Raw genomic sequence first — 60948 nt, 5'->3', positions numbered from 1 at the left:
ACTGCTTCCCCTGATGTTTCAAGCTGGTGCTACCCATGCCTGCTGATGATGCTTCACGCTCTGGCACAGCCGCCTGTAAAGCTTAAATCTGCTCTGCACCCTCACTTAAAGTCACATCTTTTTCAACCAGTTCCAGTACTCTCAGAAGTAGAAAACCAAAGGGATGTTCCAGTGGAATGGCACTAGCTCAAACACCTTCCCTCGCTTCTGCTCCCAGGACCCCCAGCACTCCTTTTGCCCCGCCTGCACAACGCTTCTTTCTCTGTCCGCGCGCTCCTGGCAACAGAAATTCCACCAACAGCCCTCAACAAAACTGCTCTCTTCCAAACACTCAGGGCATCTAACGAGCCCACGCGGCGGCTGCCAAAAGAGCAGCTTCTGGAAGAGACGGGGACACTGAAGGCAGTAAAGAAGAAAAGGAAAAAAAAAAAAAAAAAAGGAAAGTCATTAAAGAGCAACAAAACCTGAGAACATCATCCCCTCAGTTGGCTAGAGATTGCTTTGCAAGCACACACCTGCCTGCCACTGCTAACCAAGCAACCACCTCCCGGCCTTCGCTTCACAAGCAATCACCTGCCTGCCTGCCACTGCTTTGCAAGAACCCATCTGCCTGCCTTTGCTAAGCAAGCACACGTCTCCCTGCCTTTGCTTCACAGCCATGCACCTGCCTGCCTTTTCGAAGCAAGCATGCATCCATCTACCTGCCGTTCCTTCATATGCACCTGCCTGCCTTTGCTATGCAAGCATGCACCTGCATGCCTTTGCTAAGCAAGCAAGCACACCCATACCTGCCTTTGCCTCACAAGCACCTGCCCGCCTTTGCTTTCGATGCGTGCACATGCTTCCCTTTGCTCTGCAAGCACACACACGCCTTTGCTTTGCACACACCTGCCTGCCTTTGCTTCTCAAGCACATTCCATTCTGTGGCCCAGGAAGAGGTCTGTTCTCTCTTCATTACCAGTGCCTCTGTACACACTGAAAACCAGGAGGAAGAGGCCATGATAGAAAGTCAGAGAGATTCCTGGAGCACAAGGGACCGTTTCACAGGAACAAGCCCCCCGCCGTCTACGTGAACACTGTTCCACTCCTGTCAGCCAAGTCAGGGATGCCCCACACACATTCACTTTCACTGTTAACACTCTCTCACTGTTAACTCACATTGTTAACTAGCAATAGGACTGGAGGGAACGGCCTCCATTTGAGCCGGGGGAGATTCAGGCTGGATGGTAGGAAATACTGCTTTTCCAAAAGAGTGGCTGGGCGCTGCAAAGGGCTGCCCAGGGAGTTGGTGGAGTCACTGACCCTGGAGGTGTTCGAGGAACGGTTAGACGCTGTGTCGAGGGACATGGATGAGTGAGAACTATTGATGATAGGTGGATGGTTGGACTGCTGATCTCGTAGGTCTCTTCCAACCTTGGCGATACTAGGATTCTGAGATCTTGCTACCTGGCCTACCGTGCCTGTTACCATCTTCCGAACCTGCCACTTCACACTGGCAGATGAATTTCTCACCTACTTTCCTCCCTGCCCCAATGGGAGGAAAGGCATCATCTCCACTTGACAGGCTGGAGCAGTAGCACGTTGCACTTGTGAGTTTTTCAAGACCCCTTTAATCCCCAGAGGGAATAAAACTGCCCAAACAAAAAGGCTGCAGCGGGGCTCTCTCCAGCACACCTGTTGTCTCAGCACAGTTCACAGTTACTTACAATGCACACAGCACCTACAAAAGCATCACGCTCCAACAAGCAAGGAAAACAAATCCACCACGCTGCAAAGGGCTCCTAGCTCTCACTAGGCGACGCCTGCTCCGTGTACAGAGCACGCACAGAAACTGCACCTCAGCTCTTCCCCATTTATCCCCCCACCATTTCTACAGGCATCTAGAGACATTGTGCAAAGGTCTCACGGAGAAGACAGGATGTACAGGAGATTTCTCACTTCTCTGGTGCGAGAACACTGCTTCTCGAGATGACAAATATTTTTCAAACAAGCACCAATCAACCATTGTAACTAACAACTGAAATAGCATTTCCCCTGAAAAAAAAAAAAAAAAAAAAAAAAGCCTGTCCAAGGACCTCTCCTCACACACTTGCCAAAAAGGCCAAAAACATCATTCCACTAGGCAGGCTTACTGACAGAACAGCAGGCTTCCCTTCACCGTGCATCACGTGGACACAAACAGGCTGTTGGTGCACGGAAGGCAACTTCACCTGAGCATCTCACCACAGACGTTCCCTCCGCTCTGCTTTCCTGCCAAGATACAAGGAGAAAAGCCTCAGCTCATCCAAGCAACAACTGGAAACAACTCCAGAAAATTCTCCATTCCAAAGCACTTCCTGCAGAGGTACAAAGGAGTCCGCCAAAGGGAACACGTGCTCACGCTGTGGCCTTCGGAGAAACACGCTGCCTTTGTGCTCCTGGTTCCCCAGGGCTCTTCTTCATCACCTTCTGGGCACAGCACAATAGCTTTTCTTGTACAAATCTAGGCCCTACGTATCTTCCTCCACCCCAAAATAAAGTCCGACATAGAGCTGCGGCGCAGAGATTGGATGCTGACAAGAGCACTAGAAGAGCAGAACAGGGGAAGAGCACATACAGACAAGGCAGAAATAAAGAAGAGCAGCAGAGAAGAAAAAGAAGAAAGGATGCAGGTAAGAAAGAAGTGCAGAAGATGAAAAGCGCAAGAGAGAAAACGGTTGGATCCAGGCAAGACAGCAGAGCAATGAGGAGATGAGCAGAAGAGGAGGAGAGCAGGAGAATAAAAGAGAGGATGAAGGTAAGAAAGACGTGCAGACGGGGAGAAGAGCAGAAAGGGAGATGAGCCAAGACAGCTAAGGCAGAAAAGCAGAAGTGGAGAGGAGCTGAAGAGAAGAAGAGAGAATACGGGTATGGCAGAAGTACAGAAGATGGGAAGACAGGACACGGGTCCGTGAGAAGCGCAGAAACGAAAAAGAACAGAAGGGAGGAAGAGAGCACAGAAGAGCAGAGAAGGAAAAGAGCTGTGAAGTAGAAGAGCAGAGAGTGGTCAGAACAGAAGAACCGTAGAGCGCAAGATGTGCAAAGAGGATACAGTTAAGTCAGAAGAGCGGATGAGGAGAACAAGAGGAGAAGAGAGGATACGGGTAAGAAAAAAGAAAAGCAGAAGAGGAGTACAGATGCAGGAGAGGACTCAGGATACAAGGAAGAAAGAACAGCAGATGAGCAGAAAAAAAGAGGATAACACTCAGGGAGAAGAGCTGAAGAGTAGATGAGGAAGAGAGCAGAAAGGGGAAGCACGGAAGAGGGAAGAGCAGAAAAGACAATGCTGTCTCTTCTGTCCTCGCTAGCAATGCCCCCAAGAGACAGCCAAAGCCAGGAGAAAAAGTCCACGGTTTAAAGTTAGTGATGTTCTCCGAGGCACAAAGGACCAGTTCACAGTAACAAGCTCGGCATACGCTGCACGGGCACTGACTCATTCCTGCACTGTTCTCAGCTAAACCAGGGCTGTCCCACATGTTGTTACTGTCCCTTGTTACCATAGGTCTAACTGGCCTACCACGGCCGCTACCACTTTCAAGAACTCGTAACTAATGCTGGCACTTTAAGTTCTTAGCCATGGCCTGGATAAACACAATTTTGGGCGGTGACGACTGGAAATCGCTTGGACGGGAGGGGAAACCATCCCTGGGGTGAGAACTCACTGCAGGGATGGCAAATCCCCACTGGGACGGGCAGACCCAAGGCAAGGAAGAGCACTGGGCTGCCAAATGCCCATCGGGATGGTCACTGATCATCGGGATGGGAAACAACTGGCATGGGAAGGATGTTTGGGTACGAAAAGTCAAATCATCGCAAGCCTGGGGGAAAGGGGCTGACCCCAACGGTCACGGAACCCCCCTGGGGGGAGGGGCTCCCCCAACTGCCACTCTCCAGCTGTCATGGCAGGTAAGGCAGCGGGCTCCCCCTGCTCTGATGCTCCAGCTGACCCCAGTGCCCCAGATCTCACCCCAGCGCACCAGATCTCACCCCTGTGACCCTCGATCGCACCCCAGCGCCCCAGACCTCACCCCTGTGACTCCAGATCTCAGCCCAGGGCCCCAGATCTCTCTCACCCCTGTGACTCCAGATCTCAGCCCAGGGCCCCAGATCTCTCTCACCCCTGTGACTCCAGATCTCAACCCAGGGCCCCAGATCTCTCTCACCCCTGTGACCCTCGATCGCACCCCAGCGCACCAGGTCTCTCTCACCCCTGTGACTCCAGATCTCAGCCCAGGGCCCCAGATCTCATCCCTGTGACCCCAGATCTCAGCCCAGTGTACCAGATCTCAGCCCAGGGCCCCAGATCTCACCCCAGCACACCTGATCTCATCCCTGTGACCCTCGATCGCACCCCAGCACCCCAGACCTCACCCCTGTGACTCCAGATCTCACCCCAGCGCACCAGATCTCTCTCACCCCTGTGACTCCAGATCTCAGCCCAGGGCCCCAGATCTCATCCCTGTGACCCCAGATCTCAGCCCAGCGCACCAGATCTCAGCCCAGGGCCCCAGATCTCACCCCAGCACACCTGATCTCATCCCTGTGACCACAGATCGCACCCCAGCGCCCCAGATCCCTCTCCTCTCACCCGGATTTCACCCCAGTGCCCCGGCTCTCAGCCCAGCGCCCCTTCTGGCATTTCCCCACAGAGAGATTCCCTCGACGAGCGCTGACGGTGCCCCTGACACCCGACGCCATTTTCGTTGAAGCGACTGTGCCGCCACCGGACCCCGCCTGGATGCAGCCCACCGTCCGCGGACCGATGCCGGTACCACCCCAACCCTCCCCTGTCCCCACTGCCACCTACCTGGCACCTCAGGCCTCTGTCTGGCCTGGGGGACCAGGTGTCTGGGGACAGGCAGCGCAGCTCCCACCTGGGGGGCTGCCCCCAACCCCGGCTCAGCTGCCACCTGGGGGCCTGACCCCAGCTGCGGGGCTGCACTTACCGGTGCTGCTGCTCCTACCTGGGGGGCTGCACCCAGCTATGGCTTCCCCCACCGCCCCTGCTCCCTGCTCGGGACATCCCCTGCTGGCAGGGACGCTGCTGCCCCAGCAGCCCATGGGGCTGTGGCCTGGGGCCGTGCTCCTCCACGGGGAGCCCCCGCAGCCCGCAGGCACCTGCCTGCCGCAGGCCCCCGCCCGCCCCGGCCCCCCACCCGTTCTTTTGCAGGTACCCTCCCTGCAGCAGCAGGTGCTCCCCATGCCCTGCACCCTGCCTGACACCTGGGAGGCGCCGATGGAGCCCTTCCAAGACGCCGTGGTGCTCTCGGAGGACCGGGGGCACCCTGCGCCCACCGACGTGTGCCCCCGTCCCGCCACGGCTCCGCTCACCTGCAGCGCTGCCACGCTGGAACCAGGCGGTGAGTTCAGGGGCTGCGGAGCGGGCGGCACGCTCTCCGCACCGGCTGGCTGTGGGAAAGCTGGCATTGCTCCACCGGGGATGTTCTTGCTTTTCCAGCAGTGACAACGAGCGCAGACACCCCGGAGGACATCGCGGACGACATCGAGGAGCTCCTCATGTGGATCAACGAGGGTGAGTTTGGGGGCAGCACAGCTGGCGGGGGGGTGTTCGCACCGAGTGGGCGCGGGAAAGCTGGCATTGCCCCACTGGGGATTTTTTCCTTTTCCAGAAGTGACGGCCAACACAGGCATCCTGGACGACACCGCAGACATGGATGACCTGCTCACGTGGATCAACAACGGTGAGTCTGGGAGCAGCACAGCTGCTGGGCGGCTGTCTGCGCCGAGTGGCCGTGGGAAAGCTGGCATTGCCCCACTGGGGATTTCTTCCCTTTTCCAGAAGAGAGACCCAGCACCAACACTCTTGCTGACGATGCGGAAATTGACCATTTCCTCAACTGGATTGATGGTGAGTTTGTGGTCTGCAGAGATGGCGGGTTCGTGTCCACACCGAGCTGGCGTGGGAAGGCTGCCATCATTGTTCTGGGGATGTTCCGCTTTTCCAGAAGCAGCCAGCGCTCCGGACAGCTGCAAAAGCAAAGACCTGATGCAGTGCATCACTGCCACGGAGCGACTGAGCCCAGACGTCTCCAGCAGCTTCGACTCCTGCTCTTCCATCGCAGAGCTGCCTGACTCCCCCAGGGCCAGCAGGGAGCTCAGCAACGAGACAGATGCTGAATCTGGGCTCCGCACCAACTCGCTCCCGCAGAAGACAGCATCCCCGGAGTTGCCTGTGCCGACCCCCCTGGCTGCCCCAGCACCTCTGGCGCCCCTCACTGCACACCTGATGGCAGAGGTGCAGCGGAGGGAGCCCCGGGTGATTCTCACCCGCCTGGCACTGCCAAACCCACTGGCTGCCTCCGCACCACCGTCGCCCACCGCGGCTCACCTGATGGCAGAGGTGCAGCGGAGGCAGCCCCGGGTGATTCTCACCCGCCTGGCACTGCCAAACCCACTGGCTGCCTCCGCACCACCGTCGCCCACCGCGGCACACCTGATGGCAGAGGTGCAGCGGAGGCAGCCCCGGGTGATTCTCACCCGCCTGGCACTGCCACCCGGATGCATCTCCTGCCGGGTGGCAGACAAACACCAGGGGGACAGCATTGAGACAGCCAAGCGCCCCGTGCCTCCTTTGCCGCAAACTGGACAGCTCCTGGAAGAGGCGCAGCAGGAACAGCCCCGCGTGGTTCTCACGCGCCTCGCACTGCCACCCGGATGCATCTCCTGCCGGCTGGCAGACAAGCACCACGGGGACAGCACCGAGCCACCCAGGTGCCCAACGCCCGCCTGCACCACCACCAAACGCAAGAGCACCGGGCACAAGCAGCACGCTGGCAGCATCCCAGCCGCAAAGAGGAAGCTGCCGCGCTGCCAGGATGTTCCAGGCCACAAACATCGGCGCTAGGCAAAGCTGGCTGTGGCAGCACGGCGGCCAGCAGGAGGGCTCGGTGCCCATCACACCCCAACAGTGGCCCGAGCGGGAGCAGACCAAGAAACCAGCCCTCTTGGTGCAGCAGGAGACGTGGCCGTAGCCGATGAATATGGCTCCCTGTAGCCCTGGGCTCCTCGCTGGCCCCCACGACACCCAGAGAGCAGCGGCACTGTTCTAGGGGCACCAGCACCGGCGCCAGCCCTACCCCTCCCAAACTGGGCTGTCCACAAGCGGCGTCTTGGACTGGGGCAATGTGGGACTCTGAAGCTGATGGACTGCAAAAGTCTTGGACTGTCAAAGCTTTGGGCTGGGAAATGTTGCTTGGGGGGTGGGAAATGGTTGGGGGGTGGGAATGGCTGGGGTGGGGAAGGGTTGGGGGTGGGAATCGCGAGTGGGAATGGGGGTGGGGGGAGGGATGATTGCGGGTGGGAATTGCGGGTGGGAATGGCTGGGGGGAGGGAATGGCTGCGGGTGGGAATTGCGGGTTGGGAATTCTTGGGGTGGGGAATGGCTGCGGGTGGGAATTGCGGGTGGGAATTCTTGGGGTGGGGAATGGCTGTGGGTGGGCATTTTGGGGCGGTGGGATCTTTTTGGAGTGGGAAATGAAATGGCTGTACTGTGATATTGTTGGGGTGGGAAATGACTGGGGTGAGAACTGGCTGCGGTGGGAGATGGCTGGCATCAAAAATTCTTGTACTCCGTAACTGCTGGCACTGGGGATGTGGGGAGGGGGAGGGACTTTTGTGGGGTGGCAATTCTGAGTGAGAAATTGTACTCTGATACAATGTTATACTCCAAAATCGTTGGAACTGGGAGGAAAGAATTACTGGGGTGGGAATGTTGGGGGCTGGGAAGTTTTTTGGACGGGGAGGAAACTGTTGGTGGGAGGGAGCGGGGGGGTGAGAACTTGATTGGGGGGTGGGAAACTGATTAGAGGGTGGGAATTTTAGGGGGTGGGATCAGCAACTATTGTTAGGGTGGGAAATGGTTGGGAATATTGTCATTTATTTACTCTTTTGTACGTTTAACTATTAAATGGTTTGCGTTCGCTTTGCTACACCTCTGCTTGCAGTCGTTCATGCAGCACCAAAGCCCCCCCAGGCCTCCGTGCCCACCTCTGGGGATGTTGGGGTGGCTGCAGGGAGCCAAGAGCTGCAGCTCCTCCACACTGAACATCTCTAGCACAATCGCTGCTGTCATCATCTCTGTTGCCTTGTTTTGTTCCTGGGGAAGTAGTCGGTCACATACTGAGCAATGGGGGTGTTGAACTGGGGGCACTGGGCAGTACTGGTGGCACTGGGAGGTCCACTGCGGGGCACTGGGAGGCTAGCGAGGGCCGCACACAGCACTGGGGTGGCTCCAGGCAGCACTGGGGGGCACTGACTTTGCACAAGGAGAGTCCAGACAACGCCGAGAGGCAATGGGACCTTAGTGGGGAACTGCAAAGAGCACCAGGGGGCACCGGAGAGCTTTGGACGGCACTTGTGGGGTTGGAGGGGGCTCAAACAGAACCCAGGTGGCACATTTTAACTAACCTCACTCATTTCCTCTTCTGCAACATCTCACCCAAGGCATTCAACAAGCCCTTCTTTCCATGCGGGGAGACTTTCTCCTTGGGGCTGACCTTCCCCCCCCACGCACCCCTCCCCGTGCTGCCTGTCTCTCCCCTGGCCGCTATGTTCCATGCATTCCCACCCTGATGCTCTCACTCAGTGACACGTTTGTCACCCACACGCTCACCATGGGTCCTGAGGAGGGGTGGTGGGTGTCCAGTGAAAGCCACCCCAGTGACAGCCCTGGTCCCGAGCCCTAGAAGACACAGATCCTGGAAAACCACCCTCAGTGCTGCTTCATCTCATCACCTTGGCACTCCACTTGGGGGTTTTGAGGAAGCTAACTGCTTCCCCTGATGTTTCAAGCTGGTGCTACCCATGCTTGCTGATGATGCTTCACGCTCTGGCACAGCCGCCTGTAAAGCTTAAATCTGCTCTGCACCCTCGCTTAAAGTCACATCTTTTTCAACCAGTTCCAGTACTCTCAGAAGTAGAAAACCAAAGGGACGTTCCAGTGGAACGGCACTAGCTCAAACACCTTCCCTCACTGCTGCTCCCAGGACCCCCAGCACTCCTTTTGCCCCGCCTGCACAACGCTTCTTTCTCTGTCCGCGCGCTCCTGGCAACAGAAATTCCACCAACAGCCCTCAACAAAACTGCTCTCTTCCAAACACTCAGGGCATCTAACGAGCCCACGCGGCGGCTGCCAAAAGAGCAGCTTCTGGAAGAGACGGGGACACTGAAGGCAGTAAAGAAGAAAAGGAAAAAAAAAAAAAAAAAAGGAAAGTCATTAAAGAGCAACAAAACCTGAGAACATCATCCCCTCAGTTGGCTAGAGATTGCTTTGCAAGCACACACCTGCCTGCCACTGCTAACCAAGCAACCACCTCCCGGCCTTCGCTTCACAAGCAATCACCTGCCTGCCTGCCACTGCTTTGCAAGAACCCATCTGCCTGCCTTTGCTAAGCAAGCACACGTCTCCCTGCCTTTGCTTCACAGCCATGCACCTGCCTGCCTTTTCGAAGCAAGCATGCATCCATCTACCTGCCGTTCCTTCATATGCACCTGCCTGCCTTTGCTATGCAAGCATGCACCTGCATGCCTTTGCTAAGCAAGCAAGCATGCACCCATACCTGCCTTTGCCTCACAAACGTACCCCTACCTGCCTTTGCCTCACAAGCACCTGCCCGCCTTTGCTTTCGATGCGTGCACATGCTTCCCTCTGCTTCCCTCTGCAAGCACACACACGCCTTTGCTTTGCACACACCTGCCTGCCTTTGCTTCTCAAGCACATTCCATTCTGTGGCCCAGGAAGAGGTCTGTTCTCTCTTCATTACCAGTGCCTCTGTACACACTGAAAACCAGGAGGAAGAGGCCATGATAGAAAGTCAGAGAGATTCCTGGAGCACAAGGGACCGTTTCACAGGAACAAGCCCCCCGCCGCCTACGTGAACACTGTTCCACTCCTGTCAGCCAAGTCAGGGATGCCCCACACACATTCACTTTCACTGTTAACACTCTCTCACTGTTAACTCACATCGTTAACTAGCAATAGGACTGGAGGGAACGGCCTCCATTTGAGCCGGGGGAGATTCAGGCTGGATGGTAGGAAATACTGCTTTTCCAAAAGAGTGGCTGGGCGCTGCAAAGGGCTGCCCAGGGAGTTGGTGGAGTCACTGACCCTGGAGGTGTTCGAGGAACGGTTAGACGCTGTGTCGAGGGACATGGATGAGTGAGAACTATTGATGATAGGTGGATGGTTGGACTGCTGATCTCGTAGGTCTCTTCCAACCTTGGCGATACTAGGATTCTGAGATCTTGCTACCTGGCCTACCGTGCCTGTTACCATCTTCCGAACCTGCCACTTCACACTGGCAGATGAATTTCTCACCTACTTTCCTCCCTGCCCCAATGGGAGGAAAGGCATCATCTCCACTTGACAGGCTGGAGCAGTAGCACGTTGCACTTGTGAGTTTTTCAAGACCCCTTTAATCCCCAGAGGGAATAAAACTGCCCAAACAAAAAGGCTGCAGCGGGGCTCTCTCCAGCACACCTGTTGTCTCAGCACAGTTCACAGTTACTTACAATGCACACAGCACCTACAAAAGCATCACGCTCCAACAAGCAAGGAAAACAAATCCACCACGCTGCAAAGGGCTCCTAGCTCTCACTAGGCGACGCCTGCTCCGTGTACAGAGCACGCACAGAAACTGCACCTCAGCTCTTCCCCATTTATCCCCCCACCATTTCTACAGGCATCTAGAGACATTGTGCAAAGGTCTCACGGAGAAGACAGGATGTACAGGAGATTTCTCACTTCTCTGGTGCGAGAACACTGCTTCTCGAGATGAGAAATATTTTTCAAACAAGCACCAATCAACCATTGTAACTAACAACTGAAATAGCATTTCCCCTGAAAAAAAAAAAAAAAAAAAAAAAAGCCTGTCCAAGGACCTCTCCTCACACACTTGCCAAAAAGGCCAAAAACATCATTCCACTAGGCAGGCTTACTGACAGAACAGCAGGCTTCCCTTCACCGTGCATCACGTGGACACAAACAGGCTGTTGGTGCACGGAAGGCAACTTCACCTGAGCATCTCACCACAGACGTTCCCTCCGCTCTGCTTTCCTGCCAAGATACAAGGAGAAAAGCCTCAGCTCATCCAAGCAACAACTGGAAACAACTCCAGAAAATTCTCCATTCCAAAGCACTTCCTGCAGAGGTACAAAGGAGTCCGCCAAAGGGAACACGTGCTCACGCTGTGGCCTTCGGAGAAACACGCTGCCTTTGTGCTCCTGGTTCCCCAGGGCTCTTCTTCATCACCTTCTGGGCACAGCACAATAGCTTTTCTTGTACAAATCTAGGCCCTACGTACCTTCCTCCACCCCAAAAGAAAGTCCGACATAGAGCTGCGGCGCAGAGATTGGATGCTGACAAGAGCACTAGAAGAGCAGAACAGGGGAAGAGCACATACAGACAAGGCAGAAATAAAGAAGAGCAGCAGAGAAGAAAAAGAAGAAAGGATGCAGGTAAGAAAGAAGTGCAGAAGATGAAAAGCGCAAGAGAGAAAACGGTTGGATCCAGGCAAGACAGCAGAGCAATGAGGAGATGAGCAGAAGAGGAGGAGAGCAGGAGAATAAAAGAGAGGATGAAGGTAAGAAAGACGTGCAGACGGGGAGAAGAGCAGAAAGGGAGATGAGCCAAGACAGCTAAGGCAGAAAAGCAGAAGTGGAGAGGAGCTGAAGAGAAGAGAGAATACGGGTATGGCAGAAGTACAGAAGATGGGAAGACAGGACACGGGTCCGTGAGAAGCGCAGAAACGAAAAAGAACAGAAGGGAGGAAGAGAGCACAGAAGAGCAGAGAAGGAAAAGAGCTGTGAAGTAGAAGAGCAGAGAGTGGTCAGAACAGAAGAACCGTAGAGCGCAAGATGTGCAAAGAGGATACAGTTAAGTCAGAAGAGTGGATGAGGAGAACAAGAGGAGAAGAGAGGATACGGGTAAGAAAAAAGAAAAGCAGAAGAGGAGTACAGATGCAGGAGAGGACTCAGGATACAAGGAAGAAAGAACAGCAGATGAGCAGAAAAAAAGAGGATAACACTCAGGGAGAAGAGCTGAAGAGTAGATGAGGAAGAGAGCAGAAAGGGGAAGCACGGAAGAGGGAAGAGCAGAAAAGACAATGCTGTCTCTTCTGTCCTCGCTAGCAATGCCCCCAAGAGACAGCCAAAGCCAGGAGAAAAAGTCCACGGTTTAAAGTTAGTGATGTTCTCCGAGGCACAAAGGACCAGTTCACAGTAACAAGCTCGGCATACGCTGCACGGGCACTGACTCATTCCTGCACTGTTCTCAGCTAAACCAGGGCTGTCCCACAGAAATCCCTCCTTTTCATTGTTACCATAGGTCTAACTGGCCTACCACGGCCGCTACCACTTTCAAGAACTCGTAACTAATGCTGGCACTTTAAGTTCTTAGCCATGGCCTGGATAAACACAATTTTGGGCGGTGACGACTGGAAATCGCTTGGACGGGAGGGGAAACCATCCCTGGGGTGAGAACTCACTGCAGGGATGGCAAATCCCCACTGGGACGGGCAGACCCTTGGCAAGGAAGAGCACTGGGCTGCCAAATGCCCATCGGGATGGTCACTGATCATCGGGATGGGAAACAACTGGCATGGGAAGGATGTTTGGGTACGAAAAGTCAAATCATCGCAAGCCTGGGGGAAAGGGGCTGACCCCAACGGTCACGGAACCCCCCTGGGGGGAGGGGCTCCCCCAACTGCCACTCTCCAGCTGTCATGGCAGGTAAGGCAGCGGGCTCCCCCTGCTCTGATGCTCCAGCTGACCCCATTGCCCCAGATCTCACCCCAGCGCACCAGATCTCACCCCTGTGACCCTCGATCGCACCCCAGCGCCCCAGACCTCACCCCTGTGACTCCAGATCTCAGCCCAGGGCCCCAGATCTCTCTCACCCCTGTGACTCCAGATCTCAGCCCAGGGCCCCAGATCTCTCTCACCCCTGTGACTCCAGATCTCAGCCCAGGGCCCCAGATCTCTCTCACCCCTGTGACCCTCGATCGCACCCCAGCGCACCAGGTCTCTCTCACCCCTGTGACTCCAGATCTCAGCCCAGGGCCCCAGATCTCATCCCTGTGACCCCAGATCTCAGCCCAGTGCACCAGATCTCAGCCCAGGGCCCCAGATCTCACCCCAGCACACCTGATCTCATCCCTGTGACCCTCGATCGCACCCCAGCACCCCAGACCTCACCCCTGTGACCCCAGATCTCACCCCAGCGCACCAGATCTCTCTCACCCCTGTGACTCCAGATCTCAGCCCAGGGCCCCAGATCTCACCCCTGTGACTCCAGATCTCACCCCAGCGCACCAGATCTCTCTCACCCCTGTGACTCCAGATCTCAGCCCAGGGCCCCAGATCTCATCCCTGTGACCCCAGATCTCAGCCCAGCGCACCAGATCTCAGCCCAGGGCCCCAGATCTCACCCCAGCACACCTGATCTCATCCCTGTGACCACAGATCGCACCCCAGCGCCCCAGATCCCTCTCCTCTCACCCGGATCTCACCCCAGTGCCCCGGCTCTCAGCCCAGCGCCCCTTCTGGCATTTCCCCACAGAGAGATTCCCTCGACGAGCGCTGACGGTGCCTCTGACACCCGACGCCATTTTCGTTGAAGCGACTGTGCCGCCACCGGACCCCGCCTGGATGCAGCCCACCGTCCGCGGACCGATGCCGGTACCACCCCAACCCTCCCCTGTCCCCACTGCCACCTACCTGGCACCCAAGGCCTCTGTCTGGCCTGGGGGACAAGGTGTCTGGGGACAGGCAGCGCAGCTCCCACCTGGGGGGCTGCCCCCAACCCCGGCTCAGCTGCCACCTGGGGGCCTGACCCCAGCTGCGGGGCTGCACTTACCGGTGCTGCTGCTCCTACCTGGGGGGCTGCACCCAGCTATGGCTTCCCCCACCGCCCCTGCTCCCTGCTCGGGACATCCCCTGCTGGCAGGGACGCTGCTGCCCCAGCAGCCCATGGGCTGTGGCCTGGGGCCGTGCTCCTCCACGGGGAGCCCCCGCAGCCCGCAGGCACCTGCCTGCCGCAGGCCCCCGCCCGCCCCGGCCCCCCACCCGTTCTTTTGCAGGTACCCTCCCTGCAGCAGCAGGTGCTCCCCGTGCCCTGCACCCTGCCTGACACCTGGGAGGCGCCGATGGAGCCCTTCCAAGACGCCGTGGTGCTCTCGGAGGACCGGGGGCACCCTGCGCCCACCGACGTGTGCCCCCATCCCGCCACGGCTCCGCTCACCTGCAGCGCTGCCACGCTGGAACCAGGCGGTGAGTTCAGGGGCTGCGGAGCGGGCGGCACGCTCTCCGCACCGGCTGGCTGTGGGAAAGCTGGCATTGCTCCACCGGGGATGTTCTTGCTTTTCCAGCAGTGACAACGAGCGCAGACACCCCGGAGGACATCGCGGACGACATCGAGGAGCTCCTCATGTGGATCAACGAGGGTGAGTTTGGGGGCAGCACAGCTGGCGGGGGGGTGTTCGCACCGAGTGGGCGCGGGAAAGCTGGCATTGCCCCACTGGGGATTTTTTCCTTTTCCAGAAGTGACGGCCAACACAGGCATCCTGGACGACACCGCAGACATGGATGACCTGCTCACGTGGATCAACAACGGTGAGTCTGGGAGCAGCACAGCTGCTGGGCGGCTGTCTGCGCCGAGTGGCCGTGGGAAAGCTGGCATTGCCCCACTGGGGATTTCTTCCCTTTTCCAGAAGAGAGACCCAGCACCAACACTCTTGCTGACGATGCGGAAATTGACCATTTCCTCAACTGGATTGATGGTGAGTTTGTGGTCTGCAGAGATGGCGGGTCCGTGTCCACACCGAGCTGGCGTGGGAAGGCTGCCATCATTGTTCTGGGGATGTTCCGCTTTTCCAGAAGCAGCCAGCGCTCCGGACAGCTGCAAAAGCAAAGACCTGATGCAGTGCATCACTGCCACGGAGCGACTGAGCCCAGATGTCTCCAGCAGCTTCGACTCCTGCTCTTCCATCGCAGAGCTGCCTGACTCCCCCAGGGCCAGCAGGGAGCTCAGCAACGAGACAGATGCTGAATCTGGGCTCCGCACCAACTCGCTCCCGCAGAAGACAGCATCCCCGGAGTTGCCTGTGCCGACCCCCCTGGCTGCCCCAGCACCTCTGGCGCCCCTCACTGCACACCTGATGGCAGAGGTGCAGCGGAGGCAGCCCCGGGTGATTCTCACCCGCCTGGCACTGCCAAACCCACTGGCTGCCCCAGCACCTCCGGCGCCCCTCACTGCACACCTGATGGCAGAGGTGCAGCGGAGGCAGCCCCGGGTGATTCTCACCCGCCTGGCACTGCCACCCGGATGCATCTCCTGCCGGGTGGCAGATAAACACCAGGGGGACAGCATTGAGACAGCCAAGCGCCCCGTGCCTCCTTTGCCGCAAACTGGACAGCTCCTGGAAGAGGCGCAGCAGGAACAGCCCCGCGTGGTTCTCACGCGCCTCGCACTGCCACCCGGATGCATCTCCTGCCGGCTGGCAGACAAGCACCGCGGGGACAGCACCGAGCCACCCAGGTGCCCAACGCCCGCCTGCACCACCACCAAACGCAAGAGCACCGGGCACAAGCAGCACGCTGGCAGCATCCCAGCCGCAAAGAGGAAGCTGCCGCGCTGCCAGGATGTTCCAGGCCACAAACATCGGCGCTAGGCAAAGCTGGCAGTGGCAGCACGGCGGCCAGCAGGAGGGCTCGGTGCCCATCACACCCCAACAGTGGCCCGAGCGGGAGCAGACCAAGAAACCAGCCCTCTTGGTGCAGCAGGAGACGTGGCCGTAGCCGATGAATATGGCTCCCTGTAGCCCTGGGCTCCTCGCTGGCCCCCACGACACCCAGAGAGCAGCGGCACTGTTCCAGGGGCACCAGCACCGGCGCCAGCCCTACCCCTCCCAAACTGGGCTGTCCACAAGCGGCGTCTTGGACTGGGGCAATGTGGGACTCTGAAGCTGATGGACTGCAAAAGTCTTGGACTGTCAAAGCTTTGGGCTGGGAAATGTTGCTTGGGGGGTGGGAAATGGTTGGGGGGTGGGAATGGCTGGGGTGGGGAAGGGTTGGGGGTGGGAATCGCGAGTGGGAATGGGGGTGGGGGGAGGGATGATTGCGGGTGGGAATTGCGGGTGGGAATGGCTGGGGGGAGGGAATGGCTGCGGGTGGGAATTGCGGGTGGGATTGGCTGGGGGGAGGGAATGGCTGCGGGTGGGAATTGCGGGTGGGAATTCTTGGGGTGGGGAATGGCTGTGGGTGGGCATTTTGGGGCGGTGGGATCTTTTTGGAGTGGGAAATGAAATGGCTGTACTGTGATATTGTTGGGGTGGGAAATGACTGGGGTGAGAACTGGCTGCGGTGGGAGATGGCTGGCATCAAAAATTCTTGTACTCCGTAACTGCTGGCACTGGGGATGTGGGGAGGGGGAGGGACTTTTGTGGGGTGGCAATTCTGAGTGAGAAATTGTACTCTGATACAATGTTATACTCCAAAATCATTGGAACTGGGAGGAAAGAATTACTGGGGTGGGAATGTTGGGGGCTGGGAAGTTTTTTGGATGGGGAGGAAACTGTTGGTGGGAGGGAGCGGGGGGGTGAGAACTTGATTGGGGGGTGGGAAACTGATTAGAGGGTGGGAATTTTAGGGGGTGGGATCAGCAACTATTGTTAGGGTGGGAAATGGTTGGGAATATTGTCATTTATTTACTCTTTTGTACGTTTAACTATTAAATGGTTTGCGTTCGCTTTGCTACACCTCTGCCTGCAGTCGTTCATGCAGCACCAAAGCCCCCCCAGGCCTCCGTGCCCACCTCTGGGGATGTTGGGGTGGCTGCAGGGAGCCAAGAGCTGCAGCTCCTCCACACTGAACATCTCTAGCACAATCGCTGCTGTCATCATCTCTGCTGCCTTGTTTTGTTCCTGGGGAAGTAGTCGGTCACATACTGAGCAATGGGGGTGTTGAACTGGGGGCACTGGGCAGTACTGGTGGCACTGGGAGGTCCACTGCGGGGCACTGGGAGGCTAGCGAGGGCCGCACACAGCACTGGGGTGGCTCCAGGCAGCACTGGGGGGCACTGACTTTGCACAAGGAGAGTCCAGACAACGCCGAGAGGCAATGGGACCTTAGTGGGGAACTGCAAAGAGCACCAGGGGGCACCGGAGAGCTTTGGACGGCACTTGTGGGGTTGGAGGGGGCTCAAACAGAACCCAGGTGGCACATTTTAACTAACCTCACTCATTTCCTCTTCTGCAACATCTCACCCAAGGCATTCAACAAGCCCTTTTTTCCATCGGGGGAGACTTTCTCCTTCTCTGTTGCGAGAACACTGTTTCTCGAGATGACAAATATTTTTCAAACAAGCACCAATCAACCATTGTAACTAACAATTGAACAGCCCTGGTCCCCTGGAAAAAAACAAACAAACAACAACAAAAAAAAGCAACCAAAAATAAAACCAGAAAAGAAAAGCCTGTCCAAGGACCTCTCCTCACACACTTGCCAAAAAGGCCAAAAACATCATTCCACTAGGCAGGCTTACTGACAGAACAGCAGGCTTCCCTTCACCGTGCATCACGTGGACACAAACAGGCTGTTGGTGCACGGAAGGCAACTTCACCTGAGCATCTCACCACAGACGTTCCCTCCGCTCTGCTTTCCTGCCAAGATACAAGGAGAAAAGCCTCAGCTCATCCAAGCAACAACTGGAAACAACTCCAGAAAATTCTCCATTCCAAAGCACTTCCTGCAGAGGTACAAAGGAGTCCGCCAAAGGGAACACGTGCTCACGCTGTGGCCTTCGGAGAAACACGCTGCCTTTGTGCTCCTGGTTCCCCAGGGCTCTTCTTCATCACCTTCTGGGCACAGCACAATAGCTTTTCTTGTACAAATCTAGGCCCTACGTACCTTCCTCCACCCCAAAAGAAAGTCCGACATAGAGCTGCGGCGCAGAGATTGGATGCTGACAAGAGCACTAGAAGAGCAGAACAGGGGAAGAGCACACACAGACGAGACAGTAATAAAGGAGAGGACAACTTCTATTGGTGACTGGTTTCAGCGAAATAGAAAAATTACACTTTGTTTTAGGGAAGCAGCCTTAGGAGTCGATTCAATCTTTTTGAGAAAGTGGGAAATGGAAAGTTTCTGTGGGTAAGAACCCACATTTTGAATGAAAGGATGTGTTTGATGTAGGAGAGACATCTACAGCTGAGTCAGCTGTAGAAACGGGACACCATGTAGAACTGGAATGGCAAACGTAAGGAACTATGATCGAACATAGGAAGCTTGCGCTCCTCAAGTACTGCTTTGTTTTGTGACACCAGCTGATGCAAGTGGCCTTCCCTTGAAGCTCAGCCATGCGGAAGGGCAGCGGAGGAAGACAGAGCTTTAGAAGGCACCGACGAGAGGTACAGATACACAACAGCCACCTGGACTTGATGCACTGTCTTTCTACCTAGGTTTTCTCTTTGTTCCTTCCTGGGACACATCTCCTAAGCCCTAGCTGTACAAAAATGCAAGCAATCAGACAAAGAGATGGAAAAAGCAGGGGAGTTACCTTCCAAGAAAAGAGAGGAGGGTGAGCACAGGCAGCTTGAGACAGCGTCTCAGGAAAGTAGTGCTTTTCCTGAGGACTGCTCTGTGTCCCAGTTCTCCTTGCTATTTGTGCATGAAGCCCTCAGAAGGAAAACCCAGCCTCCTGCTCCAAGTAAGGGCATTGACCAAGCAGCCCCCAGGGCTCTGCCTGAAAGGAAGAAAAGGAAAAAAGGAAAAGAAAAAAAAAAGTAAGAAAAAGCATTGCAAAGCAACAGAGAAATAAGCATGAAAGAAAGAAAAAAATATTAAATAGCAAAAGGAAAAGCAAAGAAAATCCAATTGGAAAGAACAAAGAAAAAGAAAACTCTCTGGAAGGAAGAAAATAATGCCTTCAGGCATCTACCCTCTCCCCAGAAACTTCTTACGTCCAAAGAGCTTCTGCAGTGGGACCATGTGCAGGACAGCAGGCTTAACTCCTTAGGGTGCAAGGCCAAAAAAGCTTGGAGGCTGCAGCTCCAGGCCTGCCACAGGATGTCACAGCAGCCATCACCCGGGCTCCCACAACCTGTGTGCTGTCACAGTGCGTTTCCATGATGACGACGGGCCCCGCAGCCGCTCACCAGCCCTGCGCCTCACAGCAGCCCTGGAAGCAGACAAACTCAGCCTCATCCCGCTCTGGATTATGCTGAAGTGCTACTATTCAGCATTACTGCTAATTGTGAAGGGTTACCCTTCTGCATTAGGTTTTAGGGTCACTATTTTGGATTACGTTTAAAGGTGAAATGTTACCAATTTCTTCTAGTGCTAAGGTTTAAGGAAAACCCTTTAGGTTACAGGTGAGTGTTCGGGGCCAGTGTTTAGGATGAAGAGGTACCATATTAAATTAGGATGAAAGGCTTCTCTTTTGTGGTTTAACGCTTCTGATATTGGATTAAAGGATTCCCACATGGGGGTATGGTTAAGGGCTACCCTCTTGTGTTAGTATTAAGGGCTGCCCTTTTTTGATTCGGGTTAAGGCTTTCCCAGTTGCATTAACAGTAAACGGTTACGTGCTATCCATTTGGTGAGGGTTACATATTACCTGTTTGCTTTAGAGTGAAAGATTTCAGGTTTATGCATTTGAGTTAGTGATATGAGTTACACTACAGAGTAAGTGGTAGGCATAAGACAGTTAACAGGCAGACAGTTAACCTGCTGGTTAAGGGTTACATTTTCCTAGCAGGCTTAAAGAAAACCCATTAAGCAGGAGGGCAAAGTGTTAACATTATTAGACACGATTACACGCTAAGCCTTTCTTCTTTAAGTTTGGGGTTAAGAGCTTCACATAGGGGATAGTGTTAAGACCAAAGGGCTCAACATTTGGTTTAGAGGCAAGCCATCCTCTTGGGAAAAAGGAAAATAAACCAAAGAAAAGAACAGGAAAGAAAAGAATTAAGAAAATGAATAACAATAACAAACAAAGCAAAGCCAAGAAACATACTCTGAGAAGGAAAGGAATGCTTTCAGCAAAAAACAACATCATGCAAAGAAATGAGCAGGAAAGACAAAGGACCATCAGATATGAAACAAAGACAATGGAAAGCACAGCAAAAAGGCTCACTGCAGAAAAAGCAAAAAGGCTCACCGCAGAAAAAGCAAAAGGCAAATCAAAACAAAGAAGGAAAACAAACCAAAGCAAACCAAGATGAAGCAAACAATCCAAACAAAGGAAACAGATAAAAAAGCTCACCAATGCTTAGCCATGGAAAGAAAGAATGAAAACTGAAAAGCAACGCAGGGCCACGATACTAACAAAAAAACAAAGAGCAAACCAAAGCCAAGCAAAACCAGGAAAAATAAAAGAAAGACGAAGGACTGGGAAGCCAAGGAAAACAAAGCTAAATCCCTTGAAACCCTCACAAACACAGGGGAATACGCTTAGGACAGAAAAAGTTAGTTCAAAGAACAGAAACAGACGGGGAACGAAAATCAACAAAACTGAAAAGAAACCAATGCACTGCAGTGCAGAAGGAGCAGGACACCAAGGCAGAAACAACAGAAGAACAACCAGGAAAACAAACAGAGTAAACCAACATCAACCCATCCAGAAGCAGCAGCAGCAACACGAAAAAGCAAAGGAAATGAATACATGGTCATGGCAAAGCAGAGATGACCACCGAGTCTGCAGGAGGCCAAAATCTTTGCATCCGTGCCTGGGAGGAGGAAGGGGTAGCTGCTGGGCATGCTGCTACCTCCACCAGAGATGAGCCTTCAGGGTCGCCAGCCCAGAAGGAGTCTGTGGCTGCCAGTTAGAACAAAGCATCTCTCTGCAGGAAGGCAAAACACTTGCTTTACTTAGTGGTAAAATAGTAGAAATGCAATAATACAACTATCTTTTACTGTAACTGTAAATCCCAGGGTTTTCGACCTGAATCAACATGCATAGAGAACAGTCCCATGAAAGAACAAACAGAAACCTGAACAGAAAAGCCCTGCATCCAATCCAGATGCCTGTTGAACTAATACACAGTGCAAAACAGTTGGATTCTTCAGAGGGAAACACTGTCTTCAGCTGCCTCAGTTAAATCTATCCAAAATTATCTTGCAGGTTCTTAGTTCCTTACCATTCTTTCCTTCCCCACACTTCAAAACTACAAGCAGCTAGAACAACGTTCTCTGTAGAAATCCAGGACAGAAGAGTCCTGGTGGATCAGTATCAAGCCCATCTCACAGGAGGCCAACGCCCACTATTTCCTGTCTCATCAACACAGATCTTTGGCAGCATTCAATTGTCTTCCCTGTCATCAAAACCGGTATTTCAAAGCAAGTGAATCTAGCCTGTAAAAGCACATTTAGCCTCCTACAGCAATGCAGTAGTTTTGGGGATTGAGTTTGAGAACACATCTTTAGGCAAACACACCAATTTCCATGTGTCTGAACGTGCAGCCACCCCGACGCAGTGATCCTCCTTCCACAGCTGCAGACCCTTTCATTCCACATAGTGACCTCACAGGGGCAGAACGAACAGCTGTCTCCCTGCAACAAGAAGGAAACAAACAAACAAACAAAAAAAATAAAGGAGCACAGCCCCATGTCCAAGACTGTGTAAACTCCATGTATTCCAGTGACTGGAAGTAATCTGCAATATCAGCCTTCACCCTGGCATCACAGGCCCTTGTTGACCTATGACAGCAGTCTTGGTACAGGATTCATTGTGTTATACCCCGTTACCAAAGACATGATACCTGTGAGTGGGTAACACAACAACGGAGGTGAAGCCTGAGCCAGCAGTTTTCCTTACTGTCTCACTTATCTTCCTGAAAAATAGATAACCTCATTGCCCCTACTGCAAAAAGACATTTAGACACAAACTTCCATTCACTTTGACTGTGTTTGCAAGGATCTTATGAAGGAAAAAAATGGTTTCTTCTACAGTTAGCCAGAATAGGGGCTTCTTTGAAAGAACAACAGTGTGCAGACACTACTGCAAGCCCCCTGGCATCCTTCTGCTGTGCTTATGTAGCACCTGGAGCAAGCAGGTACTGTACAGCTTGTGAGGGATAACACTGCTCAGATAACAAGCGAGGGTGTGAGAAAACATGTCAGTAGGAGCAGTACACTCATAATGCAGCAACAAAGACCGGAGCACTGTGAGACAGGTAGCAGAGCGCTTTTGTTAGTGGTCAATGTTAACCCCATCCAGTCAGTGCTGAGCAGAATGGGGACAAAGGGTAGACTCCACAAACTGAAGATAATGTTTCCTCCTGGCTCAGCTATAATCATTTCTTTGGGTTTTTTTTTTTTCCTGTTCCTTGGTTTTGGTAAGATGCTAATAATTTATGCAAACTCCCCCATACACTACCAATTTCCATCCAAGGATGATATAAAGACTGCGATAAGCCCTTCTTCTGGACATACAATTTTAGAAACGAAATCTGTTAGAGATTTTGTGATGCAGATAGGTATGGGCAATAAAAGCGGAGGCAGAGAAAAAAAGAGCTGGCTTGCATGGCAGCAGGTAAACAATGTACCCAGGAAAAACACTTGTCTGTAACACTCACACCTGTATCTCATCCCACATAAGACCCAGAACATTACAACTTTAAAGTAAAAGTCTAACTCATCTATACTGTGTTGAGCCTCTAAGCTGTCTTTGCTCCTCTGCTTCTGTAATCTAAGCTCACTGTCTTTCTACTTAACAGGCAAACCTCATCATAAGAAGACAATATGCAAACTATGGGTGGAGTATGTATGTAGCCAAATTATTAAAAGAATTTTTTACTATGAGACAACAAACATATGTGAGGCAATGCTGTCTGAACTGGAAACAAGTGACTTTAACATACATACCAAAAAACTAGAAATCAAGTTTTACCATATTTGAGAATTTCTGGTTATGTAGGTTATGTAGGAATTAACTTAAGCTGCGTAGGAAAATCTGGGATGCCACATGAACCAGCCAGACCTCCAACCCCATCCCTCTGCATTACACAAAGGAAAAGGATAGGTTACCATTTATTTCACATAAAGAAAAGCAAGATAATCCTAAATTACTGAAAATCACCACGCTTGATTTTACAAATCAGGATGTAACATAGTAACTCTTCTCTCTAGCAACCAAAAAAGATAAATAGCAGAGGAATAATTGATTCAGAGGTCTGGAAGAGAAATACTGACATACTAAAAGCATGAGACAAATCCAGTATAGTTCAGACATAGCTGAAAGCTGTTGTCAGCCAAAGCCTCAGCAGTTACCAACATGCTCTGAAGATCCACTCCACTGGAGTTTCCTGAGCGAGCCCACAACACGGGTAAGCATCCTATTTACTCTCTTTGTCTCGCTGTGCCTAACTCTCTTGCTTATTTTGCTATTATAACATCTTAATATTATTTGATTATATAATATTCCTTTATATAATTGTCATTGATTATACAGATGTGTTAATTTTTTAACTTGAACACAATGCCTGGCATTAAAAAAAAATAAAAATAATCATAAGTTGTTCTTGTTTGAATCAAAAAATGGGAGAAAATCACTCGGAAGCAGAACATTCACGATTTCTAAAATCACTGCCTTATGAAGGTAAGTACAAAAGCCTATCTGCTAACCAGCAACCAGCCCAGCAAAAACTACTGAAATTATCCATCAACAATGAAGAGGCAACAATACAAGGAAAAGTACATCAGCTGAATTATTCACGCTTTAGAATACCAAAAGGTTAGATCTGAACTACCTGAGCCCCCAGGGTCAGCCTTTCTCAAGCTACACAATCATCTACTGCAGCTGGGACTTATTCTCTGTGTTCCTAAGCCTACTTCTTCAGTAGATTGGAAAGACTGGTTGTATCAGCTATAAAATACCAAGAGTTCAGGGTTCTGTGTTACATGGAGTGAAACTTCATCTTAGCAAAGACGATTCTATTTTTGAAACAACCCACTGTTTCCTGTGGATAGTAAAAATAAAATGAAATCCAACAACAGCTTGTGCTCTTAGCCTGTACTCTCAAATGTAGTGACAGAGTGCTCTAGAGCGGAGGTAAGAATGACATGAGTCCTACAGCAGTTAAAAACATTTTAAAGATAACAACATTCCTCTGAGGCAGTAACAGCAAGTGCAGTACGCTCTCCCCCCACGCCCCTGCTCACACAAGTAACCTGCTGCTGGTTGTGGTCCTGCTTGGCAGGAAGCTGCCCTACACCCACCCCAAGCAGCCTCACCAGCACAGGGCAGCCTAAGCCCAGCACCAGGCAGGGCACCCTGCATGGCATCTGCCAGGCTGTGGCTGGCTCAGCTCCCATCCCGCTGTGCCTGCAGTCCCGCTAACCCCATGCTACAGCAGGTGCTGTGTCATCACAAGACAGAGTGGCGACAGAGGCATATTCTCTATGGGTTCTGCCCTATAAATGCCATCACACAACCTGGCACTCTGAAGTTTACATGGATTAACACCTTGTGAGCCCCTCTCTTCAAGGAGCTAATTCTACAAGTCTGATTCCCACAAAGGCTGTGGGGCGATGACAATTGGCACTGTGGCAGATACCCTATCCTAAGCAAGATTGTGCTCCTAAGACACTCAAATTAGTGTGGCAGAACCCTACCTTATTTTCTGTTTAATCTCTGTATCAATCTCACGTGGATCAAAATAACAGATTCAGCACCTGAAATGAGTCTAGATTGAGCAAAGCTTTCAACAGAGGGAGCAAAGAAATCAAGACAAGATGATGCAATGTGATGGAGTCAAAGCAGCTGGCCAACCAAACACAATGTGCACGCATTTCCAAGCTGAGTGTGTACCTGGAGTTGGGATTGTATCATTCACTACCAAAAGAATTCCTGAGTACCCTCATAAAGAAAGCTATATGCTAACATTACTGGAGTCAGTTTTCATAAGTTAGTCCTCTTTAAAATTCCTAGATGCTTGTTTGCTTAATATGCACCATTTACTTCTCCGAAGTTGCATTTCCTTTTGTCTTTCCATTTGAAGGGCTTTGAAAAACTCTTTGAAATAGAAATTCCATGATTACTGTAATACACTTGGGTAGGTATTTGGACTTTCATCCAAAGACATTCAGTGCATTTTACTAAAATAAAGAATACTCAAAAACTTACTCCAACAAATTCCCATTGATTTTTATACCACTGGTTTTGGATGTTACAAGCAGGAGGTAGCAAAACACAGCTATTCAGCAATCCCAGCAAGTCAGATGGGCTCTAGGGAGACAAGAAGGGCAGTAAGGTGACAAAATTGAAGGGATAGGCTACTTGGGGAGATTACAAAGAAGTTGCTAAGGTATGCAGGGAGGAAGTTAGGAAGGCAAAAGTCCAACTTGAACTCAGACTGGCCACCGCAGTAAGAGAGTAAGAAATCCTCTTATAAATATATCAATGGTAAGAGAAGGACCAAGGAGAATTTCCATCCTTTACTTGATGCAGCGGGGAGTGCAACCACTGAGGATAAGCAGAAGGCTGAGGTCCTCAATGCCTTCTTTACATCTGCCTTTAAAAGGCAGATCAGTTATCATCAGGGCACTTTGTGTCCCAATCTGTAAGTCTGGGATGCTACACAGAATACACCCCTGGTGATTCAGGTGGAGACAGAGAGCTCCTCCTCCATCTGGACTGTCACAAGCCCAAGGGACCGGGCTGAAAGGCAGGTCATACTTGTCAAACCTCATCTCCTTCTATGACTGGGTGATCAGCCTGGTAGATGAGGGAAGGGCTATTTATTGATGTAATCTGCCTAGACTTCAGCAAAGCCTTTTCCATGGTCTCCCACAGTATTCTCCTGGGGAAACTGGCTGCCCATGGCCTGGACAGGTATAGCCTTCTTTGGCTAAGGAACTGCTAGAGGGCTGCACCCAAAGGGTAGTGGTTAATGGAGCTAAATCCAGCTGGCAACCCCAGGGGTCGGTACTGGGGCCCATCTTGTTTGATATCTTTACTGATGACCTAGATGAAGGGATTGAGTGTACTCTCAGTATGTTTGCAGATGACTCCAAGTTGGGAGGTGGTGCTGACCTGCCTGAAGGCAGAGAGGCACTTCAGAGGGATCTAGAAAAGCTGGATCGCTGGGCTGAGGTTCAACAAGGCCAAGTGCCAGGTCCTGCACTTTGGCCACAACAACCCCATGCAGTGCTATAGGCTTGGGGCTGAGCAGCTGGATGACTGTGAAGAGGAAGGGACCTGGGAGTACTGGTTGATGTTCGGCTGAACAGGAGCCAACAGTGTGCCCAGGTGGCCAAGAGGGCCAACAGCATCCTGGCCTGCATTAGAAATAGTGTGGCCAGCAGCAGCAGGGAGGGAATCATCCCCCTGTACTCAGCTCTGGCCACACCTCAAGTACTGTGTCCAGTTTTGGGCTCTTCACTACAAAAAAGGCACTGAGGCCCCAATGTCCAAAGAAGGGCAACAGAACTGATGAGGGGTCTGAAGCACAAATCTTATGTGGAGCGGCTCAGGGAGCTGGGATTGTTTAGTCTGGAGAAGAGGCAGCTCAGAGGAGACCTTACTGCACTCTACAATTTCCTGAAGGGAGGTTGTAATGAAGAGGAGGGGTTTGGCCTCTTCTCCCAGGTGACAAACAGGACCTAAGGAAACGGCCGCAAGTTGTACTGGAGGAGGTTTAGGTTAGACCTCTCTGAGGTTTTTCTCTCAGAGTGGTCAGGCACTGGAATGGCTGCCCAAGGAGGTGGTAGAGTCGCCGTCCCTGGCAGTGTTCAAGGGGCATCTGCATGAGGAGCTACAAGATGAGATTTAGTGCTTGTGGTGACAATGGTGATGGGAGGATGGTTGGACTAGATGATCTTGTAGGTCGTTTCCAATCTTGCGATTCTATGATTCTATGAAATATCAATGCAAACAGTAATAAATTTCTTCCTTCTTCACAGATCTTAACAACTTGGTTTCCACTTCCTCTCAATACTCTCTCTTCATCCAGAGGCCAGCAAGTCCTCTTGGATGCTGTCAACGGTTTATGGGCTGGTTCAGCCTGGTTCTGTGACTAGCGGGGTGGAGGGATCCACAGATCTGCACCTTTGGAAAAGGGAAACAGGGGACCCAAAATAATTGAAAACAGCAGCAACGATCTCAGGAGAAACAAACTAATGTACTAAATACAGTATCAGCAAAATATAATGAGAGAGAGGGAGTGTGTGTGAAAGGTGGATTGGTCTCACCACAACGCTGAGGTGAGAAGTGCAGTCCAGTTGAGCTGATGAAGAAAAGCAGACAGAAGAGCAGACGGAGAAGTGCAGGCGAAGAAGAGAACATCAAGTGACCTTGCCGGGAGTTACATCTCCTTACTGACCGCAAAGCCCCCTGGGGAATGTAGTTGTTGTTCTCCTCCAGACAGGCACCCGGAACTTGAGCATCCACAGTCAAACCTCCAGTGCATTACATGATGTTATGATGTGGAATACAGATAACCAAAAATCATAAAACCATGACAGATGCTTTCAACTGCTCAGCAAAATTAAAAAAAAAAAAAAAAAAAAAAATCAGAGAAACTGTTCTCTACTCTGGGAGCGTTCCAAAGCTTTCTGACCCAGAGTAAAACTAGGAAAAAAAAATGTGAGGTACCCAATTGTTAGAACTACCTTTTTTTTTTTTTTTGTGCACATTACATATTTTCACATTTATCAAGATTTCTTGGAGATCCTAGAGAAAAAAAACAAAGGACGTTCTTCCTCCTTTCTCCTATCACTTCACTACTACTTTGTGCTCCTCCATGACTGTGACACTACTAGCATATTCATTATTGCTTCTATTTTTAAAATAAGAAACATATATATTTTTTCCATGCAATTCCTTTGGAAATTAGTAATGGACAAACCTCAAGCTTTTGAGAGGTCTGAACTGGTCATGAAAAGCATCCCGAAACTCAGAGGCTTATCCAAAGCTAATCTGAAAATTTCCAAACGTCTTCGCTCTAGAGAGAGGCACAGAAACCCGTTGGATCAGGACTCCCATCACTAACTGGGCTCACCTCTCTCACTCTGCTCCCTCACCAAACATCCAGGACTGGTTTTTACCATGTCCTTGCTGAAGAGCACACAAGATACGCAAGCACACCGTTCTCCCTAGGAAAAACATGGCTCCTAGGCATCTACACTGCAAACCTATAAACAGATGTTTAAGTCTTATAGGAATCAGAACGACTTAAAACGTATGCCTGAGGCCCCTGTTTAGCAGTAACGGCTTGCTGAATTTGGGCTCACAATATGATTCCAACTTGTCACCTTCCTGCTTTCCAACTGCCTTCACTGTGCTTTGAAGCTAAGATCCAATGCCTTAATGCCCTTATGTAACAGCATCTACTTCATCAAACACAGAGGAAGGAGCGTCTCAGTAACATACATCACACACCAGCCAGGCTGGTAAAGATAGGTAACTCTTCTGTGACAGCTTCATCGGAACCTTATTGTATTAGCCTTGGTATCACCCGGAACTCATTCCATTCACTGCTTTGAGGGGTCAGAGCCTAAACTCTACTAGAAGACCTGAAATCATCATGAAATCAGGTACACCTGATACGACCACACCACTAAGGCTCCTTTGCTAAACTTCAGTGGTTCCCAATGCTTGCTTAAAAAAATAAAATCCAGCGAGAATATCAAGTGCCAACACTTTCCTCAGTATCCCAACATCCCTGCCTTGTCCATCTCTGGCCAGCAGGACTAAATTCAAAGCAGCGCAAACCACAATTCCACACAGGTAGCCTGAAGCTATGTTTAATCTTGCAGATCAGAGCTCAATAAACATTGGCTTGGCACAAGTCACTCACACAGAACAGTGGCTCTGCTATCACCAGTACCTGCTATACATCAAGAAGGAACGTGCTGAGGAAAATGAACACAGCAGCATACAACATAGAGTTCCTCATGACTGTCAGCACTGAAAGCAAAGCAGGCTGAAGAAAAAACCTCAGGTAAATCCATAGAGGACAGCAAAGCAAGGAGGACGAAGGACATGGACTGATCCTGAACCAAACACATTAGACAACAAGAGCCTTGAGAGGACTAGTTGGTTACACAGATAAACAGTACGCACGCCTGAAATGGTGATTTCTTCTGAAGACTCTAGTGTGTTCCTCATCAAGAAAAAAGATAATACATTAAAAAAAATCAGGATGGATATAATTTGAAAATTCTTTTCAACTGACCTGGCATCCTGGGACAAACTGAAGACTAGACAGGACACCAGTACAGAGAAAGAGAACCAACAGCATAGGGGGGTGCCACAGAGAAACCGGAAAGTGACCAAATCTCTGCTCAGATAGAAACTGCTGTGTAAGGCAGAAAGCTGATGGTGATACCTTCTGCCAATGAGGAGCACAGTGGGAGGATGAGGATGGATGATATCTGCAGCACAGACATTCACAACGTGGCATAGCCTAACACAGAGCTACAATTCCAAAGTGATTATAAGGTTTTATTTAACAATGCTGTTGTGTGGGACGATTCAACTGCTTCAAGCTCAAACAAGCTGCAAGTGACTGATTAATCAATAAATCTCAGCAACCTCAAAACCTGATTGTCTTGGAAAAAATAAACAGAACACGCCATCTCAAATAACATATAATCAATCTACAGAATTTAATCCAGCAGGCAGTCCTGTGACCAAATTTTGTGCTGGCAGCAGACTTTTCTTATGACCATTAGGAACATTCCCAGTTACAGAGCTACCACAACTTGGGCAGAAAATATACAGACCCACCTGGGAGAATAGAAAATAAAGAAGCAATTTACCCTCCCCTTATCCAACTCCTCTCTCACATTTAGAAGTGAAACTACAACTTTAAATGCCAGGAAAAAATGAGGGAAAAAAAAAAAAATCATCTGGTATTTTCCAGGCAAACACCAAGATCATAGAATCACAAAATGTCCCAAGTTGTACGGCATCCACAAGGATCATCAAGTCCAACCTCGTGCTCCAGGAAGGACCACCCAAACACAAACAGTCTTTAAGCTGCAGCAGCTCAGGACCAGGCCCACAGCCCTGGGGAGCCTGCTCCACAACCACTGGTATCAGATGCAGCAAGCACAGGGAGCAGGCAGGTAGGCACAGCAAAGCAGCAAAGACCAATCTCTGAGAGGGGGCCTGCTTACAGAAGTAAACCTGGGGCCTACCTACAGAAAGCCCACACCTTTCACTTCCAATAAAGCTCCACCATTTTGACAGCCAAAACAGAAACCAGCATTTCACTTCTCATGAGTCTTCCCTGAACTCCCAAATAAATGGTTACTTGAGATGCCCTATTGCACTGCAACTGCTCATAATTAACAATCAAAATTATATCTTTCATGACATAAGAAGCTCAATTCTGCTTGATGGTAATGACAGTCTTTTCAACTGGCCTGGCATCCTGGGGCAAACTGACAATTAGACAGGATACCAACATAGAAAAAGAGAACTAACGGCATAGGGGGGTGCTACAGAGGAACTGGAAAGTGACCAAACCTCTGCTCAGGTAGAAACTGCTGAGTGAGGTAGAAAGCTGATGTGTCCTTTCATGTTATGAAAATCACAGTTGGCTTTCTGACAGTCTCCTGGATGATTCTCCCAAAAGCACCCTGCACTTATTCTGAAGAGAGAAAGAAAGGAAGGCTCATGGAAACAGGCACACAAGGCCTGCAAGTGTTCCAGATCATGCCAGAGATAGGACCACCACAGTGCCAAAACACAATTTATCACTAAAGGAAACATTTGAGAGCATATTCACAACTTCTGCATAAGCTGTAATGATTCAGCATATTTAGCTTTCTTATCATTCAGTTGGAGAGGGCAGATGCTCTCACACATCAACCAGCAAGCACTTGGAGGAGCCAGCCCTCTGGTTTTTTCAGTGACAGACATCACTACTGCTGGCTCTGACACCTTACCATGAGATGCTTCAGTTTACTAACATGGACTTCATTCTTTCCATCAGCAGCTACTCCTAAATTGACCTTCATTCATACAGTGACACCATCAACTTCTAGCACAAGCTGACCTGCAAAACAGAGAAAAGAAAACGGGATGGCAACAAACACAGAGATAACAGAATCACAGAATGGCCAGGGTTGAAAGGGACCTCAAGGATCATGGAGCTCCAACCCCCCTGTCACATACAGAGCCACCAACCTCCACATTTAATACCAGACCAGGTTGCCAAGGGCCCTATCCAACCTGACCTTCAACACCTCCAGGGATGGACGGCCATCCACAGCCTCTCTGGGCAGCTGTTCCAGCACCTCACTGCTCTCTCTGTAAAGAACTTCCCCCTGACATCCAACCTGAATCTTCTCTCCCTCAACTTCAAACCATTTCCCCTTGTGCTGCTGTTATCTACCCTTTCAAAGAGTTGATTCCCCTCCTGTTTGTAGGCTCCCTTTAGGTACTGAAAGGCTGCAATGAGCTCACCCCGCAGCCTTCTTTTCTCCAGGCTGAACAAGCCCAACTCCCTCAGCCTGTCTTTGTAGGGGAGCTGCTCCAGACCCTTATCGTCTCCATAACGTGTTAATATTCTTTAACAAAAAAAGCAACGACAATACGGAAGGGCAGCTGCAGCAACGTATCAGTACATAAAGAAATGTACATAAAGAAGCCCGGCCCGGCCGCGGCGCCCCCCCCACCCCCCCGGAGCCGCCCGGCCGCGGCAGCCCCCCCCCCCCCCCCCCCGGAGCGGCGCAGCACGGCCCGGTCCGGCCGTGTGTGACAGAACGCACACACACAAAAAAAAGCAAATAAGAAAGAAAGCCATAACATAAGTAACGGCAGAAACACCAGTGGAATGGGAGTATATTACAAAGGTAAGAAAAGGACTGCTCACCATCTCCAAGGATTTACACCCACAGAACTGACTCCGGAGTGGAGAAACTTCCAGAAAAAAACCCTTCCCCCGTGGCAATCAGCCCTTAAACGAGCTCTGAGAGGGGCAGCCAGGCTCCACCCCTTCCAGCCACGGAGCTGCATTGCGTTCACCTGTGCTCCCAGGGCTGACCGGGTCCTTTCCTCAGGTGCTCAATCAGTGGTTCAGGCTGGGATTCAACTCTTCTTATACAGCATAGCAAAGCAAAGCAATAGATGAAAGAAAAACAACAAAAGAAAACTAGCAGGATTCTAGATGAAATAACACAGAAAACCTGAGGAAGCAAGGCAGAAGGCTAGGTTATGGCTGTGTGTCTGTCTGAACAGCTGCTCGGTGCACCCATCACAGACAGCTACATAGAACTGGGCTCCAGAAGCACTGACAGCTCCTGTCAGCTTCAGTATTAAAGCAATCTGATAAACTTCCAATTCCATATTTCAAGTACTTCAAAGAAAAAAGCATTAAAGCTGGCAAACATATGATGGCTTCAGTTAACAAACACGAAGTTAAATGGCACTTAAGGAAATAAGCATCCTTAAATTACTGCACCTCTTTTAGTTTATCCAGAGAGGCTTCTAGCTCCTTTAGAGCTTCTTCTCATTCCCGGAGCTGGAAAAAATCAAGGAAAAAATGTTGAAACGGCTCCAAAACCTGTCCAATTTTCACCTAATCCCAATTTTGCCCTGCAGATGGGGTATTGTTTTTATTTACGGTGTTACACAACAGGTGACTAAAGTAACTGATGTAGCTTTGAAGTAATATCATTCCATAAAATATACTGTTTTTCTTTGAAATCTCTCTCTGAAATGAATTAATTCATACATACATTGTAGGAGGAATTTTACTAGCTGTGGGAATGGAATGTTGTATTCTGTAACTTATCCTTAGAAATAAGAAGAAGTAAAATTAGAAGTAAAATATTATGTATGTTAGCAGCACGTTTTAGAAACATTTTTTACTGAATTATGTGATTAATTCTTTCTTGCAAAACTGGAATAGTTGTTAAATGTTCTAAACAATGAGACTTAGAGCGTGTTAGAGATTAGAAAACATATTGTAGAGTTGTTTTGTTAGGATAAGAAACTCCCAGCAAGAGAAAAACAGATTTAGCAAACACCAAAGAAGCCAGGGCCTCTACACAAGGCCGGACTGTCTCACTCTGTGAGAAGTTGGGATGTGACAGGCAGGCATCAAGATACTCCCCTGTCTTTCTTTCAAGCTTATCTTTGTAGAAAGAAGGACAAGCAGATATCTGCAGAATAATGATCAGGTGTGAAATAATTAACTACAGATTCACACTCACGCAGCAAAAATTTATGTTTGTTTAGTATTTCCAATGTTTAGTGAAGCATCAAGAAGATTGCGAACCTAAAGACCTCAGCCAATAAGGAACTAGGGAGAAGGAGATAAGCCAGGGAATAGGGAATTAAAGATGTAACTCTGTTTTCTATGTGCTCTCCTGCTTGCAGGAGGCCTGCCATTGCAATTGCAAATAAAACCTGCTTTATCAGAGATTCTGTCCTAGAAAATTATTTGGATATTTCCTATATTAGCCAAAGTCAATTGTAGGTTTGGATACAGCTGTAACTCCTTATTCTCCCTGAGAAACATAAGATCTGTGCCTCACTTCCAGCGTTAGGAAAGACTATCAATGAATATACAGATGTTATAATTAAGAAATATCCAGGAAAGTTAGGCTAAGTAAGATCATTGCTACAAGAGGATAATAAATGGAAAATGCTTACCAATGTTGTAGGCTCACACTATTTTCCACAAGGAACGATCTCCAGGAAAAGATCCTTCCTCAGTGGCAGTCAGCACTTAAATGGGATCTAGGAGAGGTGCAGACAGACTCCACCCCTTCCAGTAGTACAGGTGAATTACCTTCACCTGTGCTCCCGTGGCTGACACATTGCTTGTCTCAGGTGGTCAATCAGAGGTTCAGGCCATGATTCAGCAGTTCCCATACACTTAATGATACCCAGAACATCTTAAAGTAAGGTAGAACTTTTCAAATATCACCATTTAAGAGTGGCACAGGAACTGCACATTTGTAAGGCTTGGTTTTCTGTTGCTATCAGAAGTTCCATGCAGTGGTGAACATTTCAGTCTTGCCATTGTCTCTACTACTAGCTTCTTGTGATGTTTACTTCTATTTCTGATAGCTCAGCATGAGTGTCTGAGAGCTGAAAGGGACAGTCTCAGGGAGACAGTAGAAAATGAGCAAGAGAGTCTCCAAACTGAAATGGAGAGTTTCCAGGAGACACTCTGAGCAGAGAGGGAGAATCTCCAATCTGAGAGAGATGCCCTCCGGTCTGAGAGGGATATTCTCAAGTCTGAACAGGATGCCCTCTGAATCGAGAGAGACTCCCTGCAATCTCAAAGAGAGAATCTCCAGGTTGAGAAAGAGAGTCTCCTAGCCAGGAGAGAGAATCTCAAAACCTGGCAAGAGTGTCTCCACACTGAGAAAGAAAGTCTCCAAGCCGAAGGGGAAGATCTCCAAGCTGAGAGAAGGAGTCTCCAATCTCAATGAGATGCCCTCCGAATCGAAAGAGACTCCCTGCAATCCAAACTCAACACCCTCCCGTCTGAACGGGACACCATCCAATCCTAACCGAGACACCCTCCAATCTGAACTAAATGCTCTCATAATTAAACAAGACAGACTCCGAGCCGAGCTGGAGGGTGAGAGCATTGGAACTGACCAACCTGATCAACCACAGGAGGCACCACAACTGATGTCAGTTGCCCCTGTGAGAGGACGGAAAACAAGATGAATCTCAACTCAGTCAGAAGAGAAGAAAGAGGAGCAAAGAGGTCCAGAGGAGTGGCTCTGAGATCCAGGGGAAGCACCCCTGAGTCCAGGGGAGGGGCCCTCAGTAAGACCACGGTCATCAACGCCTATGAGGGCAACAAGAAGTCCTGAAAGAGTAAGAGGTAGCAAGATATTGTTACCATTGTTGATCGATCTCTGAAAATGAATGAAATTCGAAGTCTGAGAAAAGACTTTTCATGTCACCCAAATGAGCCTATTGCCACCTGGTTACTTCAATGCTGGGACAGTGGGGCCAACAGTGTGTGGCTAGATAAGATAGAGAGAAGCTCGCCAACTGGGTGGCATTGCTAGGGAATCAGCCATTGATAGAGGCATTAGTACATGCCAGAACCAGGCCTTCACCCTCTGGAAGAGGATGCTGTTAGCTGTAAAAGAAAGATACCCCTTCAAAGACGATCTGATGCCTGAGAAAAAGAAATGGGCTGATATAGAAAAAGGCGTCCGTTATTTGAGAGAATATGCTGTGGTGGAAATGCTACATAGTCCCGATTTCATTCCTGATGAGCCAGACCAAGAGCATGATCCTGAGAGAGTCAGGTGTACACCAGATGTGGTGTACATTCACAAAGACTGCACCAGAAAGGTATGCCAGTACATTTGCAGCAATGTATGGCAGAGGAGAAAGAAGACCCCTTATAAGTGAACTGATTAATAAACTTCAAGACTTTGAGTTACATTTACACCCTCTACAAGTTTGTGTTTCAGCCATTGCAGAAGTAGCTGAAAAGCTGAACAGAATGGAAAGCAAACAAGAAGATATAATAGACAAACTGTCAACTGTGCCTAATGCTGATGGATCCAAGGTGGTAACAGATGCATCGAATGGGAACCAGAATTCCCAAAACAGCCTACTGGAGGGCCTGATCAACTTGGTTTCCTCCCAGCTGGTGTCATCCAATGTCTCTTCTATCAAAAGAAGACGTCCTCCTGCTTGAGCAAGTGACAACAGTAAGACTATGTCACATTTTGCCTTGTGGCATTACCTACATGACCATGGAGAAGATATGAAGAAGTGGCATAAACAGTTCAAGCTATGACTCAACAGTTCCCATTCACAGGGCCATTAAATGACAGATGTGTGTCACTGGGAGTTGTAGGTGTGCAAACAGCACTCTGCATACCCAGCTGTGATTTCAGCCTTCGCTGTCTGGGCTGCTCACACAGATCTCAGCATCTGCTGTGTCAGCACTGAGATCCGTGCTCCCCAGTCTGTTAGAAGAGTCACCAACCAGCACCGAGGACAGCCTGGGATCAAAGTGTGAGGACTATCACAGGTCATCCATCAGCCTCCCTTGGTAGACATTCACGTTATTCATTTCCTTTGCTCTGTGGCTGTATCAGCACTTTAAGAGCACAGCCTGAAGCTGTGATAGAGCGCCTGGGGAGGGGTGCAGCCCTGCAAGCACAGCTGGGGGCAGTTTGGCTGTGGGGTGGGGCAGAACCAGTCTCCACCCCTCCCTGACTCCATTTAAGGGCTGGGAAGCACAGGGGCAGCATCTGAACCTGGGGAGTGCTTCCTTTAGAGTGTGGGGTGAGTCTTACTCAATGGGGTGGGTGATCCCTTCCCTATTTTAGGGCTGTGATCTCTCCCTTTTCTAGGGTCTCCTGACTACGTTGGAGGGCTGGCAGCCATCTGTACATGGAAACTGCTTCCTTTAGTGTGTGGGTGAGTGTTGGTCCTTGGAATGGGGTGAGTGGCTCTGTTTTTATTTCAGGGCTGTGATCCCCTCTTTGGGGGATCCTAATGTCATTTAAGGGTGGTAGCTGTAAGGACAGCATCTGAACCTGGAGACTGCTTCCTTTGGGGTGTGGGATTCCTGCTTTATTTCAGAGCTGTGAGCTCTGCTGTTCTGGGGGAATCTCAAGCTGGATTAGAGCAGCTGTATCTGCTATGTGCGTTGCTTTCTCTTCAACGCTTCTCACCTTGTAATCTCTAATCTGAGGCTCTAAACGTAGTTTGCCTGCTCCCACATCAACCCACTTTATGGCTGTAATTCACAGTGCTATGTGTTAATTTCACCCATGCAGAGTTTAAGGGCATTCTATGCATCATTATGGTGTATTAAATTACGGTCTGCGTCTCTTCTGATTTCATTTCTCAGCTCGGTGGAGTTTAAGGATTTCCTGGGCTTTTCTTATCAGTGGTGTGAGATCTGTGCAGCAGGTAATGGAAAATCATGAGCCCCATGTTGGTGCACTGCTTGTGTGCAGGTAGGTTTGCCATGTGGTCTAACTCCCCCACAATGAATGTCCACAGCTGGAGCAGGTTGCTCAGAGCCTGACCCAGCCTTGCCTTGAAAGGGACAGTGCATCCACCATGTCTCTGGCAACCTGTTCCACTGCCTCACCACCCTCACTGTGGAAGACATTTTCCTTATATCTAACCTCAATTTTCCTTTTCTTTCCTTTAGGTATTGAAAGGCTGTTACCAGGTTACCTTGGAGCCTTCACTTCTCCAGGTTGAACAGCCCCAGCTCTCTCTCCTTATAGGAGAGCTGTTCCATCCCTCGGTTCATATTTGTGGCTGTGCTCTGGATGTGCTCCCACAGCTCCATGTCTCCCTGCACTGAGGACTCTGCATCTGGACGCAGCTCTCCAGGTGAGGCCTCACCAGCGCAGAGCAGAGGAACAGGGATCACCTCCCTTCACCCGCTGGCCGCACATCTTTGGATGCAGCCCAGGATGCGGTTGGCTTTCTGGGCTGGAAGGGCCCATTGCTGGTTTGTGTCCAGCTCCCACCCACCAGTACCCCAGGCCTTATGGGGCAGGACTACGCTCAGTCCTTTCATCCCCCAGCACATTTTGGTGGTGGGTGTTCCTTCATTCCAGATGCTGACCCTGCACTTGGATTTGTGCTCACTACTCAGCCTGTTGAGGTCCCTCTGGATGGCATCCTGTCCCTCTGGTGTGTCACTGCACCCCATAGCTCAGCATCATTAGGGTGCACTTAACCCCACTGTTTATGTCACTGATGAAGGGGCAATCCCAGATGTTTGTACAAACCGGGCATAGAACCCCTTGAGAGCAGCCCTGTGGAGGACATGGAGATCCTGGTAGATGAGAAGCTGGACATGAGCCAGCAGAGCATGCTTGCAGCTCAGAAGACCAACTGTATCCTGGGATGCATTAAAAGAGGGGTGGCCAGCAGGGAGAGGGAGGTGATCGTCCGCCTCTGCTCAGCTCTTGTGAGGCCCCATCTACAGCACTGCGTCCAGGCCTGGGGCCCCCCGGTGCAGGAAGGACGTGGAGCTTTTGGAGGGGGTCCAGAGGAGGGCACTGAGATGATCAGAAGGCTGGAGCACCTCTCCTATGAAGAAAAGTTGAGGGAACCGGGATTGTTTAGGTTGGAGGAGAGAGCTCCAGAGAGACCTCATCACAACCTTCCAATACTGAAAGGGAGGGCATAAGCAGGACGGGGAACGGCTGTTTGTGAGGGTGGATAGTGATAGGACAAGGGGAAATGGTTTTAAACTGAGACAGGGAGGTTTAGGTTGGATATGAAGAGGAAGCTTTTCACACAGAAGGTGGTGATGCACTGGAACATGTGCTTTAGAGTGACTTCCAGGAGGATCTGTTCTGCGATTTGTTCCCAGCAAGAGGCAAGACTGACATATTAGTAGTTCCTAGGGTCATCCTTTCTATCTGTCTATTACACCCGTAATAACAGGTGCGCTGTTGCCTTTTTTCTACTCACCAAGGACTTCACCTGACTGCCATGACTTCTCAAATACCATTGAGAGTGGCTCGGTGACTGCAGGGGTAAATTCCCTCAGAACTCTGGGACCCACCTCGTCGGGACGCAGGGACTCCTGGATGTTTGGGTCCTCAGGTGATTTAGAGCCTGATCTTCCATCACAGTGTGGAATGGGGAGGGGGGTTGGTGGGACTGGAATTGCTTCCTCAATCTCCACCTACAAAACCAAAGGTGAGGGCTGTGAAGACGAATGCAAAAACGTTGGGTACCTGAGCCTTCTCCTTGTCTGTTGTTCCCAGCTGCAGTGCTGCTGGTAAGCAGCACTGTGCAGAGAGCGTAGCCACGTTGCTCTGAGAAAGGAGCACTACAGCGCATGTTTGTGAAAGAGGCGCATATGCAGGGCAGTGCCTTCATTACTGTGTTGCATCCAACAGTGGCAGCGGAGAGCTGAGTGGCAGCTGCTCCAGAGCGCTGTAACGACTGCATGGAGGTGCGTGGGTCTTCATGAGAACAGCCAGGAACTGAAGTCTGCGTTTCCTGGGATGCCTCGGGACCTCACTTTGCTGACTGGTAATTGTCTGCTGAACAGGTAAGGGCAATGCACACCCACCAGTGTTCACCCATTCCATAGCATGGCACAACATGGTGCTCCCAGAGCTCTTATTGCACTTAATGGTGCTCAAAAGGCTGCCTGTCCTTTTCTTTCTGTGTTCTCCTTGTCTCTGGCCTTTCACTGCGTTGTTCTCCTTCCCTTTGCCTTGGCTGTTCCTATTACATTCTCTTGCCCTCCTGTTTTTGTGTTCCATGCCACATTCTCTTGGCTATTGCCCTTGGCTTTCTTTGCTGCATTCACTTCAGCATTCAGTTTTGGCATTCCCTGCCACATTCTCTCGCCCTCCTGTTTTGGCATTTCCTTCCGTGTTCTCGTGGCCATCATCCTCGGCATTTCCTCGCCCTTCTGTTTTTGTGTTCCATGCCACATTCTCTTCAGCATTTGGTTTTGGCGTTCCCAACAGCATTCTCTTGCCCTCCTGTTTTGGCATTTCCTGCCATGTTCTCTTGGCCCTCGCCTGGGCATTCCCTGCGGCATTCTCTTTGACCTCCTGTTTTGGCGTTCCAGCCGCATTCTGCATTGGCCTTCTTTGTCGTGTTCTCTTTGGCCTCCAATTTTGGCACTTTCTGCCACATTTTCTCTTAGCCCTCGCCTGGGCATTCCATGCCATGTTCCCTTGGCCTTCCGTTTCGGTATTTCTTGCTTTGTTCTCTTGTCCTTTGCCCTTGGCCTTTCCTGCTGTGGTCTCTTTGGCTGTATATTTTGGCCATTCCTGTTGCGTTCTCCTTGCCCTCACCTTGGCATTCCATTGGGTGCTCTCTTGGCTTTTTGCCCTTGCCTTAACCTTGGCTGTTTGCTTTGCATTTACCTTGGCTTTCCATGGGAGTTCTGCTTCCCTTTGCCTTTGGCACTCTGGGAATGGCTGGGAGGCAGCGTTCATGTTAACCTTGACCCGAACCCACAGCTGAATGGGAGTTCTCACAATAATTATGTTAACCTGCAGTGTATCTGTAAACCAAACCCTTAACCCAAAGTTAAAAACGTCCCTTACCCTAAATGCTGACATAAAAATAATGCCCCATATTTTCTGTCAAAGTAACCTTAATTGTAATTGTAGAGCAGAATACTGTTGTTAAACTAACTGTAACTTCAAACGTATAAATAGCATTAATTATATCCCTAACGCTCCCTTGTGTCATCATTAGAGCAACATGCGGCGGGTGCAGCCCTATATATGTGGGGCAGCGCCTTCATTACTGTATTGTGTTCAGCAGGTGGCAGCAGAGCCGCGGTCCTCCCGAGTGCCGTAACAACTGCACGGAGAGATGAGCGGGTCTTTATGGGAACAGCAAGGGACCAGAATCTGCATTTCCTGGGATGCCCCGGAACTTTACTTTGCCGTCTGGTAATCGTCTGCCCAGCAGGTAAGGGCAATGCACGCCCACCAGCGTTCACCCATTACTTAGCGAGACCAAGGTAGGGTTTCCAGAGCTCATTTCTACATTTCACGGTGCCCCGAATGCTGCCTGTCTTATTCTTCCCGCATTCTCCTTGCCTCTGGCCTTTCACTGCGGTGTTCTCCTTCCCTTTGTCCTGGCTTTCCCCGTTGTGTTCTCTTGCCCTTCCATTTTTTTGTTCCCCCTGGCATTCTCTTGGCCATTGTCCTCGGCCTTCTTTGCCACGTTCCCTTTGGCCTCCTGTTCTGGCGTTCCCTGCGACGTTCTCTTCGGTCTTCAGTTTTGGCGTTCCCGTCTGCGTTCTCTTTGGCCATTGCCCTTGGCCTTCTTTGCCACGTTCTCTTTGGCCTCTTGTTTTTGCATTCCCTACAGCGTCCTCTTTGGCCCCTTGCTCTGGCATTCCGTGCGACGTTCTCATTGGCTTCATTTTTGGCGTTCCTGGCTGCATTCTCTTTGGCCGTTGCTCCTGGCCTTCTTTGCCACGTTCCCTTTGGCCTCTTGTTTTGGCATCCCTTACGGCGTTCTCTTTGGCCTTCAGTTTTGGCCTTCTTGCCGTGTTCTCTTTGGCCATCGCCCTTGACCTTCTGCATTGGCCTTCCATGCAATGTTCTCATGGACCTCGCCCTCCATTTTGGCCTTCTCTGCGTTGTTCTCTTTGCTCTCTGTTTTGGCGTTCTCTGCAGCCTTCTCTTCGGGCCTGACCTCTGCCGAGGCCTTCTCTTTGGTGTTACCACGCCTTCGCCGTCCCTTTGCCTTTGCTGTTGCCTTCCATTGTGTTTCATCTTTGCCTTTCTCCTCTGTTTTGGTGTTCTCTCGGGTGTTCTCCTTGCCTTTCGGTTTTGCCTTGGCCTTCCCTAACGGTCACTCTGAGCATAATCCCAATATACCTAACCCTAATACCTTCACCCTGATCCTAATGAGCTCTGAACCCCAAATGCAGTGCTAATTGTAACCATGACTGTGTAGATAACTGCAGTAACTGTCCAAACTAACCCTGAACCTACCCTTGAATTGGGCACTAAACCCATCTGTAACCTTCTGTGTAATACTAACAAAAACACTTACAGCTTCCCTGTTAAACACTCCTAACCCTAATATTACTCAATTTGTCAGAGTAGTGTTTGGCTCCCATGTTTTGTGGGGGCGGGCTTACGGTGAGCGTCGTTTGCGTCTCGGCCTTCCTCTTTCTAAAGCGTGTCTCTCTGTATTACAGGTGAAGATCCTTCGGTACTCCCAGTCGATGACTTGCCGCACTTTCCAGGCTTTCCACACTGACCGCCAGCTCGGTTCGGTCAAGCCATTACCCACATCCCCCGGTCCGTTCCCTTTCCATAGTTTTCCTTTCGCTTTGCCACAAGCCCCTACCACCGCCCAAGATCATCGCAGGCAATGTGGGGACGTGGCACTCAGTCTCATTATAGTTCATCCCATTGGCCTCAGCACAGCAATCCAACACACCCTTCCTTAGCCCCCTTCTACTCCCAGGCCAACCAACGCTTCCTTCCGATGTGATTTGTGTTCCTTCCCAGCCACTGTGAGACTCGTGCCCCTTTGTGGCCATTTTGAGAGTTGCGCTGACTTGAGCGTGTGCAATCAATTTATCTCAACCAAATTGGTGTTAGCTTTGCAGTCATTTTGCATCAACCAAAAATTGGCTTTGCATTCAATTTAATTCAACCAAATTGGCTTTAGTTTTGCATTCAATTAATGTAAACCAAATTGGCTTCAGCTTTGCCTTGCTTATGGGGTTGGGTTAGCTTTGCTTTGTTCGTTTCTAGCGCAGGGCTAACCCAACCCCATAACCAATGCTCAAGGCCTGTTGGAGGCAATCCGTGTTCCTTCCCGGCCAGTCTGAGACTCGTGCCCCTTTGCGGCCATTTTGAGAGTTGCGCTGACTTGAGCGTGTGCAATCAATTTATCTCAACCAAATTGGTGTTAGCTTTGCAGTCATTTTGCATCAACGAAATTGGCTTTAGTTTTGCATTCAATTAATGTAAACCAAATTGGCTTCAGCTTTGCCTTGCTTATGGGGTTGGGTTAGCTTTGCTTTGTTCGTTTCTAGCGCAGGGCTAACCCAACCCCATAACCAATGCTCAAGGCCTGTTGGAGGCAATCCGTGTTCCTTCCCGGCCAGTCTGAGACTCGTGCCCCTTTGTGGCCATTTTGAGAGTTGCGCTGACTTGAGCGTGTGCAATCAATTTATCTCAACCAAATTGGTGTTAGCTTTGCAGTCATTTTGCATCAACGAAATTGGCTTTAGTTTTGCATTCAATTAATGTAAACCAAATTGGCTTCAGCTTTGCCTTGCTTATGGGGTTGGGTTAGCTTTGCTTTGTTCGTTTCTAGTGCAGGGCTAACCCAACCCCATAACCAATGCTCAAGGCCTGTTGGAGGCAATCCGTGTTCCTTCCTGGCCAGTCTGAGACTCGTGCCCCATTGTGGCCATTTTGAGAGTTGTGCTGATTTCAGCATGTACAGTCAATTAATCTCAATCAAACTGGCTGTAGCTTTGCAGTCATTGTGCATCAACCAAATTGGCTTTAGCTTTGCCTTGCTTATGGGGTTGGGTTAGCTTTGCTTTGTTTGTTTGTACCACAGGGCTAACCCAACCCCTTAAGCAACACCCAAGGGCCGTTGGAGGTCATTTGCCTTCCTTTCCGGCCAGTCTGAGACTTGCATTCTGTTTTGGATGGGCTGAGATCTAAACTGCTTTTGAGGTGGATTGCAATACATAATGTTTTTGAAAATGTAATGTCACTAATGGGGTATGGAGGCTCTGAGACCTTTCTCTGGTTAATCTGGCGTATGTAAATCACGTGTGTTAAGCTGTATGGAGGAAGTGTGTATTGCAATTCTAAACTGCATTGTGCCACATATTCAATCTGTGTCATGCTGCACCTGTAAACTGTGTTGTGCCATGTACAGAATATATGAATGCTGTGGCTATAAACTAAGTTTGGGAATTGTAATGAATATGGGTAACCCTGATGTACTTCCCAAGGTATAATTGGTGGTATACTTTCTGTGCATATGATTCTGTGAAAATAGTGCTTTAACAAGTACTATTGCTGAGTCATTTAATGCTGTGGAGTGTCTTGCTTTGTCACAATCACGAATTGGATCACACTTGGAGGTAGGTCTGAGAGGTAGGTATGGAGGCTGGGGGTTAGGCAGGCTTGGGGTGAGGGTTAGGGGTAGGGTGCCAGGGTTAGGGTTAGGGTGCCGATGAGGGTGAGGGTGAGGGTTGGGGTTAGGGGTAGGGGTTAGGGGTAGGGGTTAGGGGTAGGGTGGGGTTAGGGGTAGGGTGGGGTTAGGGGTAGGGGTTAGGGTTAGGGTTAGGGTTAGGGTTAGGGTTAGGGTAGGGTTAGGGTTAGGGTTAGGGTAGGGTTAGGGTTAGGGTTAGGGTTAGGGTTGGGTTAGGGTTAGGGTTAGGGTTAGGGTTAGGGTTAGGGTTAGGGTTAGGGTTAGGGTTAGGGTTAGGGTTAGGGTTAGGGTTAGGGTTAGGGTTAGGGTTAGGGTTAGGGTTAGGGTTAGGGTTAGGGTTAGGGTTAGGGTTAGGGTTAGGGTTAGGGTTAGGGTTAGGGTTAGGGTTAGGGTTAGGGTTAGGGTTAGGGTTAGGGTTAGGGTTAGGGTTAGGGTTAGGGTTAGGGTTAGGGTTAGGGTTAGGGTTAGGGTTAGGGTTAGGGTTAGGGTTAGGGTTAGGGTTAGGGTTAGGGTTAGGGTTAGGGTTAGGGTTAGGGTTAGGGTTAGGGTTAGGGTTAGGGTTAGGGTTAGGGTTAGGGTTAGGGTTAGGGTTAGGGTTAGGGTTAGGGTTAGGGTTAGGGTTAGGGTTAGGGTTAGGGTTAGGGTTAGGGTTAGGGTTAGGGTTAGGGTTAGGGTTAGGGTTAGGGTTAGGGTTAGGGTTAGGGTTAGGGTTAGGGTTAGGGTTAGGGTTAGGGTTAGGGTTAGGGTTAGGGTTAGGGTTAGGGTTAGGGTTAGGGTTAGGGTTAGGGTTAGGGTTAGGGTTAGGGTTAGGGTTAGGGTTAGGGTTAGGGTTAGGGTTAGGGTTAGGGTTAGGGTTAGGGTTAGGGTTAGGGTTAGGGTTAGGGTTAGGGTTAGGGTTAGGGTTAGGGTTAGGGTTAGGGTTAGGGTTAGGGTTAGGGTTAGGGTTAGGGTAGGGTTAGGGTTAGGGTTAGGGTTAGGGTTAGGGTTAGGGTTAGGGTTAGGGTTAGGGTTAGGGTTAGGGTTAGGGTTAGGGTTAGGGTAGGGTTAGGGTTAGGGTTAGGGTTAGGGTTAGGGTTAGGGTTAGGGTTAGGGTTAGGGTTAGGGTAGGGTTAGGGTTAGGGTTAGGGTTAGGGTTAGGGTTAGGGTTAGGGTTAGGGTTAGGGTTAGGGTTAGGGTTAGGGTTAGGGTTAGGGTTAGGGTTAGGGTTAGGGTTAGGGTTAGGGTTAGGGTTAGGGTTAGGGTTAGGGTTAGGGTTAGGGTTAGGGTAGGGTTAGGGTTAGGGTTAGGGTTAGGGTTAGGGTTAGGGTTAGGGTTAGGGTTAGGGTTAGGGTTAGGGTTAGGGTTAGGGTTAGGGTTAGGGTTAGGGTTAGGGTTAGGGTTAGGGTAGGGTTAGGGTTAGGGTTAGGGTTAGGGTTAGGGTTAGGGTTAGGGTTAGGGTTAGGGTTAGGGTTAGGGTTAGGGTTAGGGTTAGGGTTAGGGTTAGGGTTAGGGTTAGGGTTAGGGTTAGGGTTAGGGTTAGGGTTAGGGTTAGGGTTAGGGTTAGGGTTAGGGTTAGGGTTAGGGTTAGGGTTAGGGTTAGGGTTAGGGTTAGGGTTAGGGTTAGGGTTAGGGTTAGGGTTAGGGTTAGGGTTAGGGTTAGGGTAGGGTTAGGGTTAGGGTAGGGTTAGGGTTAGGGTTAGGGTTAGGGTTAGGGTTAGGGTTAGGGTTAGGGTTAGGGTTAGGGTTAGGGTTAGGGTTAGGGTTAGGGTTAGGGTTAGGGTTAGGGTTAGGGTTAGGGTTAGGGTTAGGGTTAGGGTTAGGGTTAGGGTTAGGGTTAGGGTTATTAGGGTTAGGGTTAGGGTTAGGGTTAGGGTTAGGGTTAGGGTTAGGGTTAGGGTTAGGGTTAGGGTTAGGGTTAGGGTTAGGGTTAGGGTTAGGGTTAGGGTTAGGGTTAGGGTTAGGGTTAGGGTTAGGGTTAGGGTTAGGGTTAGGGTTAGGGTTAGGGTTAGGGTTAGGGTTAGGGTTAGGGTTAGGGTTAGGGTTAGGGTTAGGGTTAGGGTTAGGGTTAGGGTTAGGGTTAGGGTTAGGGTTAGGGTTAGGGTTAGGGTTAGGGTTAGGGTTAGGGTTAGGGTTAGGGTTAGGGTTAGGGTTAGGGTTAGGGTTAGGGTTAGGGTTAGGGTTAGGGTTAGGGTTAGGGTTAGGGTTAGGGTTAGGGTTAGGGTTAGGGTTAGGGTTAGGGTTAGGGTTAGGGTTAGGGTTAGGGTTAGGGTTAGGGTTAGGGTTAGGGTTAGGGTTAGGGTTAGGGTTAGGGTTAGGGTTAGGGTTAGGGTTAGGGTTAGGGTTAGGGTTAGGGTTAGGGTTAGGGTTAGGGTTAGGGTTAGGGTTAGGGTTAGGGTTAGGGTTAGGGTTAGGGTTAGGGTTAGGGTTAGGGTTAGGGTTAGGGTTAGGGTTAGGGTTAGGGTTAGGGTTAGGGTTAGGGTTAGGGTTAGGGTTAGGGTTAGGGTTAGGGTTAGGGTTAGGGTTAGGGTTAGGGTTAGGGTTAGGGTTAGGGTTAGGGTTAGGGTTAGGGTTAGGGTTAGGGTTAGGGTTAGGGTTAGGGTTAGGGTTAGGGTTAGGGTTAGGGTTAGGGTTAGGGTTAGGGTTAGGGTTAGGGTTAGGGTTAGGGTTAGGGTTAGGGTTAGGGTTAGGGTTAGGGTTAGGGTTAGGGTTAGGGTTAGGGTTAGGGTTAGGGTTAGGGTTAGGGTTAGGGTTAGGGTTAGGGTTAGGGTTAGGGTTAGGGTTAGGGTTAGGGTTAGGGTTAGGGTTAGGGTTAGGGTTAGGGTTAGGGTTAGGGTTAGGGTTAGGGTTAGGGTTAGGGTTAGGGTTAGGGTTAGGGTTAGGGTTAGGGTTAGGGTTAGGGTTAGGGTTAGGGTTAGGGTTAGGGTTAGGGTTAGGGTTAGGGTTAGGGTTAGGGTTAGGGTTAGGGTTAGGGTTAGGGTTAGGGTTAGGGTTAGGGTTAGGGTTAGGGTTAGGGTTAGGGTTAGGGTTAGGGTTAGGGTTAGGGTTAGGGTTAGGGTTAGGGTTAGGGTTAGGGTTAGGGTTAGGGTTAGGGTTAGGGTTAGGGTTAGGGTTAGGGTTAGGGTTAGGGTTAGGGTTAGGGTTAGGGTTAGGGTTAGGGTTAGGGTTAGGGTTAGGGTTAGGGTTAGGGTTAGGGTTAGGGTTAGGGTTAGGGTTAGGGTTAGGGTTAGGGTTAGGGTTAGGGTTAGGGTTAGGGTTAGGGTTAGGGTTAGGGTTAGGGTTAGGGTTAGGGTTAGGGTTAGGGTTAGGGTTAGGGTTAGGGTTAGGGTTAGGGTTAGGGTTAGGGTTAGGGTTAGGGTTAGGGTTAGGGTTAGGGTTAGGGTTAGGGTTAGGGTTAGGGTTAGGGTTAGGGTTAGGGTTAGGGTTAGGGTTAGGGTTAGGGTTAGGGTTAGGGTTAGGGTTAGGGTTAGGGTTAGGGTTAGGGTTAGGGTTAGGGTTAGGGTTAGGGTTAGGGTTAGGGTTAGGGTTAGGGTTAGGGTTAGGGTTAGGGTTAGGGTTAGGGTTAGGGTTAGGGTTAGGGTTAGGGTTAGGGTTAGGGTTAGGGTTAGGGTTAGGGTTAGGGTTAGGGTTAGGGTTAGGGTTAGGGTTAGGGTTAGGGTTAGGGTTAGGGTTAGGGTTAGGGTTAGGGTTAGGGTTAGGGTTAGGGTTAGGGTTAGGGTTAGGGTTAGGGTTAGGGTTAGGGTTAGGGTTAGGGTTAGGGTTAGGGTTAGGGTTAGGGTTAGGGTTAGGGTTAGGGTTAGGGTTAGGGTTAGGGTTAGGGTTAGGGTTAGGGTTAGGGTTAGGGTTAGGGTTAGGGTTAGGGTTAGGGTTAGGGTTAGGGTTAGGGTTAGGGTTAGGGTTAGGGTTAGGGTTAGGGTTAGGGTTAGGGTTAGGGTTAGGGTTAGGGTTAGGGTTAGGGTTAGGGTTAGGGTTAGGGTTAGGGTTAGGGTTAGGGTTAGGGTTAGGGTTAGGGTTAGGGTTAGGGTTAGGGTTAGGGTTAGGGTTAGGGTTAGGGTTAGGGTTAGGGTTAGGGTTAGGGTTAGGGTTAGGGTTAGGGTTAGGGTTAGGGTTAGGGTTAGGGTTAGGGTTAGGGTTAGGGTTAGGGTTAGGGTTAGGGTTAGGGTTAGGGTTAGGGTTAGGGTTAGGGTTAGGGTTAGGGTTAGGGTTAGGGTTAGGGTTAGGGTTAGGGTTAGGGTTAGGGTTAGGGTTAGGGTTAGGGTTAGGGTTAGGGTTAGGGTTAGGGTTAGGGTTAGGGTTAGGGTTAGGGTTAGGGTTAGGGTTAGGGTTAGGGTTAGGGTTAGGGTTAGGGTTAGGGTTAGGGTTAGGGTTAGGGTTAGGGTTAGGGTTAGGGTTAGGGTTAGGGTTAGGGTTAGGGTTAGGGTTAGGGTTAGGGTTAGGGTTAGGGTTAGGGTTAGGGTTAGGGTTAGGGTTAGGGTTAGGGTTAGGGTTAGGGTTAGGGTTAGGGTTAGGGTTAGGGTTAGGGTTAGGGTTAGGGTTAGGGTTAGGGTTAGGGTTAGGGTTAGGGTTAGGGTTAGGGTTAGGGTTAGGGTTAGGGTTAGGGTTAGGGTTAGGGTTAGGGTTAGGGTTAGGGTTAGGGTTAGGGTTAGGGTTAGGGTTAGGGTTAGGGTTAGGGTTAGGGTTAGGGTTAGGGTTAGGGTTAGGGTTAGGGTTAGGGTTAGGGTTAGGGTTAGGGTTAGGGTTAGGGTTAGGGTTAGGGTTAGGGTTAGGGTTAGGGTTAGGGTTAGGGTTAGGGTTAGGGTTAGGGTTAGGGTTAGGGTTAGGGTTAGGGTTAGGGTTAGGGTTAGGGTTAGGGTTAGGGTTAGGGTTAGGGTTAGGGTTAGGGTTAGGGTTAGGGTTATAGGGTTAGGGTTAGGGTTAGGGTTAGGGTTAGGGTTAGGGTTAGGGTTAGGGTTAGGGTTAGGGTTAGGGTTAGGGTTAGGGTTAGGGTTAGGGTTAGGGTTAGGGTTAGGGTTAGGGTTAGGGTTAGGGTTAGGGTTAGGGTTAGGGTTAGGGTTAGGGTTAGGGTTAGGGTTAGGGTTAGGGTTAGGGTTAGGGTTAGGGTTAGGGTTAGGGTTAGGGTTAGGGTTAGGGTTAGGGTTAGGGTTAGGGTTAGGGTTAGGGTTAGGGTTAGGGTTAGGGTTAGGGTTAGGGTTAGGGTTAGGGTTAGGGTTAGGGTTAGGGTTAGGGTTAGGGTTAGGGTTAGGGTTAGGGTTAGGGTTAGGGTTAGGGTTAGGGTTAGGGTTAGGGTTAGGGTTAGGGTTAGGGTTAGGGTTAGGGTTAGGGTTAGGGTTAGGGTTAGGGTTAGGGTTAGGGTTAGGGTTAGGGTTAGGGTTAGGGTTAGGGTTAGGGTTAGGGTTAGGGTTAGGGTTAGGGTTAGGGTTAGGGTTAGGGTTAGGGTTAGGGTTAGGGTTAGGGTTAGGGTTAGGGTTAGGGTTAGGGTTAGGGTTAGGGTTAGGGTTAGGGTTAGGGTTAGGGTTAGGGTTAGGGTTAGGGTTAGGGTTAGGGTTAGGGTTAGGGTTAGGGTTAGGGTTAGGGTTAGGGTTAGGGTTAGGGTTAGGGTTAGGGTTAGGGTTAGGGTTAGGGTTAGGGTTAGGGTTAGGGTTAGGGTTAGGGTTAGGGTTAGGGTTAGGGTTAGGGTTAGGGTTAGGGTTAGGGTTAGGGTTAGGGTTAGGGTTAGGGTTAGGGTTAGGGTTAGGGTTAGGGTTAGGGTTAGGGTTAGGGTTAGGGTTAGGGTTAGGGTTAGGGTTAGGGTTAGGGTTAGGGTTAGGGTTAGGGTTAGGGTTAGGGTTAGGGTTAGGGTTAGGGTTAGGGTTAGGGTTAGGGTTAGGGTTAGGGTTAGGGTTAGGGTTAGGGTTAGGGTTAGGGTTAGGGTTAGGGTTAGGGTTAGGGTTAGGGTTAGGGTTAGGGTTAGGGTTAGGGTTAGGGTTAGGGTTAGGGTTAGGGTTAGGGTTAGGGTTAGGGTTAGGGTTAGGGTTAGGGTTAGGGTTAGGGTTAGGGTTAGGGTTAGGGTTAGGGTTAGGGTTAGGGTTAGGGTTAGGGTTAGGGTTAGGGTTAGGGTTAGGGTTAGGGTTAGGGTTAGGGTTAGGGTTAGGGTTAGGGTTAGGGTTAGGGTTAGGGTTAGGGTTAGGGTTAGGGTTAGGGTTAGGGTTAGGGTTAGGGTTAGGGTTAGGGTTAGGGTTAGGGTTAGGGTTAGGGTTAGGGTTAGGGTTAGGGTTAGGGTTAGGGTTAGGGTTAGGGTTAGGGTTAGGGTTAGGGTTAGGGTTAGGGTTAGGGTTAGGGTTAGGGTTAGGGTTAGGGTTAGGGTTAGGGTTAGGGTTAGGGTTAGGGTTAGGGTTAGGGTTAGGGTTAGGGTTAGGGTTAGGGTTAGGGTTAGGGTTAGGGTTAGGGTTAGGGTTAGGGTTAGGGTTAGGGTTAGGGTTAGGGTTAGGGTTAGGGTTAGGGTTAGGGTTAGGGTTAGGGTTAGGGTTAGGGTTAGGGTTAGGGTTAGGGTTAGGGTTAGGGTTAGGGTTAGGGTTAGGGTTAGGGTTAGGGTTAGGGTTAGGGTTAGGGTTAGGGTTAGGGTTAGGGTTAGGGTTAGGGTTAGGGTTAGGGTTAGGGTTAGGGTTAGGGTTAGGGTTAGGGTTAGGGTTAGGGTTAGGGTTAGGGTTAGGGTTAGGGTTAGGGTTAGGGTTAGGGTTAGGGTTAGGGTTAGGGTTAGGGTTAGGGTTAGGGTTAGGGTTAGGGTTAGGGTTAGGGTTAGGGTTAGGGTTAGGGTTAGGGTTAGGGTTAGGGTTAGGGTTAGGGTTAGGGTTAGGGTTAGGGTTAGGGTTAGGGTTAGGGTTAGGGTTAGGGTTAGGGTTAGGGTTAGGGTTAGGGTTAGGGTTAGGGTTAGGGTTAGGGTTAGGGTTAGGGTTAGGGTTAGGGTTAGGGTTAGGGTTAGGGTTAGGGTTAGGGTTAGGGTTAGGGTTAGGGTTAGGGTTAGGGTTAGGGTTAGGGTTAGGGTTAGGGTTAGGGTTAGGGTTAGGGTTAGGGTTAGGGTTAGGGTTAGGGTTAGGGTTAGGGTTAGGGTTAGGGTTAGGGTTAGGGTTAGGGTTAGGGTTAGGGTTAGGGTTAGGGTTAGGGTTAGGGTTAGGGTTAGGGTTAGGGTTAGGGTTAGGGTTAGGGTTAGGGTTAGGGTTAGGGTTAGGGTTAGGGTTAGGGTTAGGGTTAGGGTTAGGGTTAGGGTTAGGGTTAGGGTTAGGGTTAGGGTTAGGGTTAGGGTTAGGGTTAGGGTTAGGGTTAGGGTTAGGGTTAGGGTTAGGGTTAGGGTTAGGGTTAGGGTTAGGGTTAGGGTTAGGGTTAGGGTTAGGGTTAGGGTTAGGGTTAGGGTTAGGGTTAGGGTTAGGGTTAGGGTTAGGGTTAGGGTTAGGGTTAGGGTTAGGGTTAGGGTTAGGGTTAGGGTTAGGGTTAGGGTTAGGGTTAGGGTTAGGGTTAGGGTTAGGGTTAGGGTTAGGGTTAGGGTTAGGGTTAGGGTTAGGGTTAGGGTTAGGGTTAGGGTTAGGGTTAGGGTTAGGGTTAGGGTTAGGGTTAGGGTTAGGGTTAGGGTTAGGGTTAGGGTTAGGGTTAGGGTTAGGGTTAGGGTTAGGGTTAGGGTTAGGGTTAGGGTTAGGGTTAGGGTTAGGGTTAGGGTTAGGGTTAGGGTTAGGGTTAGGGTTAGGGTTAGGGTTAGGGTTAGGGTTAGGGTTAGGGTTAGGGTTAGGGTTAGGGTTAGGGTTAGGGTTAGGGTTAGGGTTAGGGTTAGGGTTAGGGTTAGGGTTAGGGTTAGGGTTAGGGTTAGGGTTAGGGTTAGGGTTAGGGTTAGGGTTAGGGTTAGGGTTAGGGTTAGGGTTAGGGTTAGGGTTAGGGTTAGGGTTAGGGTTAGGGTTAGGGTTAGGGTTAGGGTTAGGGTTAGGGTTAGGGTTAGGGTTAGGGTTAGGGTTAGGGTTAGGGTTAGGGTTAGGGTTAGGGTTAGGGTTAGGGTTAGGGTTAGGGTTAGGGTTAGGGTTAGGGTTAGGGTTAGGGTTAGGGTTAGGGTTAGGGTTAGGGTTAGGGTTAGGGTTAGGGTTAGGGTTAGGGTTAGGGTTAGGGTTAGGGTTAGGGTTAGGGTTAGGGTTAGGGTTAGGGTTAGGGTTAGGGTTAGGGTTAGGGTTAGGGTTAGGGTTAGGGTTAGGGTTAGGGTTAGGGTTAGGGTTAGGGTTAGGGTTAGGGTTAGGGTTAGGGTTAGGGTTAGGGTTAGGGTTAGGGTTAGGGTTAGGGTTAGGGTTAGGGTTAGGGTTAGGGTTAGGGTTAGGGTTAGGGTTAGGGTTAGGGTTAGGGTTAGGGTTAGGGTTAGGGTTAGGGTTAGGGTTAGGGTTAGGGTTAGGGTTAGGGTTAGGGTTAGGGTTAGGGTTAGGGTTAGGGTTAGGGTTAGGGTTAGGGTTAGGGTTAGGGTTAGGGTTAGGGTTAGGGTTAGGGTTAGGGTTAGGGTTAGGGTTAGGGTTAGGGTTAGGGTTAGGGTTAGGGTTAGGGTTAGGGTTAGGGTTAGGGTTAGGGTTAGGGTTAGGGTTAGGGTTAGGGTTAGGGTTAGGGTTAGGGTTAGGGTTAGGGTTAGGGTTAGGGTTAGGGTTAGGGTTAGGGTTAGGGTTAGGGTTAGGGTTAGGGTTAGGGTTAGGGTTAGGGTTAGGGTTAGGGTTAGGGTTAGGGTTAGGGTTAGGGTTAGGGTTAGGGTTAGGGTTAGGGTTAGGGTTAGGGTTAGGGTTAGGGTTAGGGTTAGGGTTAGGGTTAGGGTTAGGGTTAGGGTTAGGGTTAGGGTTAGGGTTAGGGTTAGGGTTAGGGTTAGGGTTAGGGTTAGGGTTAGGGTTAGGGTTAGGGTTAGGGTTAGGGTTAGGGTTAGGGTTAGGGTTAGGGTTAGGGTTAGGGTTAGGGTTAGGGTTAGGGTTAGGGTTAGGGTTAGGGTTAGGGTTAGGGTTAGGGTTAGGGTTAGGGTTAGGGTTAGGGTTAGGGTTAGGGTTAGGGTTAGGGTTAGGGTTAGGGTTAGGGTTAGGGTTAGGGTTAGGGTTAGGGTTAGGGTTAGGGTTAGGGTTAGGGTTAGGGTTAGGGTTAGGGTTAGGGTTAGGGTTAGGGTTAGGGTTAGGGTTAGGGTTAGGGTTAGGGTTAGGGTTAGGGTTAGGGTTAGGGTTAGGGTTAGGGTTAGGGTTAGGGTTAGGGTTAGGGTTAGGGTTAGGGTTAGGGTTAGGGTTAGGGTTAGGGTTAGGGTTAGGGTTAGGGTTAGGGTTAGGGTTAGGGTTAGGGTTAGGGTTAGGGTTAGGGTTAGGGTTAGGGTTAGGGTTAGGGTTAGGGTTAGGGTTAGGGTTAGGGTTAGGGTTAGGGTTAGGGTTAGGGTTAGGGTTAGGGTTAGGGTTAGGGTTAGGGTTAGGGTTAGGGTTAGGGTTAGGGTTAGGGTTAGGGTTAGGGTTAGGGTTAGGGTTAGGGTTAGGGTTAGGGTTAGGGTTAGGGTTAGGGTTAGGGTTAGGGTTAGGGTTAGGGTTAGGGTTAGGGTTAGGGTTAGGGTTAGGGTTAGGGTTAGGGTTAGGGTTAGGGTTAGGGTTAGGGTTAGGGTTAGGGTTAGGGTTAGGGTTAGGGTTAGGGTTAGGGTTAGGGTTAGGGTTAGGGTTAGGGTTAGGGTTAGGGTTAGGGTTAGGGTTAGGGTTAGGGTTAGGGTTAGGGTTAGGGTTAGGGTTAGGGTTAGGGTTAGGGTTAGGGTTAGGGTTAGGGTTAGGGTTAGGGTTAGGGTTAGGGTTAGGGTTAGGGTTAGGGTTAGGGTTAGGGTTAGGGTTAGGGTTAGGGTTAGGGTTAGGGTTAGGGTTAGGGTTAGGGTTAGGGTTAGGGTTAGGGTTAGGGTTAGGGTTAGGGTTAGGGTTAGGGTTAGGGTTAGGGTTAGGGTTAGGGTTAGGGTTAGGGTTAGGGTTAGGGTTAGGGTTAGGGTTAGGGTTAGGGTTAGGGTTAGGGTTAGGGTTAGGGTTAGGGTTAGGGTTAGGGTTAGGGTTAGGGTTAGGGTTAGGGTTAGGGTTAGGGTTAGGGTTAGGGTTAGGGTTAGGGTTAGGGTTAGGGTTAGGGTTAGGGTTAGGGTTAGGGTTAGGGTTAGGGTTAGGGTTAGGGTTAGGGTTAGGGTTAGGGTTAGGGTTAGGGTTAGGGTTAAGGGTTAGGGTTAGGGTTAGGGTTAGGGTTAGGGTTAGGGTTAGGGTTAGGGTTAGGGTTAGGGTTAGGGTTAGGGTTAGGGTTAGGGTTAGGGTTAGGGTTAGGGTTAGGGTTAGGGTTAGGGTTAGGGTTAGGGTTAGGGTTAGGGTTAGGGTTAGGGTTAGGGTTAGGGTTAGGGTTAGGGTTAGGGTTAGGGTTAGGGTTAGGGTTAGGGTTAGGGTTAGGGTTAGGGTTAGGGTTAGGGTTAGGGTTAGGGTTAGGGTTAGGGTTAGGGTTAGGGTTAGGGTTAGGGTTAGGGTTAGGGTTAGGGTTAGGGTTAGGGTTAGGGTTAGGGTTAGGGTTAGGGTTAGGGTTAGGGTTAGGGTTAGGGTTAGGGTTAGGGTTAGGGTTAGGGTTAGGGTTAGGGTTAGGGTTAGGGTTAGGGTTAGGGTTAGGGTTAGGGTTAGGGTTAGGGTTAGGGTTAGGGTTAGGGTTAGGGTTAGGGTTAGGGTTAGGGTTAGGGTTAGGGTTAGGGTTAGGGTTAGGGTTAGGGTTAGGGTTAGGGTTAGGGTTAGGGTTAGGGTTAGGGTTAGGGTTAGGGTTAGGGTTAGGGTTAGGGTTAGGGTTAGGGTTAGGGTTAGGGTTAGGGTTAGGGTTAGGGTTAGGGTTAGGGTTAGGGTTAGGGTTAGGGTTAGGGTTAGGGTTAGGGTTAGGGTTAGGGTTAGGGTTAGGGTTAGGGTTAGGGTTAGGGTTAGGGTTAGGGTTAGGGTTAGGGTTAGGGTTAGGGTTAGGGTTAGGGTTAGGGTTAGGGTTAGGGTTAGGGTTAGGGTTAGGGTTAGGGTTAGGGTTAGGGTTAGGGTTAGGGTTAGGGTTAGGGTTAGGGTTAGGGTTAGGGTTAGGGTTAGGGTTAGGGTTAGGGTTAGGGTTAGGGTTAGGGTTAGGGTTAGGGTTAGGGTTAGGGTTAGGGTTAGGGTTAGGGTTAGGGTTAGGGTTAGGGTTAGGGTTAGGGTTAGGGTTAGGGTTAGGGTTAGGGTTAGGGTTAGGGTTAGGGTTAGGGTTAGGGTTAGGGTTAGGGTTAGGGTTAGGGTTAGGGTTAGGGTTAGGGTTAGGGTTAGGGTTAGGGTTAGGGTTAGGGTTAGGGTTAGGGTTAGGGTTAGGGTTAGGGTTAGGGTTAGGGTTAGGGTTAGGGTTAGGGTTAGGGTTAGGGTTAGGGTTAGGGTTAGGGTTAGGGTTAGGGTTAGGGTTAGGGTTAGGGTTAGGGTTAGGGTTAGGGTTAGGGTTAGGGTTAGGGTTAGGGTTAGGGTTAGGGTTAGGGTTAGGGTTAGGGTTAGGGTTAGGGTTAGGGTTAGGGTTAGGGTTAGGGTTAGGGTTAGGGTTAGGGTTAGGGTTAGGGTTAGGGTTAGGGTTAGGGTTAGGGTTAGGGTTAGGGTTAGGGTTAGGGTTAGGGTTAGGGTTAGGGTTAGGGTTAGGGTTAGGGTTAGGGTTAGGGTTAGGGTTAGGGTTAGGGTTAGGGTTAGGGTTAGGGTTAGGGTTAGGGTTAGGGTTAGGGTTAGGGTTAGGGTTAGGGTTAGGGTTAGGGTTAGGGTTAGGGTTAGGGTTAGGGTTAGGGTTAGGGTTAGGGTTAGGGTTAGGGTTAGGGTTAGGGTTAGGGTTAGGGTTAGCAATACGTAACTGAACGAAGTAGGTTAGGGTGGTTAGGGTTAGGGTTAGGGTTAGGGTTAGGGTTAGGGTTAGGGTTAGGGTTAGGGTTAGGGTTAGGGTTAGGGTTAGGGTTAGGGTTAGGGTTAGGGTTAGGGTTAGGGTTAGGGTTAGGGTTAGGGTTAGGGTTAGGGTTAGGGTTAGGGTTAGGGTTAGGGTTAGGGTTAGGGTTAGGGTTAGGGTTAGGGTTAGGGTTAGGGTTAGGGTTAGGGTTAGGGTTAGGGTTAGGGTTAGGGTTAGGGTTAGGGTTAGGGTTAGGGTTAGGGTTAGGGTTAGGGTTAGGGTTAGGGTTAGGGTTAGGGTTAGGGTTAGGGTTAGGGTTAGGGTTAGGGTTAGGGTTAGGGTTAGGGTTAGGGTTAGGGTTAGGGTTAGGGTTAGGGTTAGGGTTAGGGTTAGGGTTAGGGTTAGGGTTAGGGTTAGGGTTAGGGTTAGGGTTAGGGTTAGGGTTAGGGTTAGGGTTAGGGTTAGGGTTAGGGTTAGGGTTAGGGTTAGGGTTAGGGTTAGGGTTAGGGTTAGGGTTAGGGTTAGGGTTAGGGTTAGGGTTAGGGTTAGGGTTAGGGTTAGGGTTAGGGTTAGGGTTAGGGTTAGGGTTAGGGTTAGGGTTAGGGTTAGGGTTAGGGTTAGGGTTAGGGTTAGGGTTAGGGTTAGGGTTAGGGTTAGGGTTAGGGTTAGGGTTAGGGTTAGGGTTAGGGTTAGGGTTAGGGTTAGGGTTAGGGTTAGGGTTAGGGTTAGGGTTAGGGTTAGGGTTAGGGTTAGGGTTAGGGTTAGGGTTAGGGTTAGGGTTAGGGTTAGGGTTAGGGTTAGGGTTAGGGTTAGGGTTAGGGTTAGGGTTAGGGTTAGGGTTAGGGTTAGGGTTAGGGTTAGGGTTAGGGTTAGGGTTAGGGTTAGGGTTAGGGTTAGGGTTAGGGTTAGGGTTAGGGTTAGGGTTAGGGTTAGGGTTAGGGTTAGGGTTAGGGTTAGGGTTAGGGTTAGGGTTAGGGTTAGGGTTAGGGTTAGGGTTAGGGTTAGGGTTAGGGTTAGGGTTAGGGTTAGGGTTAGGGTTAGGGTTAGGGTTAGGGTTAGGGTTAGGGTTAGGGTTAGGGTTAGGGTTAGGGTTAGGGTTAGGGTTAGGGTTAGGGTTAGGGTTAGGGTTAGGGTTAGGGTTAGGGTTAGGGTTAGGGTTAGGGTTAGGGTTAGGGTTAGGGTTAGGGTTAGGGTTAGGGTTAGGGTTAGGGTTAGGGTTAGGGTTAGGGTTAGGGTTAGGGTTAGGGTTAGGGTTAGGGTTAGGGTTAGGGTTAGGGTTAGGGTTAGGGTTAGGGTTAGGGTTAGGGTTAGGGTTAGGGTTAGGGTTAGGGTTAGGGTTAGGGTTAGGGTTAGGGTTAGGGTTAGGGTTAGGGTTAGGGTTAGGGTTAGGGTTAGGGTTAGGGTTAGGGTTAGGGTTAGGGTTAGGGTTAGGGTTAGGGTTAGGGTTAGGGTTAGGGTTAGGGTTAGGGTTAGGGTTAGGGTTAGGGTTAGGGTTAGGGTTAGGGTTAGGGTTAGGGTTAGGGTTAGGGTTAGGGTTAGGGTTAGGGTTAGGGTTAGGGTTAGGGTTAGGGTTAGGGTTAGGGTTAGGGTTAGGGTTAGGGTTAGGGTTAGGGTTAGGGTTAGGGTTAGGGTTAGGGTTAGGGTTAGGGTTAGGGTTAGGGTTAGGGTTAGGGTTAGGGTTAGGGTTAGGGTTAGGGTTAGGGTTAGGGTTAGGGTTAGGGTTAGGGTTAGGGTTAGGGTTAGGGTTAGGGTTAGGGTTAGGGTTAGGGTTAGGGTTAGGGTTAGGGTTAGGGTTAGGGTTAGGGTTAGGGTTAGGGTTAGGGTTAGGGTTAGGGTTAGGGTTAGGGTTAGGGTTAGGGTTAGGGTTAGGGTTAGGGTTAGGGTTAGGGTTAGGGTTAGGGTTAGGGTTAGGGTTAGGGTTAGGGTTAGGGTTAGGGTTAGGGTTAGGGTTAGGGTTAGGGTTAGGGTTAGGGTTAGGGTTAGGGTTAGGGTTAGGGTTAGGGTTAGGGTTAGGGTTAGGGTTAGGGTTAGGGTTAGGGTTAGGGTTAGGGTTAGGGTTAGGGTTAGGGTTAGGGTTAGGGTTAGGGTTAGGGTTAGGGTTAGGGTTAGGGTTAGGGTTAGGGTTAGGGTTAGGGTTAGGGTTAGGGTTAGGGTTAGGGTTAGGGTTAGGGTTAGGGTTAGGGTTAGGGTTAGGGTTAGGGTTAGGGTTAGGGTTAGGGTTAGGGTTAGGGTTAGGGTTAGGGTTAGGGTTAGGGTTAGGGTTAGGGTTAGGGTTAGGGTTAGGGTTAGGGTTAGGGTTAGGGTTAGGGTTAGGGTTAGGGTTAGGGTTAGGGTTAGGGTTAGGGTTAGGGTTAGGGTTAGGGTTAGGGTTAGGGTTAGGGTTAGGGTTAGGGTTAGGGTTAGGGTTAGGGTTAGGGTTAGGGTTAGGGTTAGGGTTAGGGTTAGGGTTAGGGTTAGGGTTAGGGTTAGGGTTAGGGTTAGGGTTAGGGTTAGGGTTAGGGTTAGGGTTAGGGTTAGGGTTAGGGTTAGGGTTAGGGTTAGGGTTAGGGTTAGGGTTAGGGTTAGGGTTAGGGTTAGGGTTAGGGTTAGGGTTAGGGTTAGGGTTAGGGTTAGGGTTAGGGTTAGGGTTAGGGTTAGGGTTAGGGTTAGGGTTAGGGTTAGGGTTAGGGTTAGGGTTAGGGTTAGGGTTAGGGTTAGGGTTAGGGTTAGGGTTAGGGTTAGGGTTAGGGTTAGGGTTAGGGTTAGGGTTAGGGTTAGGGTTAGGGTTAGGGTTAGGGTTAGGGTTAGGGTTAGGGTTAGGGTTAGGGTTAGGGTTAGGGTTAGGGTTAGGGTTAGGGTTAGGGTTAGGGTTAGGGTTAGGGTTAGGGTTAGGGTTAGGGTTAGGGTTAGGGTTAGGGTTAGGGTTAGGGTTAGGGTTAGGGTTAGGGTTAGGGTTAGGGTTAGGGTTAGGGTTAGGGTTAGGGTTAGGGTTAGGGTTAGGGTTAGGGTTAGGGTTAGGGTTAGGGTTAGGGTTAGGGTTAGGGTTAGGGTTAGGGTTAGGGTTAGGGTTAGGGTTAGGGTTAGGGTTAGGGTTAGGGTTAGGGTTAGGGTTAGGGTTAGGGTTAGGGTTAGGGTTAGGGTTAGGGTTAGGGTTAGGGTTAGGGTTAGGGTTAGGGTTAGGGTTAGGGTTAGGGTTAGGGTTAGGGTTAGGGTTAGGGTTAGGGTTAGGGTTAGGGTTAGGGTTAGGGTTAGGGTTAGGGTTAGGGTTAGGGTTAGGGTTAGGGTTAGGGTTAGGGTTAGGGTTAGGGTTAGGGTTAGGGTTAGGGTTAGGGTTAGGGTTAGGGTTAGGGTTAGGGTTAGGGTTAGGGTTAGGGTTAGGGTTAGGGTTAGGGTTAGGGTTAGGGTTAGGGTTAGGGTTAGGGTTAGGGTTAGGGTTAGGGTTAGGGTTAGGGTTAGGGTTAGGGTTAGGGTTAGGGTTAGGGTTAGGGTTAGGGTTAGGGTTAGGGTTAGGGTTAGGGTTAGGGTTAGGGTTAGGGTTAGGGTTAGGGTTAGGGTTAGGGTTAGGGTTAGGGTTAGGGTTAGGGTTAGGGTTAGGGTTAGGGTTAGGGTTAGGGTTAGGGTTAGGGTTAGGGTTAGGGTTAGGGTTAGGGTTAGGGTTAGGGTTAGGGTTAGGGTTAGGGTTAGGGTTAGGGTTAGGGTTAGGGTTAGGGTTAGGGTTAGGGTTAGGGTTAGGGTTAGGGTTAGGGTTAGGGTTAGGGTTAGGGTTAGGGTTAGGGTTAGGGTTAGGGTTAGGGTTAGGGTTAGGGTTAGGGTTAGGGTTAGGGTTAGGGTTAGGGTTAGGGTTAGGGTTAGGGTTAGGGTTAGGGTTAGGGTTAGGGTTAGGGTTAGGGTTAGGGTTAGGGTTAGGGTTAGGGTTAGGGTTAGGGTTAGGGTTAGGGTTAGGGTTAGGGTTAGGGTTAGGGTTAGGGTTAGGGTTAGGGTTAGGGTTAGGGTTAGGGTTAGGGTTAGGGTTAGGGTTAGGGTTAGGGTTAGGGTTAGGGTTAGGGTTAGGGTTAGGGTTAGGGTTAGGGTTAGGGTTAGGGTTAGGGTTAGGGTTAGGGTTAGGGTTAGGGTTAGGGTTAGGGTTAGGGTTAGGGTTAGGGTTAGGGTTAGGGTTAGGGTTAGGGTTAGGGTTAGGGTTAGGGTTAGGGTTAGGGTTAGGGTTAGGGTTAGGGTTAGGGTTAGGGTTAGGGTTAGGGTTAGGGTTAGGGTTAGGGTTAGGGTTAGGGTTAGGGTTAGGGTTAGGGTTAGGGTTAGGGTTAGGGTTAGGGTTAGGGTTAGGGTTAGGGTTAGGGTTAGGGTTAGGGTTAGGGTTAGGGTTAGGGTTAGGGTTAGGGTTAGGGTTAGGGTTAGGGTTAGGGTTAGGGTTAGGGTTAGGGTTAGGGTTAGGGTTAGGGTTAGGGTTAGGGTTAGGGTTAGGGTTAGGGTTAGGGTTAGGGTTAGGGTTAGGGTTAGGGTTAGGGTTAGGGTTAGGGTTAGGGTTAGGGTTAGGGTTAGGGTTAGGGTTAGGGTTAGGGTTAGGGTTAGGGTTAGGGTTAGGGTTAGGGTTAGGGTTAGGGTTAGGGTTAGGGTTAGGGTTAGGGTTAGGGTTAGGGTTAGGGTTAGGGTTAGGGTTAGGGTTAGGGTTAGGGTTAGGGTTAGGGTTAGGGTTAGGGTTAGGGTTAGGGTTAGGGTTAGGGTTAGGGTTAGGGTTAGGGTTAGGGTTAGGGTTAGGGTTAGGGTTAGGGTTAGGGTTAGGGTTAGGGTTAGGGTTAGGGTTAGGGTTAGGGTTAGGGTTAGGGTTAGGGTTAGGGTTAGGGTTAGGGTTAGGGTTAGGGTTAGGGTTAGGGTTAGGGTTAGGGTTAGGGTTAGGGTTAGGGTTAGGGTTAGGGTTAGGGTTAGGGTTAGGGTTAGGGTTAGGGTTAGGGTTAGGGTTAGGGTTAGGGTTAGGGTTAGGGTTAGGGTTAGGGTTAGGGTTAGGGTTAGGGTTAGGGTTAGGGTTAGGGTTAGGGTTAGGGTTAGGGTTAGGGTTAGGGTTAGGGTTAGGGTTAGGGTTAGGGTTAGGGTTAGGGTTAGGGTTAGGGTTAGGGTTAGGGTTAGGGTTAGGGTTAGGGTTAGGGTTAGGGTTAGGGTTAGGGTTAGGGTTAGGGTTAGGGTTAGGGTTAGGGTTAGGGTTAGGGTTAGGGTTAGGGTTAGGGTTAGGGTTAGGGTTAGGGTTAGGGTTAGGGTTAGGGTTAGGGTTAGGGTTAGGGTTAGGGTTAGGGTTAGGGTTAGGGTTAGGGTTAGGGTTAGGGTTAGGGTTAGGGTTAGGGTTAGGGTTAGGGTTAGGGTTAGGGTTAGGGTTAGGGTTAGGGTTAGGGTTAGGGTTAGGGTTAGGGTTAGGGTTAGGGTTAGGGTTAGGGTTAGGGTTAGGGTTAGGGTTAGGGTTAGGGTTAGGGTTAGGGTTAGGGTTAGGGTTAGGGTTA

General features: G+C 50.3%; 2 protein-coding genes and 1 long non-coding RNA gene across 18 annotated transcripts; 2 read left to right on the top strand and 1 right to left on the bottom strand.

The window, feature by feature from the left end:
• Nucleotides 1-4447: 4447 nt before the first annotated feature.
• Nucleotides 4448-6343, top strand: LOC149916326 (uncharacterized). Its single transcript, XM_090148546.1, has 2 exons — nt 4448-5378; nt 5477-6343. The coding sequence occupies exons 1-2, from the start codon at nt 4757-4759 to the stop codon at nt 5695-5697; spliced, it is 843 nt and encodes a 280-aa protein (XP_090004672.1). The 5' UTR covers nt 4448-4756; the 3' UTR covers nt 5698-6343.
• A 9890-nt stretch (nt 6344-16233) lies between these two features.
• On the bottom strand, nt 16234-31955 carry LOC149916325 (uncharacterized). The gene is made up of 4 exons (XR_016469958.1): nt 31857-31955; nt 30928-31037; nt 18993-21582; nt 16234-18775 (listed from the first exon to the last, which is right to left on the bottom strand). It is a non-coding gene; the product is annotated as an uncharacterized LOC149916325 (long non-coding RNA).
• LOC149916324 (uncharacterized) lies at nt 31716-43610 on the top strand. Of its 16 annotated transcripts, none has more exons than XR_016469955.1 (7): nt 32445-36262; nt 36331-36397; nt 36834-36942; nt 37143-38560; nt 38860-39014; nt 40253-40402; nt 41649-43610. XR_016469955.1 is itself a non-coding variant. In XM_090147802.1 (6 exons), the coding sequence occupies exon 6, from the start codon at nt 39058-39060 to the stop codon at nt 40003-40005; it is 948 nt and encodes a 315-aa protein (XP_090003928.1). In that variant the 5' UTR covers nt 32445-36262; nt 36331-36397; nt 36834-36942; nt 37143-37330; nt 38430-38560; nt 38860-39057; the 3' UTR covers nt 40006-40236. The 16 variants fall into 16 exon arrangements, 13 of the variants coding, with proteins under 13 accessions (XP_090003930.1, XP_090003928.1, XP_090003931.1 ...); XR_016469956.1 differs by having other exon boundaries at nt 40250-40402; XR_016469957.1 differs by lacking the exon at nt 40253-40402.
• Nucleotides 43611-60948: the final 17338 nt, after the last annotated feature.

This window comes from Phasianus colchicus, chromosome 11, assembly GCF_987193195.1.
Source record: "Phasianus colchicus chromosome 11, bPhaCol1.hap1.1, whole genome shotgun sequence".
Classification (NCBI taxonomy): domain Eukaryota; kingdom Metazoa; phylum Chordata; class Aves; order Galliformes; family Phasianidae; genus Phasianus; species Phasianus colchicus.
Note: the sequence above shows the minus strand (reverse complement) of the source record. Positions and strands in the feature narration are given on the sequence as shown.

Bases quoted from the DNA above. Each gene is read 5' to 3' on its own strand.
- LOC149916326 (XM_090148546.1), top strand. From the start codon at position 4,757: ATGCAGCCCACCGTCCGCGGACCGATGCCGGTACCACCCCAACCCTCC. The intron at 5,379-5,476 runs GTGAGTTCAGGG...TTGCTTTTCCAG, and splicing joins TGCCACGCTGGAACCAGGCG to CAGTGACAACGAGCGCAGAC.
- LOC149916324 (XM_090147804.1), top strand. From the start codon at position 39,058: ATGGCACAACATGGTGCTCCCAGAGCTCTTATTGCACTTAATGGTGCT.